Source organism: Scardinius erythrophthalmus (assembly GCF_964197995.2).
Source record: "Scardinius erythrophthalmus genome assembly, chromosome: 9".
Lineage (NCBI taxonomy): Eukaryota > Metazoa > Chordata > Actinopteri > Cypriniformes > Leuciscidae > Scardinius > Scardinius erythrophthalmus.
Genome location: NC_138229.1, coordinates 39,058,829 through 39,130,917, shown reverse-complemented (window position 1 = coordinate 39,130,917; position 72,089 = coordinate 39,058,829). Strand labels below are relative to the sequence as shown.

The window sequence follows — 72,089 nt, the reverse complement described above, 5'->3', positions numbered from 1 at the left end:
AACTTGCTGCGCAGCCTCATCGTACCGGCAAAACCGGCTGATAAAACGTTCACGGAGATAACGGAACTTTTACAGAAGCATTTAAATCCAAAGCCGCTGGTTATTGCGGAGCGCTTCCGCTTTCATAAAAGAAATCAGCTGAAAACTGAATCCGTGTCGGAGTATATGGCAGAACTCCGGAGACTGGCAGAGCATTGTCAGTTTGGGGAGGGGCTGTCGGACGCACTCAGAGACAGGCTCGTGTGTGGGCTGCACAACGAGGGCACTCAGAGGCGGCTTCTCACAGAGGAAAATCTAACATTAACTCGTGCACTGGAGATCGCCATATCAGTGGAAACTGCAGCAAAGGATGCAGGCGAGTTACAAGGTAAAAACACTGAAATGTGCTCTGTGCACAAGTTACACATAAAGAAAAAGGATAAAACACAGCCATGCTACAGATGTGGTAAAAAGTCACATGACCCTGCAGATTGCTGGTTTAAAGATAAAGACTGCAGACAGTGTAATAAAAGAGGACACATACAGAAAATGTGTAAATCAAAATACAGTGACAAAAAGGGACAGTACACGGGAAAGAAGGACAGAAGAGTATATGGAGTTGCAGAAACGGACTCTGATGACTCAAATGAAGAAAATCTGTCATGCTTAGAGTTGTACTCAACAGAGGATGATGACAGCAGCAGTGTGATATGGCTGAAACCTAAAGTAAATGGAGTACCATTAAAAATGGAACTAGACACTGGTTCAGCACTGTCTATCATATCCTTTAAAGACTACAATGAAAAATTCCCAAAACTGAAAGTGAAGCACACAAATGTGAAACTGAGAACGTACACAGGCGAGAGGGTCACTCCATTGGGAAAATTGAAAGTAAATGTGAAATATGAAAATCAGAGATGCAACTTGGAGCTATATGTACTGAGGGATGGTGGCGTACCACTATTTGGACGACAGTGGCTGAGGCACATCCATCTCAACTGGCATGAGATTAAAGCAATGCAAATTGCTAAGAAACAGAACGGACAGTGTGCAGATGAACATCTGACTCAAATTCTGGAAAAACATGCACAAGTGTTCAATGAGGGCATCGGCACCCTGAGACACATAAAAGCACGGATTGAACTCGAGGGCAATGCAAAGCCACGATTCCACAAGGCACGCCCTGTTCCCTATTCCTTACGCCCCAAAGTGGATGCAGAGCTCCAGCACCTGGTGGACCAAGGAATATTGTCAAAGGTGGATTGGTCGGAATGGGCGACGCCTATAGTTCCTGTAGGCAAAAAGGACACTGAAAGAATACGCATCTGTGGTGACTTCAAGGTGACCAAGGAATATTGTCAAAGGTGGATTGGTCGGAATGGGCGACGCCTATAGTTCCTGTAGGCAAAAAGGACACTGAAAGAATACGCATCTGTGGTGACTTCAAGGTGACAGTTAACCCTGTCATACATCCAGACCAATATCCACTTCCGCGTATAGATGACATCTTCGCATCGTTATCACATGGTGAGCGCTTCTCAAAGATTGATCTTGCTCAGGCGTACCTGCAGATGGAAATGGAGGAATCATCACGGAAATATCTGACCATAAACACGCATAAGGGCCTATACCAGTATAGTCGGCTTGTGTTTGGCATCACCAGTGCCCCAGCGATCTGGCAACGGGCCATGGACCAGGTGCTACAAGGGCTACCAGGTACACAATGCTACTTGGATGACATTATTGTTACCGGGCCAGATGATGACACACATTTAGCAAACCTGGATGCAGTTCTGACAAGATTAGAGGAGTATGGACTGAGAGCTAAGAGGAGCAAATGTGAGTTTTTCAAAGACTCCATTGAGTACTGTGGACACAAGATTGATAAACATGGATTGCATAAGACCCAGGAAAAGATTGACGCCGTCCTGAGGGCTCCATCGCCAGAAAATGTGAGTCAGCTGCGCTCATTCTTGGGCCTTGTCAATTATTACCACAAATTTCTGCCACACCTGTCAACTGTGTTACACCCGCTGAATGCACTGCTGCAACAAGACACCAAATGGAGGTGGTCTAAGGACTGTGAACAGGCCTTCATAGCAGCCAAGCAGCTGATAATCTCAGATAAAGTGTTAACACACTATGACCCAAACCTCCCTTTGTGTCTAGCATGCGATGCATCTCCATATGGAATTGGAGCTGTTTTATCACATAGAATGACTGATGGATCAGAGAGACCTGTTGCTTTCGCATCCCGATCCTTAACACCTGCTGAACGAAACTATGCGCAAATTGACAGGGAAGCTTTAAGCTTAGTGTGGGGTGTAAAAAAGTTCAATCAATATCTTTATGGCAGACATTTCACCCTGATTACTGATCACCAACCCCTTCTTTCCATCTTTAGCCCCCAAAAAGGTGTTCCAGCCATGGCAGCTGCACGTTTGCAACGATGGGCTTTGTTCTTGGGAGCACACACTTACACCATCCAATATAAAGGAAGTAAGTGTCATGGAAACGCTGATGGGCTCTCACGCCTTCCACAGCCTACTCCTGAGGAGGTTATTGATCCTGCGTTGGTAATGCACCTGTCACAGATGGAACCGCTTCCTGTTACCAGTGCACAGGTTCAAACTGAGACAAGAAATGACCCTCTCCTAGCTAAAGTTTATGACTTCACAGTGAATGGATGGCCAGCAAACACAGACATCCCACTCCATGACTATGCCAACCGGCGAGACCAGCTCTCTGTGTGCCAGGGTTGTATCATGTGGGGGTCACGCGTTGTTGTGCCGCCGAGGCTTCGCTCCAGAGTACTAACTGCACTGCATGAAGGCCATCTTGGTGTGGTTAAAATGAAAAACCTCGCCAGAAGTTATGTATGGTGGCCTGGCTTGGACAGTCAAATTGAAAACCTTGCTAAATCCTGCGAGGGTTGTCAACAAAACCAGCGCCAACCGCAGCCTGCACCTGTTCACACATGGGAGTGGCCTTCCACACCATGGCAACGCATACATGTTGACTATGCAGGCCCATTCTTAGATCACATGTTCCTCATTGTGGTCGACGCACACTCAAAGTGGTCTGAGATCTTTCCAGTCAAGACAGCCACTGCCGCGAAGACTGTGAACCTCCTGCGGATGCTTTTCGCTCGCACGGGCTTACCCCTGCAGTTGGTGAGTGACAATGGCAGTCAATTCATGGGGGAGGAGTTTCAACAGTTTCTCAAGAGGAATGGCATAAAGCATATCACCTCAGCTCCTCACCATCCAGCTACAAATGGACTAGCAGAACGCTTTGTGCAGACATTTAAACAGTCCATGAAAGCAAGCAGGAGGGAGGATGTACCTTTACAACACAAACTAGCCAACTTCCTTCTGGCATACAGAAACACCATACATGCTACAACAGAATGTAAATGTCTCTGCAGCGCCAGAACGGCGTTACCCTCAAAGGAACCATAGACCTCCTGAGAGACTTGACTTATAGTTGCTTAAAAGGAGAATGTTGATTGTTGACTCCAAAACAGATGATGGAACTGTTACTTGTTTGGAAAAAAGAAAAATATTTTATTATTTAGTAACTTGGTTTTGTTTAAATTGGATAATGGTAAGAGTGCCTATTTATGTTTGACATGCAGGAATATTTTGTTCGCTGTTGGCGTACAGTACTTCAAAGCTGGAAGGGAGGAATTGTTATGTATTTGGAAACATAATACAAAATGTCTGAAGTATACCTAAAGTAAAATGGCACTATTTTCTGTATTTGAGTTAACTGTCATTATACTAAGAGTTCCGGTTGAGTGCAGCTTTGGCGCATTGATTTGTTTTGAATTTGCACTTGAACAGTAAAGAAGTTGTTCACTGTATCTCGTGATTCAAGTCATCATTTATTGCTGTTAAAATAAGTGACGAACATAACAAGTCCTGAATTAAAAATTCAGTTTGTTGTGCCCCCCCAAATTTTTTTAGCACCAGCCGCCACTGGCTTTGAGAGGTGTGTTAGTGGGTGGAGTCTGTGTCACATTTTGGCCCGTTAATGTATATGTCATTTAAGTTCGGACACTGTGCTGAACGGTCACTTTTCACGATGGGGTGTGTTTGTTGTCTCCCCTAGTGATTTGGTCTTTTGAATCTTACACAAATGTTTGGACACACGTGATTCCTGTATAAAGATGATTTTTTAAAGTTAGTCCATAAGCGCAACTATTTACACACATACGAAGTAGGAGAATATCTAACTGTATATTGTAGATTGTAGACATTCCACTATCTGTTTATTCGGGATTAATGTACATCCTTACCTCCTTAGCTCATATGTTTCTTTAATTTGTGGAGGATGTTGAAGTGTTAGTTAAAAAAAAAGGTATTAGTTAATAACAAACAAACAAAACTTTAAAGCAACATGGAACCATACTATTAATACATAAAATATGGTATAATTACAGTTTGAAAATGACTTCCATAATATTTTCTTTTAGTAAAGTGGAGCATCCAACACAAAGTTCTGCGTTTGTGGGTATGATCTCACAAAGATTACATCAATATTACTTTTCTCGAACACAACATGTACGGACTATGTTTCGTTATCTAGGCATAACACATCAAACAATATTAGGTTAGAAAGATCTAATACCGGATTAATAACTAAATTAAATTAAATGTACAAAAATTTTAAATGTTGTTTTGATTAAGCCTTTTTTACCAAGATTTAAATCTGTAGCTATACCTCTACACATGTGTATTTGCTTTGGCAAAGTTTTTAGGTGGGCGGAGACTCGCTTCACAGACCGATTTATCATTCGTGTTGTGCTTTCGGAGCGCAAGGATGCTTTGCGAGACAGTGAAAGATCTATTTTAGCTAAGATCTATACAAAAGTTTATAGCGAATTGTAATGTTAAAAAGTTTTGCTTAAAACTATTCACTTTAGGTATTATTTTTTAACTGTTGTTGTTTGATATGTTTGTAAGAAATTATGTTCTGTTCCCAAAAACTTCCACTCCAATATATATATATATATATATCAAAATGTTCCTTCACTTAAAAGAGTTTAATTATCATATGGAGAAAATTACATCCAATCTCAGTAATATGTAAATAGTATCACAGAGGGCAACCAACAACCATCTTGATTACAGGGACTTCAAATAGCTTGTCACCTTAAACATTTGACCGTCTTGTTTTAACAGAAGATCCACTTCAGATAGATTTTATCACCTTAACCTTTGCTGTTCTGATTTCACAGAACATCAAAGATGTGGGCACAGAGGAAAGATCCTCAATTTACATTTAAGACAGTGTTTCAGCCTCATGCTGAGAGGGAAGACAAATCTGTTATTCTTAAATTACACTTTAAGAATAACAAATCTGTTATTCTTAAAAACAGAGCTTCATTTACATGTAGAGGGGGAAGACAAACGAAATAGAGGATAAAAGGTTTAGGATTGGGTATGTTCGGGGTTCATTCTGACGCCGGTGAACCCAAGGTGCTTTGTGTATCTTGCCACTGCTATGCTGTAATAAACTTCATTTTTGAGATCTTCGACGTCCACATCATTTTTTCTTACATTGGCGAGCCAGACCCAGTCGACGGATTTCCAACAAAAAAGGGAAAAGGTAAGAAAAAGCTGTTTTCTTTCATTTATGCTGTTTTTGTCAAGGAATTCCTCATTTTAAAAAAAATCTAGAAAAGAAAAATTAAGGACAGAGAGATCGCATTTGGTTTATTCAGTATTAGCAGGAGGAGTTTTAAGCCTATTCCGTACAATTTTGTTTAAGATTCTAACGTAACTGAATAAGCCCGAAGTAGTGTGGTGGCAGAGTTGTATTGGAATTGTTGTTTCTAAAGTAATTGAAACAAAGTGCTTAAGTGTAAAGTTTCTAAAGTAACTGAAACTTGGTGTTGGTCTGTTATAATTCTGTTAAGATTCTAAAGTAATTGAATCAACCCGAAGTAGTGTGGTGGCAGAGTTATGTTAGATTGGTTGTTTCTAAAGTAACTGAAACAAATGTGTATGTTTCTAATGTACTTGAAACCGATTGTGAAGTTGTAATAATTCTGAGGAAATTCTAAAGTAATTGAATAGACTCGACGCAGTGTGGTCACAGAATTATTTCACAACTATTGTGTGTTATAGGCTAGACTAGTGAGTCTGATGTGCCGTGACTTTGTGAAGTTTAAAACAAAGAACCCGAAGCAGTGTGGTCTTGCCCGACGTACTGTGGCATTGTTTTAAAATTCATAAATATAGTTTGAACCCGAAGTAGGCTACTGATAAGCAAGCTGTTTTAAGAATATAACATAAAACCAGACATAGTGTGGTTTTGTCCGACGTACTGTGACAGTGTTGCATTTCTTAACTGTTTTGCGTAACGAAATTTAAGGACCAATGGATTGTGGCTGTGGTTAAGTTTAGAAGCCTCAGGTAGTGTGGCTATTTTGATCATTTGTGTCCGAAGTAGGCCTACTGGAGCTGTGAATAATTAGACTAACGGATATCTTAAAGGAACTAGATAACGTGTAGTCATTTAAATTAGACTTTGTGAATAACTATTAGATCACGAGATATTTTAAAGCTTGATAAGACTTTTGAAAATGGAAGAAATTATTGTTAAATACATCGCTAAACACGGTTCTCAGGGAATGTTTGACGGAATAGAGAATATTGTGGATAAACCGTACAAGTGGGCTATCTCTAAGTTTGAAAATGATCCCAAAATGCCTAAGAACAAAAATGGGAAAATTGCTAATGCGCTTCAAGCACTTTTTGCTTCATACAAAGTAACTAGGAGGAGAGTAGATGAGTTAGAGGCTGAAAATGAGCGACTCAGTGTTGGGGTAATTTCTACAAAAAATTACCTGGCTAGTGAAACGATATGGAAAGAAGAAAAGGTCAAGATGCAGAATGAGATTTCACTTCTTAGAACTAACAATAGTATGCTTAAATCATCTGTGGAAACATTGTCTAAAAATTTGGAGGAAGCGAAGGCGACTTGTCAGTTTATGATAAAGAATGGCACAACTGAGACAAACCCTAGTAAGACATTGTTAGGTGTCACATTGTGTAACCCAGTTCCAGAAATGCCAGATTTACAGGAAGACAGGACTGAGGTTTTGGGAAAAGATACTAAGTCATTCAGTAGCCAACACTCTGACTGTAGAGTCAGATTTCCCATGGCACCAGTTCATACTACTACGACTATGCGTGCTAGTGAAGGAAGGGAAGAACCAGTGACTTCTACCACTGTCCGAGGATTTAATCCAACTGAACTAGAAACTGTGATCAAGAATATTGGTAAATTTGATCGTGACAAACAAGATCCATTAAATTTTCTGAAAAACTTGGAGGAATATGCTGAAGTTTACAATTTAACAGATGGTGAGGCATGCGTTTTGTTAAGAATGTGCCTGCCTGAAACTCTGTCTGGAGCCTTAACTCAGAAAGTAAAGGACAGAAATGCTAATAAGTCAGAGAGGAAAAAGGCACTGCTTGAAGTCTTAGGTGTGATGTCAGTTAACTGGGATAAGATATCTGAGATGCACATGAGGAAAGGGGAGCATCCAGCAGCATTTTCAGAACGATTATTGGAGATGTTTAAAACTTTCAGTGGCAATCCTGATATTACTAAGAATGATGTCAGTTTCAAGTCTGCCTTGATTAACAAATGTGACCCACTCACCCGGTCTGCTGTGACAATGCTAGTGACACCACTCTCTGAATATAATGACATTATTGCTAAAATGACACAGTTTTACAACAATAATGCTAATGCAAATAGTCAAATGAAAGCTGTCAAATCTAGACATCCAGTTGCTGCCTTTGGCGAGAGAGAATGTTCTACATTGTCTAATGGTTTCCATCATAGACCAAGGAGATTTGCAAGAATTAATTCTGAAGGTGTTATTCTTTGCTATGCATGTGGAAAAGCTGGTCACATTGCTAGACATTGTCAAGACAATGAGAGACTTCTTCAAAACTTTGTCTGTCATGCATGTGGAAAGGATGGTCACATTGCAAGGCACTGTTTGGCGAAAAGAAAGGAAGATCAGGAAGTTGTTTGTTTTGCTTGTGGAAAGATGGGACACAAGGCAAGACAGTGTTACTTTTCACACAAAAGAAAGATGGGCTATCGTGGTTTGCTTAAGAAAATAGACAATTTAGAAACCCAGTTGGCACTGTTGGAAGGAAATAAAGAAGTCATTCACACCTTGTCAAACATATCACTACATGAGCAACATGACTGTAGCTCAGTCACAAGCAAATGCTGATGCAAATTAGAATTAGTTTTATGATAGTAACACATTGTAGAAAAAGGTTTACTATCAAAAGGGGGGTGATTCTTTATGATTTATGAAACATGTTTTATTAGCATTGATATGTAGTTGTAATTTATAATAAATGTTTTAATGACATTGTAGCGAATACGACTTTGGGTAAATTTGAATTAGCTCAAGAATATAGGGAATTTTGGAAATATTAATAATTATGACTCATGGTCATAATTCATAAGTCGCATGCACATTTATTTTATCAATTATAGAGATTAACTGGTTCTGTAACTGATCTAATCGTTATTCGTCCAGCGAGTAAAGGTGAGATTATCACAGTTAAGAAGGGTTATCTCTTTACAAACTCCAAGAAAGTTTAGGTTCTGGCCACGAACAGTAAACTTTATGAGTTTATTAATTAAAACTACTGAATGTAGTCTAATATCGAGCTTGTAGCTGGATCTTTTGTTTCATTGACTTTAGAATGGTGGGTTTTCAAACACAGAGACAGTGAAAAGTATAAATGGATTTTAATAAATGTGACTAAAGATTATATGAGCTACGAATAGAAACGTACGTAAAAATGCAAACAATAAACACAAACATTTAAACAATAATAACATACGTGATAAGAATAAAATGAAATGAAAGAAAGAAAGAGAGAAATAGAGAGAAGGGAAAAGCTAGTAATTGTTACATACAGAAACCTAAACGACGGACCCCAGAAAAGCAGCTTTTATCAGATAAATATACTTGCACGTCTGTTCTCTGTTTGGTTGATGCTGAAAGCGCGGACGAGGTCCTGTTTCGACTGCGTCTTCCGGTGTCGCTTGAAAGCTTGAAAAGGCTCACTGAAATGTAACGTTACCGAGAAAGTTCGTCTTCATCTTCCGTGAAGGAAGAGGCAAATATAACTTAGTTGCAAAAGAACGGCTGCTACGACTCGAACATGTGTTTGTCCGAGGCCTTCCGGGATGTTCCTCGGGAAAGCGTCGCGCCGGTAGAAGAGGAGGAAAGATGAGAGCGAGGTGAGAGAGAGAGAGGTGAGAGAGCCCGCTGTGTTTTGAAGGAGCTAAAGTCACGCCCCCTTGCGTGCGTGACCCAATCGCCTGGGAGGACGTATTGTGGTCATGTCCTTTCATTTGGAAAGGTACACGCCTCTTCTAACTAATGCTGGCGGAATAAACTTCGTTCATAAACATTTATAAAACTGGTATTAATCAAATAATGCATCCTCTAATATTCTGTGCTAAATATTCAACACCGTTGTGTTCTTCTGAACAAAACAATACTGCGAATGACAATTCTGTTAGTCAACAACACAAAGAAACAGGATTTCTCGTGATTACATGCATATTAAACTGATTACATATCAATAAAGCTTATAGATATCGTATTTCGGGTATAAGGATCATAAGCACAGCAAGAAATACATTTTAAACATTTTAAAAAGGTAATTTTGACCACAAGTGGTCGGGCATGATAAGGAGTCTGTGTTTTGTGTGTGTGTATGCAGAGTCGTGCACACGTGGAACCGCGTGGCGAACTTTGTCCTTCCTTTTCAGTGTGAATATCTTCTTGAGTTGATGAGATTAACTCAGGGGACCTGACCGAGCATCTGCTAACACTGTTGTTTTGTCTTGAGGGGTTAATCAGTACCTTTTGTTTGTTGATTAGATTTGATTAATCAACAAAAAGGCAGACCTGATCATCTGCTTTCCGTTACAGTCCCCCCTTGATGAGTTGATAGGGCGTGTATGGGCCTAGTTGACTCATCACGGTAACAATGGTCAGATGGCAGGTGATTGCTAGGCTGATGACTCAGCTCAAATGAGGTTGAGGGGGGTCGATAGTGTGGGATCCCCCCTTTTCGGGGTTCCATAGGAAACCGCCGGACACGGCTTTGTGAGCTTGGCTGTGGATGTTCACATTTCGTTGAGGTAATGTGCTCTTTCGACGTTGCTGGGTTTAAGTCGAATGTACACTTTCGGAGTGTGAGTCCTGCTTTGGTAATCAGGACTCGGGGCTGCTCTCTCTCCATGCGATGCCGGATGCCGGATTTGGTGATGTCCGATTGTGGCTGCTTTCTAGCGAACCACCACAGCATCCTGTTGGAGGAAAAAGAGAGAGAGAGAGAAAGGGAGGAAAAACTTCAGCGATGGATGTCCTTGGTTGGCTAGGGCATCTTGTTGCTTCGCTGAGGTTGGTATGCCACATGCTTTGGTGTGCCATGCGTGGGTTTGGTGCTGCGGTGTTCAGCACATGATGTGTTCTCGGCACGCCTGACCCCCCTTTGTGCGCTGTGGCCTTACAAGCTGTGGCGCTGTGATGGCACAGGTGCACAATGCGTACTGAAGTCTTGTGAACGCAGCTTGTGCGTGGTGGCAGACAGTTGTCTGAGGCACTGGCTGCCAGTGAGCTCAGATGGCTTGCGAGGGTGGTGGAGGGGTAAGTGGCGGCATAGAAAAAGTCTGTTCTTCAGAGGCCCGCATGACCTTTTAACACAGCGGAGGTAGCGTAAGCAGCTCTGAGGCGTGCAGTGTAGTTGGTAAAGTTCGTTTTTGCTGTGTAGTCACTGCAATCGTGAGGGTGGTTGGTCTGTGTGGTCAAGAAACTTACGCACATCTCTATTTGCGGTTATTCGTAGCAGGTACAATTTGTCCCAAGCTGTCACGTTGGGGACAGTTTGCAGGTGAAAGTCAATGTCTTGTAAGTAAGCAAAAATGTCATGGTTTCCTGCAGGATCTGGGTTGAACGTAGGAATGTTGCGGGCTAGCTTGTCAAGGCTTTTGGGAGGAGAGCTGTTGCTGGGGGCCCAATCCGTCTGGAGAGGATTCTGACCCTTTACAGCTCCGCCCCCTTCAGCTTTTGGTGTTTGGCTGACCGGGAGAAACTCTGTGATGCGTGTTTCTCCGTTCCAGACACTCTGCAATCTGTAAGCATGTTTTAGTTCTGCATGAACAGTGTCAAGTTCATCTTGGAGCTCGTGTCTCTGCTGAGTGAGCTGATGGATTTTAGTCTTTGCTCTCTCAAGGAGAGCTTCAGCCTGTTGGAGCCTTTCGTTGAGTTCTTTTCTGGTTTTTCTCTCCAACTGTTCTCTTTGGTCTGTGTGTCGATGAAGATCGTCTAGGGCATTTTGAAGTCTTTCAACTTCCTGTTGTAGCGTTGTGTCCGTCTCGTCCTCTTCCTCGGTCAGGAAGAGTAGCTGGTCTAGACGGCTCTGTGTGTGTGCTCGGTCCTCCAGGGCCTCTGTGGCCTGGAGCTGTAGTGCGGCTGTCTTTTGCTCCAGTTCGAGGGTGGTTCTTTCACTGACCCGGGCCTTGACGACGAGTTTGAGTGCGAGGTTTCCGAAGATTCTGGACAGCTGCTCGTGGCTGTATGTCTGGGCTGGATCATGGGACTTGAACTGGCTCAGGTCTGTGTCCCGTTGCTCTTGGCTCGAGCGATGTGAGTCCTGGGGCAGCACGGTCTTTGTTATGTCTCTCAGCCATGCCTCAAGGTCATCCCAGCGGACTGCAGGACAGGGTGAGCTCGACATCTCGGCTCACTGTTGGCGAGAGAAGCACAGCACACACAAAAAGAGACAAAATGCAAGTTTGTTTTAGGGTCAAATGAGCAATACTCATACGGGCTAGGCCGTTTATGAGAATTTCGGGGCTAACTGATGCCGACAGTTAGCGGAGCCAATTTCGTGGGTATGGATAAAGCCCACAATAGAGATTTTGACAGGCGGTAGCCTGGGGGTCGTCTAATGACGCCGGCTCTGATCGTTACTCTATTCACTTTCCTGGGGTCTCTCTTAGGTTCTGTCTGTCAGTGAAATGAGAGAAACAAATCACAACAGAAATGGAGAAAAATTAAAATAAAAACAAAGTTGAAGGTAGGGAAGATCAAAGGGAAACACAACCCAAGGAAGTGAATTGGTCTGCAATGAAATGTCACAAGCAATAACACGGGGAGTGTTATAAAATAAAAATAAAGAGGCCTAAGCCTATAAACACTGACTGAGTCCTGCCAATAGATACACAATAAGGGATTAAGATGTTAGACTCAATGTAAATTAAGGCTTTCTGGTTTCATCAAATTGAGTACATATGTATGCAGGAGTCCGAGGCAAAGGCTTTACTAAAATAGTGATACAACAAAAGGAAAATTATGATAACTGATGGTGATTTATCAGAATAACCTACCCCCCCCCCCCCCCTTTGGAGAAAAGAGGGAAGAGAAAAAAAAGAGAAAATTATCAATGAAAGAAAATGTGAATAACAACACAGGCTTGAGACGCAGGCAGAGGGATAGGCCCCGGCAGTGGGTTTGTGCCACTAGGGTGAGGGCCGTATGTCTTCTCAGTGGTCTTCCCTGGCTGATTAGACACAATTTTGAATTAAAATTCAAACTAGTTTGAATTGAAATTCAACTAAGCATGCAAGGGGAGGTTCAAAATAATAACAATAAGGAAGGAAAGAAAATTAGAATGATGACAGTGATGTATCAATACTAAAATTAATTAAACTGAAATTCAGAATGACTTCCTATAATCCCTACAATAACACTGAAGTTATTAGTATTGATTATAAAAATAATCAAACGAAAAGGGTAGCAATGAGGCACTTCAATTGCAGACTGGGGGTTAAACAGATATTGATAAGTCGACCCAAGATGGCCACACGGTGGCGTGCTTCTTCCTAGGTGGACCTATCAATGAACTGAGTGAATCAAATCTAAGTTTTTAATTTGAAAAGTTTTCTTTTTTTTCCGAACTTAACTTAAAGTGTGACAGTCAAAAACAGAAAAAGGAATTGTCTAACTCCAAATAATATCAGCATAAGCTAAGCTTGAATGCAGTTAAGTATTTGAGAGAGAAAATGAATGCAGAGAGAAAAAGAAATTGAAAGCAGGTATTATCTTATAACGCCACGAGATGGCGTAGTTGCGCTCGCGCAGGCTGACGTCAGTGGGAGGCGACACTCACGCAGGATGACGTCGGTGGGGCGCGCGTGATTTGAGAACTGCCACACACCTAGAGGCTGCCCTCTAGTGTCGGTGACGTGATTCAGCAATTTAGACAGCAGATTTTTTTTATCTTTGGAAATCACGAGTATTTCGCGCTCTGTTGCATGCGGAAAATTACACGAGTTTCATAACATGTGACTAACAGGAATTACACATCTATTTGATTACACATTATATATGAAACGGTTTAAATAAAACAGGCATTAAAACTTCCGTTTTTAATTAATCGAGCTGTGAGTAAACAGGCATTAGACTTCGGTTTACTTACACATTATACATGAAACGGTTTGAATAAACAGGGATTATCTTCTGTTTATTTCAGCTGTGAACAGGAATTTTTTCTTCTGTTTACTTACAGCTATGAACAGGAATTAAACATCTGCTCATTACAGGAACAGGAATTATTGCATCTGCTCCTCTCCCATAAGCATTAATCAAAGTAGCACTTTATGATAATGCGTAGGTTTACGAAATTGGATCGCGAGGCCAATTTCTGACCAGGAGCTTATCGTTAACGTATTGTATATAATAAGGCCTATTACGACTGAAAAACTGAGTCACTGCTCAGGTCAGATTTACGTCTTCGTCCTAAAAGAGATCCTTTCGTCTTCATTTAGTCGGTTTAAATCGTATTACATGAACTAACTGTAAAGAGTTTTGCTTCGTCTTTACAGAGACAAATGTAATATCATGAACTGCAGTTTTAGCAGAGCTGAGCTGGCTTTGTGCCTGCCTTCAGCTGGGTGAGTTCGCCTTAGCGACTTACCTCACAATTCAAAACGCGCGTGTAACGTTACAATTATTAATACCAATAATACACATTCACTGACACTGAATTTTGCCCACCAAATAAAGTTTGAAACTGCCCGCATTCTCCACCAAAATGTAGCGAATACGACTTTGGGTAAATTTGAATTAGCTCAAGAATATAGGGAATTTTGGAAATATTAATAATTATGACTCATGGTCATAATTCATAAGTCGCATGCACATTTATTTTATCAATTATAGAGATTAACTGGTTCTGTAACTGATCTAATCGTTATTCGTCCAGCGAGTAAAGGTGAGATTATCACAGTTAAGAAGGGTTATCTCTTTACAAACTCCAAGAAAGTTTAGGTTCTGGCCACGAACAGTAAACTTTATGAGTTTATTAATTAAAACTACTGAATGTAGTCTAATATCGAGCTTGTAGCTGGATCTTTTGTTTCATTGACTTTAGAATGGTGGGTTTTCAAACACAGAGACAGTGAAAAGTATAAATGGATTTTAATAAATGTGACTAAAGATTATATGAGCTACGAATAGAAACGTACGTAAAAATGCAAACAATAAACACAAACAAACATTTAAACAATAATAAAATACGTGATAAGAATAAAATGAAATGAAAGAAAGAAAGAGAGAAATAGAGAGAAGGGAAAAGCTAGTAATTGTTACATACAGAAACCTAAACGACGGACCCCAGAAAAGCAGCTTTTATCAGATAAATATACTTGCACGTCTGTTCTCTGTTTGGTTGATGCTGAAAGCGCGGACGAGGTTTTGTTTCGACTGCGTCTTCCGGTGTCGCGGGAAGCTTGAAAAGGCTCACTGAAATGTAACGTTACCGAGAAAGTTCGTCTTCATCTTCCGTGAAGGAAGAGGCAAATATAACTTAGTTGCAAAAGAACGGCTGCTACGACTCGAACATGTGTTTGTCCGAGGCCTTCCGGGATGTTCCTCGGGAAAGCGTCGCGCCGGTAGAAGAGGAGGAAAGATGAGAGCGAGGTGAGAGAGAGAGAGGTGAGAGAGCCCGCTGTGTTTTGAAGGAGCTAAAGTCACGCCCCCTTGCGTGCGTGACCCAATCGCCTGGGAGGACATATTGTGGTCATGTCCTTTCATTTGGAAAGGTACACGCCTCTTCTAACTAATGCTGGCGGAATAAACTTCGTTCATAAACATTTATAAAACTGGTATTAATCAAATAATGCATCCTCTAATATTCTGTGCTAAATATTCAACACCGTTGTGTTCTTCTGAACAAAACAATACCGCGAATGACAATTCTGTTAGTCAACAACACAAAGAAACAGGATTTCTCGTGATTACATGCATATTAAACTGATTACATATCAATAAAGCTTATAGATATCGTATTTCGGGTATAAGGATCATAAGCACAGCAAGAAATACATTTTAAACATTTTAAAAAGGTAATTTTGACCACAAGTGGTCGGGCATGATAAGGAGTCTGTGTTTTGTGTGTGTGTATGCAGAGTCGTGCACACGTGGAACCGCGTGGCGAACTTTGTCCTTCCTTTTCAGTGTGAATATCTTCTTGAGTTGATGAGATTAACTCAGGGGACCTGACCGAGCATCTGCTAACACTGGTGTTTTGTCTTGAGGGGTTAATCAGTACCTTTTGTTTGTTGATTAGATTTGATTAATCAACAAAAAGGCAGACCTGATCATCTGCTTTCCGTTACAACATTATGTTTAGAAATAATAATAATAATAATAATAATAAAAAAAATTACCGATGTTTGATATTTTGAGATGAAACTTCTGTGACTTTGATGTTTGAATGTGAAAAGATTCTTGTGGGGGAAAGGGGGGCAACCTCTTCTTTTGATTATAGTTTCAGATATAAGCATCGAGATGTTTGTCTGAAAAGTGTAACCTCCTGGAGAAAGATGATCTGGTCGTTTGAAGGACGAGAAGGAAGCGGAGCCAGGGGGATTTTCTCAAGAAAAAGAAAAGAATAGAGATATCCAGACCTGCAAGATCCAGAACTCCAGGCCTAAAAGACTTAGAAACCCTGAGACCCATCATGGGATGGAAGGAACTGATGAAGAGGCACAGACTCGAACAACACCAGTGACTGCTTCTTCTAGAAGGACTTATGGTCCAAGTGGAAAAGAATGGACAATGAGAAGAGAAAGAAAAGGAGATTTCAGAAACAAACCATTTCTGAGACTATGGACAACAGTCTTTCCACAGATGGAAAACAAGTGGATAAAGGATGTCCACACGGACAAAATGATACACACACACACACACACACACACACACACACACACAAACACACACACACACACACACACACACACAAACACACACACACACACACACACACACACACACACACACACACACACACACACAATATTGTCTATTGATTGTTATCGAGTTATCAAAACTAATCAGTATGCTAACATCACTGATGTGAACACCACTGAACATTTGACATTGTGAGAGCCCAACAAGGCCTTGAAGAAAGACAAGATTTTTGCAAAACAAATGCATGATGGAGATATGGCCTATTCTGGTTTAATTTGGAATGTAACCTTTAAAACGGCTGTATGTGTATGTATCTTTCTTATTATTTGCCAATGCATTGTTATGTGTTCTATGTTTAAACATTAGATTATAGATTGATGTATACGTTCTATGTTTAAAGATTAGATTATAGTTAGATTATAGATAATTCCATGATCAATATTGAATGTTCCAAGTGGATATGATGGTTCTTGGTTACCTCGTATAAAAAAAAAAAAATAAAAAAATAAATAATAATAATACATTTCATTATCACAAACTATGATAATTTTGCTCAAGTGAAGTAGAGCCATAACTCAGTGTGCAGGAGGCGTAGATCCCGAAGACGGGTAAGATTCTCTGATGGCCATAGATGGGAACGACCTAAGCCATGGGCTACGCCGCCACTGGGGCACCTGCCCACCAGGTTTCGGGAGGTGTTATCTACGAAAAGGGAGTGGTTGTGATGCTACTTTGGGCCAAGAGCATCAAAGGGGGGTCTGTAAGAAATTATGTTCTGTTCCCAAAAACTTCCACTCCAATATATATATATATATATCAAAATGTTCCTTCACTTAAAAGAGTTTAATTATCATATGGAGAAAATTACATCCAATCTCAGTAATATGTAAATAGTATCACAGAGGGCAACCAACAACCATCTTGATTACAGGGACTTCAAATAGCTTGTCACCTTAAACATTTGACCGTCTTGTTTTAACAGAAGATCCACTTCAGATAGATTTTATCACCTTAACCTTTGCTGTTCTGATTTCACAGAACATCAAAGATGTGGGCACAGAGGAAAGATCCTCAATTTACATTTAAGACAGTGTTTCAGCCTCATGCTGAGAGGGAAGACAAATCTGTTATTCTTAAATTACACTTAAAAACAGAGCTTCATTTACATGTAGAGGGGGAAGACAAACGAAATAGAGGATAAAAGGTTTAGGATTGGGTGTGTTAGGGGTTCATTCTGACGCCGGTGAACCCAAGGTGCTTTGTGTATCTTGCCACTGCTATGCTGTAATAAACTTCATTTTTGAGATCTTCGATGCCCACATCATTTTTTCTTACATGTTTGATATGTTGTTCACGTTTGAAACATAATTGACCATTTTTCTGGTATCTTTAAAAGTTGTTCGTGAAAGACATTCTATAACTTGTTTTAAATTATTTAACGTTGACTTTTTTGTTTTTAACAGGGTTTAAAATCTGTATACGTAAGAAGACATTCTTGTTTACATTTTTCTGATAGGCCTAGCGTTTTAAATACTAGTCTATACACCTCTGTATTTTAAAGGTCTGTATCATTTTATTAAAGTTAAAGTTATTTTATTATTAAAGTTGTATGTGAAAGTGTTACATGTGTGTGGAAAATGTTTGCCTACCGCTTACGTTTCACAGTTTTAAAGTTAAAAGCACATCGTTTTGAACAGAATCATTATTTTTTACTCCAAAAACGTGTTCTCAAACAGTGAACGGATTTCTCCATTGGGTTGTAGTGAATAAATCAGTAAGTTAGTGAATATAACTTAACTAAAGCATGAATTAACTCTAACTTAACTAATAATTTAAACTATTAATTTTAAATAAAATCTAGCTATTAATCCTAGCTTTTTTCAGATAACGTTGTAAACGTACGAATACTAAACCGTTGTATTTTAACTTTATACATACATTGTTTTTAAAAAGTTTTTAAATGATTGTGGGAAACAAAACTCTTTTTTAATTAAAGCAAAACATAGTTGGCTTGGGAGGGATCTTGATGTAGGAGGGGTCATGGTGTGGGAGGGGTCTTGGTGTGGGAGTGGTCTAGGGGGTGGGAGTGGTCTAGGGTGGGAGTGGTCTACCTGTGGCTACAGGGCAGATGTCACACAGGTCATTCTAACTTTTGGGATGTAACCGTGTGGACGTGTTTCATTGAGCTCCTCACGAGACTTTGTAACTTTTGGAATTAAAATCTCTACACCTTTGGTCTTGGATATATCTTTGATGTGGAATATACCTTTTGGATAAACATTTGGTCTTGGATATATCTTTGATGTGGAATATACCTTTCGGATATACATTTAATGTGGAATATACCTTAGGATATACCTTTGGAGTTTTGGCTCGCTTTCAACAAACGGATTTGCAAAAATGTAAGGCTATTTTTTAGATACTGTGATTTTTTGCATTCTGTGGTTTTAATATTATGATGTGTTTGAGACACTTTTTTATGTTTGAGACAGATATTTTATGTTAAATGTAACATTTTACACATAATGTGTGGATGGATACATTTACTTTTCTGTAAATTATTGATTTTAACATCTTAAAATAACGCTAACTCATTTTAATAACTCTTTTAGAGAAAAAAAGCAATTTTAACTTATTTCATTAATGTTTTAAAAGTGATGGACAAAAATATACACTTTTAAAGATACTTTATGTAAAATGTAACGTTTTATGAATAGTATGTGAAAGTTAAATGATTATGGATCAACATTTTTAAAAAATTATCTTTTTGTAATGAAAAACTCTATTAACTTGTTATACTTTTCTGTAAATGACTGAGCATTTATGTTTTAACATAAAATGTTGTTTTAGATGTTTTAATGCTAATGCATTTTTTATATCTTTAAGAAAATACACACTTTTAAAGGTATTTTATGTAAAATGTAACATTTTATAAATAATGTGTGAAAGTTAAATGATTACGGATCTACATTTTTTAAAAATTATCTTTTTGTAATGAAAAAACTCTTAACTTGTTATACTCTTCTGTAAATGACTGAGCATTTATATTTTAACATAAAATGTTGTTTTAGATGTTTTAATGCTAAAGCATTTTTTTTATATCTTTAAGAAAATATACACTTTTAAAGATACTTCATGCAAAATGTAATGTTTTATAAACAATGTGTGAAAGTTAAATGATTATGGATCTACATTTTTAAAAAAATATCTTTTTGTAATGAAAAACTCTCTTAACTTGTTATACTCTTCTGTAAATGACTGAACATTTATGTTTTAACATAAAATGTTGTTTTAGATGTTTTAATGCTAACGCATTTTTATATCTTTAAGAAAATATACACTTTTAAAGATACTTTATGTAAAATGTAACGTTTTATAAATAATGTGTGAAAGTTATGGATCCACATTTTTAAAAAAATTATCTTTTTGTAATGAAAAACTCTCTTAACTTGTTATACTTTTCTGTAAATGACTGAACATTGATTTTCAATGTTTTAACATTTATGTTTTAACATAAAATGTTGTTTTAGATGTTTAACACTAACTCATTTTTAATAACTCTTTTAGAGAAAAATGCCAATTTAACTCATTTCATTATTGTTTTAAAAGTGTCTTCTTTAATAAAAAAAAAAAAAAAAAAAAAAAACACTGATCTCTGATTGTCTTTATTGTAACAGTTTTAATATACATTGTCATAATGTTATCTGTTAAACAATATGATGTTTAAACATTATTGCTACCAGATACATCTTTGGAGATAATAATACTTTTGTTCTTCTTTCAACAAATGGTATGTAAAAATGTAAGGCTTTTTTTAACAATGTTGTAAACTAGTTTGTGTTTTATGTAACAGTTTTACAAATGTGTGAGAACACTAAACACATGTGTATTTTAACTTTTATACAACGTTATATATTATTAAATATATAATTTAATATATAATTTAATTTATAATATCTCCCTGGTTCTGTTCACGCCCATAAGGGAGGAGCAACCGTGGGAAAATTCTCACGGTCACGTGACCTGTCCGGAGGTGGGAGGGAGGGGGGTAGAAAGGGGCGGGGCAAGCGTGGGAAAGTTCTCATGTCAAAAAGGGGGCGGGGCAAGCGTGGGAATTTCCCACGGTCAAAAAGGGGCGGGGCTTAATGGCAATAAAACTGTCAGTTTAATGGATGTTGCCCTATAACCTCTCTCTAGCGTAGCTTCAATAAAGCCACGGCCTACATTGCAACACTGCAAGACAACCTTTCTTTGCAATCCGTAATTGCTGGAACATCAACAGAAGATACAGTAAGATTAATGTTTTAAGTGAAAATTCAATAAACCTAAATTGAGTAGTAAAACTGACATTCTGAAATAATAGCAGTAGTATAATTTTATATAAATTATACATAAATAATACGTAGTATTTGATGGTTACTGTCAAAAACATTTAACATAATTATTTTTGTATAATGTTTTTTATTTGTTTTTTTGTAAACGATTTTTGAAGTCTGCCAGGAGTGCTCTGGAGTTGTTCCACTTTTTGAACTGGAGAAGCATATTCAACAGTGCAAAAGGTAACCTGACTTCAGTTCTATCTAAAGACAGTTATGGCTTCACTATAGTACTATATCCACATTGTTGTATGAATTTGACCAAATACTCAATTTTTGATATCTTTTTGTTTTGAATGTGCATTCAAACTGATTTTCTAATGGTTGTTTATCAAAAAAATAATGTCTAATGCTTGATATGGTCCTCTGTTTTGCACTCCATTTGTGTTACTGATTCAGAAAGTTAATAATAATTACATTACAGACACTGGTAAAACATTTTCAATAGTCACATTTAGACATTCTACTAACTATCAGTAACATATTAGTAGATTGTCTGGTTAATCTTCTAACACTTTATTGTGATGCACCTCAACAGACATTCTACTGACTACAAGTCAATTTGCAATTACATGTCAACTTATTCTATTAACCCTAACTAACCCTATACCAGTCTACTAATTAGTTGACACGTAGGTGCAACATTACTTATATAGTCAACAGAATGTCTAAAGTGGAACCCAAATACTTGTTTAGATGCAATCATAAAAAAAAAGACTGGTTTGAGCATTAAAAAAATAATTTTTTTTTGAATTTCGAACAGAAATGCACCAGAGAACTTCGAAAGTCTTGATTCTTTAGTGGTCTGTTTATTTATTTATTTATTTTTTATTTTTTTTGTAGTGCTTTTATGAAGTATGCATGAATATATATGTAATACAAAGAAATGTAAAAAACAAAATAAATGAGTATTTATACTTGTATTTCCTTATTTACGTATAATAGTATTTTTCCCATATTTTTTATGTATATATTTGTCCATTTTTTTTTTATTTCCACTTTTTCTTTATGTATAAATGTATTTTTGTCCCCATTTATTTATTTCTACATTTCTTTGTCTGTATGGTAATGAGGGGGCGTGTTTTACCTCAGGATCGAATACAATATCTTCTAGGATGCCGAAGTTTCGGAATACAAGGTGAAACAGGGCTTGAGTTGGGACATATAATCTATATGTCTATAATCGATAGCGCAGTCCCATGGCCTGTGTGGTGATAGTTTTGTGGCAAGCTGCTTACTGAACACATCCTGGAATGCCCGGTATTTCTGGGGTATTTCCACTTGTAGATGAGACCCAGGGCTTTCGATGGAAGTGGAACTCACGACTACGATGGGTTCATCCTTGGGATGGCTGACGGTTGGGATGGTTGGGTTGCCCCATCGCAGGATATCACCGTTGGACCAGGAAATTTATGGGGAATGTTGTTGCATCCACGGACGTCCCAGAATGATGTCTGCTGTTGAACCCTCCAGCACCATAAAATAGATCCTTTCTGAGTGTAGACATCCAATCCCACAGTGTCGTCATAGATGGCCATTTGGGGACAAATGGATGGGGAAAGACCCTGCAGCAGCAGTGAGGGTTCGGAATTGTAGGGCATAGTCAGTGACTGTTGATATGGGCTATTTTAGATCGTTCAGATGGAAACCGTTGGGGCTGCATTTCAAAATACAGCGAAAAATGCAAGAGGAACCCATCTGCAATCCTCCTCCAAGCCAGAGAATGGAGCTGGTTGGGCCATGGGACTTGCCACACCATTCAGTGACAAAGTCGATTCACTGGTGGGTGGATGGAGAGCTTGACGTACCGCTGCTACGAGTTCTTCAAAAGGATCAGAAGAGGGATTAGCGGTGGCACCGTGTTCCATAACTCACGGTTTGGTCTTCTGTCATGTACACACAGAAGAGGGGACATGAGATCATTGAGGAGGTTTATTGAAAGGAAATCAACAGGCAAGAAGGTAAGCAAACTTAGCTCAGTAAAAAAATTGTGCGTTCTCAATCAGCAGGTGCAGGGAAGAGCGGCGACGAAGAAGAAGACAAGTCGTTCAGTAGAATCCACAGGTTTGTAGTCGGTTGCAATGAGCGGTAGTCATTGATGAGACAAGACAGTGTGTGAACGTTTATGTGGATATTTATGGACAGTCTTGATTAAGGTGCAGCAGGTGAGATGAATCAGAATTTTGGTGACTGAGATCGAATAGGTGGAATGATGAGATCTGGTGCTGAAGATGTTGTTGGCTGTGTGACAGTGAGCAATCCATCCAAAGCTTTCAATGTTTTTGTTTCCATGTTCCCAGCATTCCTCTACCACTCCCTTTACTGGATGACTCTCTTTATGACCTTTTATATCAACCCAATAATTAATTCTTAGTTTATCCCTACGAAGGTTTAAAGGAGCTTCCCCAACTTCTACCTGCATAGCTGCAATGGGAGATGTTCTGAACGCACCACAGCATATTATTAAAGCTTGATTCTGTATTGCTTCAATCTTTTTGAGAGTGGTTTCAGATGCAAATCCATAAACTATACTTCCATAATCCAAACTTGATCTGATTAATGTACATTATATTATTTTCAAAGATAATCTACAATCTCCCCATTCAACCCCAAATAAACATCGTAAAATATTTACTCCTGTTTTACATTTCTTGATCAGTTTTTTAGCATGCATTGCAAATGTAAGGCTAGGTTCCATCCATCCTTTTTTCAAAGAGAAGTCGAAACAAACGTGATGAAGGGGTGTGTGAGATGTGAGATCTGTGTGCATCTACTTGGTAGCAAGTGCTTCCCGATGTAAACTGCTGTGGACGGAGCTCATGGGCGGCACAACTGTTCTCATGCACACAACAACTCCATTACAGTGCCCCACCGTCGATCTTGCTCCGTCTGTGCTCAGACCCATGCATTTAGACCAATCTATTCTATTTGAATCAATAAATGCATTCAAAATTTAAAACATGGCTTCAGCATTTGATTGAGCTGGCTGTGACTTACAGAAAAGGAAATCCTCTTGTAATTTTCCGTTTTGTACATAATGTACATAAGCAAGGAGGTTGGAAAGGTTTGCTATATCAGTTGATTCATCCAACTGTATGGCATAAAAGGGACTCTCTCAAATGTTTTTAACCAACTTCTGAGTCATATCATGTGGGATTTCATTTACTCTTCTCTCAACTGTATTATCTGAAAGAGAAATCAGAATTAACTGTTTGCGGGCCTTTCCTCCACACATCACAAAACCATTTATTTTGCGGCAGGTTAAATACAATTTTCACCAATTGTGTGAGGTTTTCTAGCCTTTACGATGAGCTTTGCTACACGATAAGATGCCTCCACTGCTTTACTGTTGTCGTTGCCAGAGAACGCAGTTTCAAGAGTTTTTTTCCTGTTTTGGTACTCTAAGTTGTTGGTTTTAATAAAGACTTGGAATACTCATTTCTCAGTAAAACACACAGAACAAAAAAGTGCGTCACACTTTACTGCGTGTTCAACAATATATACATCTCTTCCTCTGTGAAAAACGACCAGAATACAAAAATAGCTTTAACTGAAATACACACAAGTTTAATAACAATTCTGGTAAGAGTGTATTTTTCCAACACTCCTTCTCACTCGCAAACAGAATGATTAATTAACTGGTTTCACTCCAGCCATCTCTCTCAGTATCGTGAACTTTTCTTCACTCAGTCCTTTAGTGAATATGTCAGCAACCATATCTTCAGTGTTGCAGTATTTCAAGTCTATGACTCCACTTGCAATTTACTCTCGAATGAAGTGGTACTTGAGGTCAATGTATTTGGCACATCCATGAAATTGAGGGTTCTTTGTCATGCAGATAGCAGACTGATTATCTTCAAACATCAACGTCGGTCCTATTTGGTTTACCTTTAGATCTGTCATCAGTTGTCGCATCCAAACCACTTCTTGAGCTGCGCTTACCAACGCCATGTACTCAGCTTCAGTAGTGGAGAGAGCTACACATGTCTGTTTCTTGCTTCTCCAACTCACAGCTGCTCCGCTGATTTGAAACATGTATCCTGACTAGGGATGTCACGATACCAAAATTCCAACCTTCTATGCACACACTATTATTATTATTAGTAGCAGTATTTTTAAAACATGGAGACATAATATAATTATTTCTTCAAGTTAAACCAAACTTTTATTTTGACGGGTTGCTGTAAAGACCTTTCAGTTTCCGTGTGTGTATGATATGACGATAGTTTTTCTCAAATGTGAAACGGTAAAATGCTCATGAAGTGACTCTCAGAGTGGCTCTGGAAATTAATTTCATCATGTCATCATATGGCAGCAGAGACTAAAAACAGTGTGAGCGTCACTCGTGCTTCAGTGTGTGTGTGTGTGTGTGTGTGAGGTAAATGAAACCGTGCATCTGTGCCATTCATTCACACAGAGACAAGCAGAACATGCAGGGTTAATACTTAAATACTTAATACTTTTAGCGGTTTAATATACACAGACACTATATATATCGGCTACAGTGCTCCTAGTAAAAAAGTTAGTCTGGAGCTCTGCGCTTAGATAAACACGGAAGTGACTGAAAGCAGTTGCCTATTAGTGGGTACCGAATATACCCGGTACTACAAAAATGCTGGTATCGTCACATTTGAAAAATTTCAGTACCGACTTGGTACCAAAGTACGGGTACTTTTGACAACACTAATCCTGACACAGATTTGCGATCATCTTGGTCTCCAGCCCAATCTGCATCTGAAAATCCAATGCATTCCTTTGGCTTGTTCTTGCTATACAGCACACCTAGATTCAGAGTGCCATATTCAGGTATCTCATGATTCATTTGACAGCCATCCATGATGTTTTGTGGGTTTAGCACAGAGTCTTGCAACATTGTTTATGGCATAAGCCAGTGGTTCTCAACTCCAGTCCTCGGGACCCGCAGCTCTGCACATTTTGTATGTCTCCCTTATTTAACACACCTGAATCAGATCATCAGCTCGTTAAGAGAGACTCCATGAACTGAACTGAGTGTGTCAGATAAGAGTGACATACAAAATGTGCAGAGCAACGGGTCCCGAGGACTGGAGTTGAGAACCACTGGCATAAGCAATGTCTGGTCTTGTTCTTGTTTAAAAATGAAGCAGACTAGTCCTCACCGCATACATTCGTGAGGCTTCACTAGCTGGACCTCGGCTCCAATCCAGGGGTGTAGGTGCTTTCGCCTAGATGTGCACATTGATTTCACACAGACGGACACTTCCTCTTATGGTCGCGTGGGTATTAGAGTTCCCACAGCGTTTCAACGCAGCTCGAGTTCCCTTGAAATGTAACCCTAGTTCCCTGAAGAGGGAATGTGACACTGCGTCTGACGCTGTTTGGTTCAGGTGTGCTTTATAGGACTGGTTTCATACGTGCTTCATGACGCAATCACGCAGAGGCGTTCCCACAGCATTTCTACGCAGCGTCTCATTCCCTCTTCAGGGGTTACACACATAACCCGAGACATTTTTAATTGTTATAAATTTGAAAATCCCAGTCATAACATAACTTGCCTGTTTAAAAATGCTGTAAATATCATTCAGCCTTCAATGATGGACAAATGGCAATATATTGCTTACGTTTGCAAATGTATTTAGATCCTGGGCTGAACTTGTCAATTTTGTCCCAGAATCAGACAAATGTACCTGACAAAGAACAAGAACAGGAAGCAGAAAATGTAGAGGTAAGACTAAAATACAGTACAAACATTGTAGACTACAAAAATAAATACAATTCTTGTTGCAAAACATATTTTTAATAACTTCAGTTGCATACACAACTCCAAAAAAAAAAAAAAAACCTGAAAATCATTCACATAATCACTTATAATTTGTCATGTTTAAATTAAATTCATATTGTATTTTTAAAATAGCTATAGAAAATGCGAAAATATAGCACTTAACTATTTAACATATAACAACTATTTACAAAATATGCATTCATCATTGCTCATGTAAAATTCTCAAATTAATTTGAACTATTTACATTTACAGAGGCAGGCAGCTGATAGCTTGGCTAAGGCAGCAGTGAAAAACATGACTGTGGAGATCGGCAATCAATACAACCAACTCCTTCCATAGAGTCAGGACACCAGGCACCTGAAAAATACCCAACAACTGAACCATTTCAGCCTGATCCCAGATTAATTTAGGTTCAGAAGTTGCCAAGCAAAACTCTTATATTTCAGAGAGCTGGTTTAAGAGCTTCCCATGGCTGCACTCCTGCTCTGACCTTAAAGGGGTAGTGTGATTTTACTGCATCAATGCCTTTTCCGAACAGACGTCCACATTGGCCAAAAACACAGGGCAAGCATTCGTCTCTCAAGGTTTAAGGAACTATATATATACATATATTTAAAAAGGGGGTATGGTGATGGTTCTCTGGGGCGATAAAGGTGTTACATGTGCATGTAGTTGGACTGGTTACTATTTTCTTTCTTAATGTTTTGTCTGCCCTCTAGTGGTTGAAAATGTTTATTATCTGTGTCGTCTTATGAGCAGATTCTCTACACCTGTGGCCCATGTAAGAGGAGCATGCATATAAGGAGCCCCATTGTTACATCTGCTAGGCGGATTGGTGCAGCGGTCGAGTGGCTCTCGTTTTCCTTGTTTCTGTTTCCCTATTCCTTTTTATCCCCAATTTTATATTATGATTATTGTTTGTAAATAAAAAAAAACCTATTGGACCGAGCCTTTCGTGCTGACCCTCTTTTGTGTTATGGCAATGGCCGTAACACTCCAGAAATACGTCATGCAAGTAAACACGTAGGGGTGAGCAGGGCACAAACATGGTTAAAAAAATTCAACACATGCAAGCATAACAAAACTTAGTGTAATAACTAGTTGCCATATCAACAATATATAGAGAAGAAAAAAAAAATTGCGCTAAAAAAATATTTGGAAGATATCACTGAACATTTATTTAACCATAGCAAAAGTAAATTTCTTAAGTTATTTTTTTTAATCTGTTTTTTGTGTTTATTTAAAATTAGACAAATCTGATATTATTTTAATCTTATATCTGTTTAACAGTTGAGATAGTTATTTAATGCTGAGCAGGGTTTAAACCTCAGTTGCGCAGGCGGGGCATTTTGTCATACATGTCAACTATTCTATACTTTTATGAATTCTATTGAGAAACCATGAGAAAAAGGTGAATAAAGACAGTCAATGTTCAGAAATTATTGATTATTATTATGTTTTGAAATATGCTGTATAGCTGTGTTTGCGGTGTGTTGGTGTCAAACTCAAAAAATCTTTATTTTATATAAATATTAAAATATGCCATTATTTTATATAAAGTAAAAAGTTAATAATTGTATTTTATTGACAAAATATTTTTGGCTTGTATATATTTTTTATTAGATCAGATAACATTTTTATCTGTTGTATGGTCATGTTACAATGTTCCCCTCACATGTTACAATGAACCCCACCTATGGGGCATGCTGTCACATTTAGCTTCCATTCTTTTGGGGCATATCAAGAAAAAAGTATACACTGTATTAATGAAACAAAACCACATAATTGTACTAGACGTGTGAAAATAATGAAAATAAAAGTGTTAGGTTGTGCCACACTCTCCCCTACTCAAGTGCAAAAACAGGCCCAATGTTTCTCAGAACACAGCAATGACAATTTCAGTCAGTGTTATTTTGCATGTGCTTTATTTAAAAAGAAAAAAAGTATTAGTATTTCATGATTACAATAATTAAAGATAATTCAAACATTAGTCACATTAATGTCGCAGGACAATTCATCAGCTTGTGCACAGTCCATCAGGTCACACTGACAGAGTGTGTTAAAGATATAAAAGATTGGATGACGCATAATTTTCTTTTATTAAATCCAGACAAGACAGAGGTACTACTTATCGGTTCAAAAAACCACCCACAAAACCTCTCACAATACAACTTTAACATAGTAGGATGTCCTGTTACTTCATCCTCTACAGTAAAAGACCTGGGTGTTATATTAGACTGCAACCTGTCTTTTGAAATTCATATTTCATATGTTACAAGAACAGCCTTTTTCCACCTTTGAAACATTGCTAAGCTACGTAATATGCTATCTGTTTCTGATGCAGAAAAGTTAGTTCATGCATTCATGACCTCGAGACTAGATTACTGTAATGCGTTATTAGCTGGTTGTCCTGCATCCTCAATAAACAAGCTACAGTTAGTCCAAAATGCCGCCGCTAGAGTTCTAACTAGATCAAGAAAATATGATCATATAACACCGATTTTATCATCTCTACATTGGTTACCTATAAAGTCCCGTATTAATTACAAGGTATTGCTACTGACTTATAAAGCCCTAAACGGCTTAGCTCCAGTCTATTTAACGGATCTTCTATCGCCCTATAATCCATCGCGCTCTTTAAGGTCACTAAATTCGAGGCTTTTGGTCATACCTAGGATATCTAGGTCCACTAAAGGAGGGAGAGCATTTTCACATTTAGCGCCAAAACTCTGGAATAGTCTTCCGGATACTGTTCGTTGCTCAGACTCCCAGTTTAAAACTAGATTAAAGACGCATCTCTTCAGCCAGGCATTCATATAATACTTTTAATCCTACAGTTAAATCCGACCTCTAGTTCATAAACGCCAGAGGAGAACTGGCCCCCGACTGAGCCCGGGTTCTCCCAAGGTTTTTTTTTCTCCATTAGGTCACCTGATGGAGTTTTTCGGTTCCTTGCCACTGTTGCCTTTGGCTTGCTCAGTTGGGGATATTTGGGGATATTTAATTGAATTAATCAATCAACGATACTATTGATCAGCATTACCAAACGTAGACGTTCCACTAGAAACAAACATTGATGTATTGTTCTAATTTATTACTGTGAAGCTGCTTTGATACAACCTGTGTTGTGAAAAGCGCTAAATAAATAAACTTGACTTGACTTGACTTGACACTACTGTGTTACATTTTGTTTTACAAAGATTTTTACTCCTTTATAATGCAGCTTAAAGTGGTAATTTAATAAAAAAATATGGGTAGAATACCTGTCATGGAGGCTGAAAGGAGTAGGGCACAAAAACAGTTTTTAAGAAATCCACAACAGAACACTCAGTTTGTTCAGCTAGCTTCATGCAACAGGCCTCTGAGTTTCAGAGTAGGTTTGGAGTTGACAAATCCATACAAATACAACCTGGTTTAGATCATATTCAATGGGCTCACAATGCTCAGTATAAAGTTCTCTGGCAACTCAGGGTTTGATCCAGATTTTGTGAACTCTGAAGCGCATGCGCCTTAAAGTGTGACAGGTGCAGCAAACAGCCAATCACACAAAACACGAGGAGAGCATGATTTGATTCACTTCTCGCCAGAGCCGCGAAATGTAGTTCTCTTTGGAAGATTAAGAGATTGTTATGATAAATATCATGAAATTAAATGCATTTACAAGGCAGGAATAAACACTGCTGCTGCAGTAAAAGTTTGAGAAGGCAGCTGAACGAAAATATCTGACTGTATCAATGCATCTGAATCAAGGTTATTATAGTTTTGCTTTTTTAAATTAGTTTTTATTTTAATATCGTTTTCAATTTTGCTTTACATTTAAGTTTAGTTTTAGTTAGTTTCACCTATGGAACTCTCTTCCCCTTGATGTTCCCAATAGCGATTGCTTGACTTTTAAAACGCGTCTTAAGACATATCTTTTTATACAAGCTTTTTTATAACATGTTGTATTGAGTCTTTTTAATGCACTTTATCTGTATATGTGGCTTGTTTGTTGTGTGTATTGTCTTATGCAGTGACCTGTATATTGCTTGTGAGGTGACCTTGGGTGTTATGATAAGGCGCCATTAAATAAAATGTATTATTATTATTATTAGTAGTAGTAGTAGTATTAATGGTTTTGTTAGTTTTAGTTTAGTTTTTATTTTGCAAACACATTTCTATTTAGGTTTTATTTTATTTAGTTTCAGTTTTAGTTTAAGTAATTATAGTTTAGCAGAGCAAACAGAACACTTCCAGGGTAGACCAAAGCCAGACGCATAATTTCAGCAAAGTTTAATGTTTGCCGAGTTTACAGTTAACTCTTGTGCAGACATCTTAAAGGGTTACTTCAGGATTTAGCATTAAGCTTTGTATTAGTAGAAAACCTGTAGTATTTTCCAATTACCATGCTTTCCCCCCTCATATCCCCCTGAGAGGAGAGATTTATGTATTTTTTGTCTGGAAAAAATCCTCCGATGACGCAAAAATCGTCATTTTGCGTCATCGGAGGATTTTCTGTCCAGAGGCTAAAGACTACAGCCAGTAGATGGCGTTGTTCCGCATGTTTTCAACCCGCCCATAGAGGGTGAGATCTCACTCACAGAATGTACACAGTATCAGCCGTCTTTCTTTGGAAGCTAAGCTAGCATGCTCTTGTTCTGTGGAGAAAGCTGAATAATAGGAGAAAGCTGAGTAAGTAGGGGTTACCATCTTCCTTTTCCCGGACTTGTCCGGCGGGCGAGACTGTTAAAAATGTCCGGGATTCGGCTTTTGCGTTCTGCGGTCGCCATTCATTGTTTACATGCACACCTCTCGTTTCAATCTAACTGAATTAATTCCGATCGGTGAATCTGACTGTGGTGTTTACCTGAACGCTAAACAAGTGATCGGTTGATGTGTGTTTTAACATTGCTAAGAAAATTCCTGCTCCTCCGTGAGAGATGCGAGACCCGGCGCGTCTTAGTAATGAAGCCACCGGCCTCGCGCCGTTCTCCCGCGGCCGTCAGCCTCGTCCTGCTCGCCACAGTAAACATGATGAATGGCGACTGTAGAACGCAAAAGCCGAATCCCGGACATTTTGGGTCTCTAAATCCCTGGCAAACTCATCACTTACTTAGGCTAGCCTTGTTGTTTTCAACTGTGCTCTCTAACCAGTAGGCGTGGCCTCCTAAGGCAGCGAAGCAAGTGCATTCTGGGAGTTGTTGTCTTTCATCCACATAAGCCAAAAATACATTTTCTGGCTTTTCTCAGTCTAGAAAGCTCCAAATTCAAAAATTACTTAAATGTCCTATTAAATGACCTATTTTAAATACACATTCATCTTCCCAGAGGTGAAGTATCCCTTTAATAATAAAAATAAAAATAATGGTTTGAGATTGAACAAAGCACCAAATAAATGGAAGTAGAACATTAAGTAGAACATTAAGTAGAAATGTTCTACTTAAATGACCTATTTTAAATACACATTCATCTTCCCAGAGGTGAAGTATCCCTTTAATAATAAAAATAAAAATAATGGTTTGAGATTGAACAAAGCACCAAATAAATGGAACTTAAAAGTATACAAGAAAAAAACGATGAAAAATACAGACAAACTAATTCATATTAAAGATGAAATCTTGTTAAACATAGTTTACTTTTTTCAGTTGTACAATATAGCAGAGTGACACTGGTACATAAAACAAAAAAAATCAGCTAAATTAATCTGACAACCTGCTGTGAAGAAAGGGTGATTAAATAATGAAGTATCTATGTAGTGTGTGAGTGTGTGTGTGTGTGTGTGTGTGTGTGAGAGTGTGTACATGTTTTTCTATCCTGGTGGGGACTTAAACCTGAATGCACACACACTCATGGGGACTTGTGTCACTGTGGGGACCTAAACTGAGGTACAAAAGCTTATAAATCATACAGAATGAGTTTTTTTGTAAATGTAAAAATGCAGAAAGTTGTGTGTGATGGGTAAGTTTAGGGGTCGGGTTAGTGTGTGTGTGTGTGTGTGTGTGTGTGTGTGTGTGTGTGTGTGTGTAGAGTGTCCCGGGACATGTCTCCACATAATATTATTAGCAGAAAATATTTTGTAAAAACAAAGATAACAACAGCAGCTTGCAGCCTGTCAGCCTTCATGAAAACATGACATCTCAAACATAGTGCATTAAAGGTATTTTTGTGCTTGACGGACGACGGGTTGCACCCGCGTCTCGCAAATGAAATGACATTCTAAAAACGCTGCGCTCAAGTTAAAAGAAGTTTAACTTACGTCTCATTACCTTGAGTTATTTCCCATTCCACTGCCACAGACGCATCCTTTATGAACAGCCGCTTAGGACTAGCGTCACAGGACAGCGGTTAATCGCCTCAGCAACTTAACGCGTGTGAATATACAGGCATTTCCATAAACAGCCACAGGTCAGATTTTCCACCAAAGTAACGAAAATACGAAAAATACGAAAACGATTATTTATTTTTGCTAATTATTATTTTATTTCAGTTAGTTTTTCAGTAATTGTTGTTAGTTTCGGGTCCGTTTCGTTTTTCATTTATTATGAATTTTTAATTTTATATCAGTTTACGAAAATGTTTTTTGACCAATAGTTTTAGTCTTAGTTTCAGTTTTCATTTACGAAATAGTTTATAGTTTCACAAATAGCACAAAAGAATACTTAATCTGTTAAAAAGCTTATATTAATGCATGTATTAGATTTATATTAATTTAAAAGAAAATGTTAATAGTGTCAATTAATAGAATAATTCTATGAATATATTATAAGAATTATACATAATTATAATTCATAAATCAAAGCAAAAGATGAGCAATTTTGTCTCTAAAACTTTCACTATGAACTGCTTTAATTTGGAGCATGAGATACAGGGGGAGTTGCCTTATTGCATCTTTACTCACAGCTGATTTTGGAGGCAAAATGGCAAAGTAATTAATCAGAATACTTAGCAAAAGTTGCTCCTGCTCCAGCTCATGGACACCTCCTACTCACACTCTCCGTCTCTGCAAGTTTCAGAAGGGAATGATTCAGATTTCTCTTGGCACAGCTACTAGAAGACAGACGGGTTGCTCACGTCACATCTACGTCGTCAAGCTCAGTTTGAGTCTGCGCAGTGCGCTCAGCCATCAGGAAGTGAGTGCCTCTAATTGACTTCACTTTCCTCCGTTGAATCCAATGGGGTCGCTGTGTCCAGTTTATATACTGTCTATGGTAAAAACCAATCGCACTTTTTGAGCCCTGAAAAAACAGTGTTTTCTCAAACTAATCTCAAACTTACCTGGGTAGAAAGTGAAACTGGCCTCATGCAACAGGCCACTGGAGATCGCAGGAGATAACAAACACAACCACTTAAACATTGACGAAACCGGACAATGAAATGAACAAAACAGGGAGTATATAAACTGTACAGAGAAGCAAACAAGGGAACTAAATGGGGCACAGGTGTAATTAATCAGGAAATTAACAAGGAAATAAATCACAAGGAATCAGGAAACAGGGAAAACCAAACATAAAGTGACAATATCTCTATATTGATAAATCACACAGTTTAATTACTGTTCCATAAATAACTCTAAACCCAGGATAGAGAGGCTGAGTGAATGTGGTCTGGACTCTGTGGATGAGGGTCATTGTGTCAGAGACACTGTAGAAGGACAGAGTTCCTGCACTGTGATCCACATACACTCCTATTCTATAGGATGTTGGGGCAACAGGGAGTTCAGTCACTATGCTATTATGACTGTATGAGTATATACAGGAATAGGAAGAGAAGCACAAACTCCAGGAATGATCATTACATCCAAATAAGCACTCCCTCCTCTCAACCTCTCCCTTCCTGCGTATGTTCTTATATGACACTGCTATTTCCACAGAACCATTTTTACTCCGCTCAACCTCCCAGTAAGAGCGTCCACACACACTCTTTGTACACAACACCTGCTCCCAGTAATCAAATCTGTCTGGATTATCAGTATAGTCATAGAATGTGCTACCCTGAGAAATCACTCTGTTCCCATCAGACAGGTGGAGGACTGGATTCACTGTGTTCAGATCCAGAGTCAACTGGCAGGAGTCTGATGGAGACAAAACAGGAAACAGGAGTTCAATACTTCAGCTTGACGGATCTCATGTTTGTGTGTTTTAATTGCTTGAATCTCTCTGTTTTACATACAAAGCAGGAATATTGTTTGGTTAAAATGCTGATCAAAACTTCATGACGCAATCATGTTCACTACAGAGTCTCTGAATGTCCAAACGCAAGAATCTCGATACCACAGAAAAGCCGGAAATCTCATCTTTACAATACTGTTTTAAAGCATACAGATTGGATTAGCGGTTCAAATGTTATTAAACATTTAAGAACAATAGTTATTTTTAAGCCAAGGGACTTTAAATGGGGGTCCGCAGTGGTATTGCAAGGGTAATGCAAATACATTTTTTGTTAAGAAATTAAAACATTGGTAAAAAAAGAAAACGTCAAAAAGTCAAATTTGTATACAAGCACCTTTATCAAATTGTCAAATGTTTATGGAGTATGGATTTTTTTTACTTTAGTGCCTTTCCAGTACTTGACTTGGTGCACAATTTGTAAAGTTGTTGAGGTTTCTACTAAACTTTAAAAGAAACAAATGTGAGAACTCCAGATTTTCTAGCTAAGGATAAAAATCTTTGCCTAGTGTGTGGTGTAGTTGAAATCTTGTCTAAAACTTTAAAGGAGACCCATGTGAGAGTGTTAGAAATAGAGTGTGAGAAGCAGGAGACTCAAGCAAAAGTCTCCATTTGATATTAATGTAACCTCATATATGTCTAGCAGAAACATCTGAGATATAAAATAAATCACTTTTAGTTTCCCCATCTGGGAAGCTTCATTAGCGGCTCCTGACCTTAAATTTAGGTAGGGCAGATTCTGGATCTTATCGCTGACACATCAAACACAGTTTTGGCAGGATTTTAATGTCCTTCTAATGTTATTTATAACTACCGATATATCGGCAAAACCGATTCGATACCGATATATCGGTAGTTATGAATAACTACAAGTGTTCGTGGATATCTGCTCAAACGTAGATGTTTATAATGTGGTAACAATAGGGGTGTTTGATATCACGATTTTTGATCGTGGACAATAAAAAATTATCCACGATCTACTTTTGAAGAAATATCATAGTATCGTACTACAGTGCATTCTACCATTTGCAGTTCTTCTGGCGCCTCTGTCTCAACATAGTGTACAACGTTGCGTACATTCACTTCATGTTAACGCAGAGGTAGAGTTACACTCACGGGACACTGCAATTCACAAAAGTTCATTATTTGCATGTGAAGTTAGTTAAACATTTCATCCACCTGCTGATGTGCTGTTAACATGCGCTTTCCTGAGTGTGCGTGTTATAATGCGTTTATTAGATGCTTGCATGCCGTTCTTAAAGAGACAGTATAGCCTAATAGTAAACATGCTGCCGCTTGTCCTTAAAGGGATAGTTCACCAAAAAATGAAAATTCTGTCATTATTTACTCCCTCTAATGTTGTTCCAAACCTGTATTCATTTCTTGTGCTAAACACAAAATAAAATATTTTGAAGAATGTGGCTAACCATTAACAAACAGTTGCTGGTCCCCATTGACTTACATAGTAGGAAAAAATATACTATGGAAGTCACTGGGGACCAGCAACTGTTTGGTTAGCCACATTCTTCAAAATAACTTTTATTTTCAACAGAAGAAATAAACTTATTCGAGTTTAAAACAACTTAAAAGAGTAAATGATGACAATTTTAATTTTGGGGGATTGCATTTCAACTGCATTGTTTGTGGACTGTGCTTTACTGTGGGGGAAAAAAAGCATGAATATCTCTATTAGCTGCAAAGTACTAGTCATTGCAGGCCACAAAAAAATACATTTAAGATTACACTAAAAACTTAATTGTAATTTAATTCATATTTAATTCATTAAAACAAAATGTATACCATCATTCAAGACAAAGTGTTATATCATCATCATTATGCACACAGCAGTAGACACAACACTTAATGTAACTTAATTTATTTTCATTAAACAACATACAAATATTTCACAGGTTCACATCTACATATAATTAGTACAATAAGTTTATGCGTATTTGGCGTGCTGTCCGGGGGGAGGGCTCCGAGCTCGGAGTTAGGCCCGAACCCAGAGTACTCCCCCCAGTTGGTAAGTGTAGATGGAACTGAAAGTGAGGAGATGGGGTGGAGGAGGGATGCTGACAAACTTTCAATGAACAGAGATAGGTCTGCTGTGAATTTATACTCTGTCATTGAGTTGATTACTGATTAATCTCCAGCTGTGCATAATTTGGTTAATTATCTGAACCTGCTCCTCCCGAACTTTGTTAATAAAACATCATTTCACGGGTTCACATCTACATATAATTAGTACAATAAGTTTATGCGTATTTGGCGTGCTGTCCGGGGGGAGGGCTCCGAGCTCGGAGTTAGGCCCGAACCCAAAGTACTCCCCCAAGTTGGTAAGTGTAGATGGAACTGAAAGTGAGGAGATGGGGTGGAGGAGGGATGCTGACAAACTTTCAATGAACAGAGATAGGTCTGCTGTGAATTTATACTCTGTCATTGAGTTGATTACTGATTAATCTCCAGCTGTGCATAATTTGGTTAATTATCTGAACCTGCTCCTCCCGAACTTTGTTAATAAAACATCATTTCACGGGTTCACATCTACATATAATTAGTACAATAAGTTTATGCGTATTTGGCGTGCTGTCCGGGGGGAGGGCTCCGAGCTCGGAGTTAGGCCCGAACCCGGAGTACTCCCCCCATAAAAGCCAGGTGAGCGCAAGGACAGCAATCGTAAAATGATGTGGAATTAATCCCCCCAAAAAGTGCAGGGCATGAGAAGGTATTTACTAAAAACGAGCTTGACTGTTCGATCGGGAGGGCTCTCGCGACATCCGACGGGAACTTGGATGCTCACGGCATCGGACGGATAAGCCAATTCGGCAGTTGAACTGTCAACTCGATGACGCAAGATTTTTACGAGCGTGATTTGAGAAAGAGTTTAGCCATTCAACTGGGAGGGCCCTCGCAGCGTCCGACGGGAACTTGGATGCTCACGGCATCGGATGGGAAGGCCTCGCCAGCGGAAGGGAGGGCGCCCGCTGGACTCTGTCGGGGGGCTCGACCGGCGCTTCGAAGGGGGCTGGGACACAGGAACAGAACCCTCGCGGCCCGACGAATGGGGAGCCCACACAGCGACACGAGCGCGGCCGTCCCACGACGACTAAGACGGGCAGACTCTCACTGCGATTCGAACGGAAGGGCTCAATCAGCGCTTCGGAAGGGGGACAGAGCCCAGCCCTTGAACAAGGAGCCGTTACGTGTGCGAACGGTGAGCCTGCCATTGTTTGTAAAAAATACGCTGTATTGTAGATGTTTATTGTATCGAGCTTGAAAGCAGCGAACCAAATGATACTGGAAGTGGGTTGGAACTTGGTACTGGTACTGAGAGTGACAATGGATGGAGCGCAGCAGGTGATGGAAATGAATGATTTAATTATGGCTTGGTGAGCGTTTTGATGTGGAAGCGGCTGGATCTGATGTAGGTTTTGAACGCTTCTGATGTGGGCCGAGTAGGGATTTCAACATTGAATGTTTATACTGCAGTAAATCAAACGAGAGTGGTACAGTTGGATGGGGGTTGGCGGATTGAAAATATAAACAAAGTGACCTTTTTGCTCGGTCAGTTTACTACTTGTTTAATGAAGAAAATATGGTTTCGATATCTATGATCTGTAAATCTGAGATTGAAGGATGGGTATTTGAGTCGACGTTAGATGTGATAGTCAATTCGGAGCGGTGAAGAAAACGGAAGACAGCTAGGACAGACATGCTTCCAGTGCGCAGACGGAGTTGGTGGAATGGTATGCGAGACAGAGTGTTGGAATACATTTGATGAGTATGTCAATTGCAATAGATTGAATGGTATCCGGACGAGTGGGATAAGTTCTTGAATCCTTTAATGAGCTGGGATGTTTGAGATTTATTTATGGCGGGGGCAGGCTTACCGTAGACTAATTTATTGAAAACTGAATGCTGGTTAGATAGCTCTATTAAGCTTTTTATGCTTCTGACACCAATGTCCTGAATTTCTGGAAAGAGTAATGGGAGAGAGTCAGCGATTTGATTTTGTTCTCCTGGAACGTGTTTGGCAGTTATTACAAACTAATCAAGCGGAGTTCCAGATGAGGCATCTGAGTGGCAATTAACGCGGGTGAGTAAGAACGACCTTTGTTGATGCAGTGCATAGTTTAGTTTGTCGCGATGGACCAGGATTCTGTTAGTTGACCACTTTCCCCCCCCCGAGAAAGCCGTGACGACGATTGGAAGGAGCTGTCAACGGCTTAAATCGAGGGGGAGAGAGATGTAATCGAAGAAAAAGGTTAAGCCATTCCACTGATTAGAGTAAGTTATCCATAAACTTAGGGCGAGGAGGTGCGTGATGAAAGGGCGTCCTTGCGGAATTATGTGTATAGCATGGTTTAGGTGGCCGATCGACGAGAAGAATTCGCGTTCAGAATTAATTGGGCAGTCTGTGAGGTTGGACGGAAGGACTGCCTCCGCTGTGTGACCGATGCTTGCAGAGAAGAGAAAACAGATGCATGCAGTGTCCGCTGGGAGACCAATGCTCGCTGGACAGAGAAGAGAGAAAAATGGATACATGCAGTGTCCGCTGGGAGACCAATGCTCGCTGGACAGAAGAGAAAACTTAGATGCATGCTACAGCACATCCTCTGGGAGACCGAAGCTCGCTGGACGGAGAAAGGCTGTAGCAGAAGATGAGATTAGCCGGAGAAACAGTTCTCCTGCTGGAGCAGACACATCCCTGCTAGCAGTAGAGAAAATGAACTGGAGTAAAAGGAAATGAAAGCAAAGGAAATCTCACTGCTGTGGCAGAAGAGAATTAGCCAGAAAAATAGAGCTTGCGGGAGCATAGGAGACATCACTACTGCGGCAGGGGAGAAAGTAGCTAGAGTAACAGAAATCCTGAGGGAGCAAAGGTGCCTCATTGCTGTGGCAGTAGAGAATTAGCCGGAGAAACAGTTCCTGCGGGAGCAGAGGAGACATTAATGCTGCGGCAGGGGAGAAAATAGTCAGTAACAGAAAACCCATGAGAGCGAAGGAAAACCTTACTGCTGTGGCAGTAGAGAATTAGCCAGAGAAACAGAGCTCTTGCAGGAGCAGGAGACAGCCTTGTTACAGCAGTATAGAAAATTAGCCAGAGAAATAAAGTTCCTGCGGGAGCAGAGGAGACATCACTGCTGTGGCAGTGGAGAAAATAGCTGGAGTAACAGAAAACCTGCGGGAGCATAGGAAACATCCCTGCTGTGGCAGTGGAGAATTAGCCGGAGTAACAGAAAACCTGCAGGAGCAGAGGAGACATCACTGTTGAAGCAGTGGAGAATTAGCCGGATAAACAGTTCCTGCAGGAGCAGAGGAGACATCACTGCTGTGGCAGTGGAGAAAATAGCCGGAGTAACAGAAAACCTGTGGGGGCAGAGGAAACATCACTGTTGTGGCAGTGGAGAATTAGCCGGAGAAACAGTTCCTGCAGGAGCAGACGAGACATCACAGCTGTGGCAGTGGAGAAAATAGCCGGAGTAACAGAAAACCTGCGGGAGCAGAGGAAACATCACTGCTGTGGCAGTGGAGAATTAGCCGGAAAAACAGTTCCTGCAGGAGCAGACGAGACATCACAGCTGTGGCAGGGGAGAAAATAGCCGGAGTAACAGAAAACCTGCAGGAGCAGAGGAGACATCACTGCTGTGGCAGTGGAGAATTAGCCGGAGTAACAGAAAACCTGCGGGAGCAGAGGAAACATCACTGCTGTGGCAGTGGAGAATTAGCCGGAAAAACAGTTCCTGCAGGAGCAGACGAGACATCACAGCTGTGGCAGGGGAGAAAATAGCCGGAGTAACAGAAAACCTGCAGGAGCAGAGGAGACATCACTGCTGAAGCAGTGGAGAATTAGCCGGAGAAACAGTTCCTGCAGGAGCAGAGACATCACTGCTGTGGCAGGGGAGAAAATAGCCGGAGTAACAGAAAACCTGCGGGAGCAGAGGAAACATCACTGCTGTGGCAGTGGAGAATTAGCCGGAGTAACAGAAAACCTGCAGGAGCAGAGGAGACATCACTGCTGAAGCAGTGGAGAATTAGCCGGAGAAAAATAGCGAGAGAAACGGAAATCCTGTGGGAGTAGGGGAGACACTGCAGTGGCAGTAAACAAGATTAGCTAAGGGAACAGAGCTCCTGCGGGAGCAGAGGAGACATCACTGTTGCAGCAATGGAGAAAAATCCGGAGTAAGATAAAACCTGTGGTAGCAGAAGAAAACATCACTGCTGCGGCAATGGAGCAAATAGCCAGAGTAACATGAAACCAGGAAATGAGCTCCTGCAGTGTGCGGATGAGCAAAGGGAGGAGGAGAGTGGGGCTTGGAGAGCCGATGGTCATCTTTTTGTGCGTTAATCTAAGACACGATGAAGAGGAGGATAGAGATGAAATCCTTGCAGGATTATGCATTTCTGTTGTTTAAGTGGCCGAGCACAGATATCAGTTTGCTTAGAACGATATTGACTGTCTGAGAGGTGGACGAGATCCGAAAGTCCTATTTATTTATTTATTCTTTGCCGTGAGGACTGGAGATCAACTGTGTTCAAATTAATGGCCAGGATTCGATGAGGCTGAACCCATGGTTTTAACTTGCGTTTGGAATCCAGAGCTTAGCCAAACTGTGCAGGGCTGAAAGATCAATTATTGAATGTTTGATGATTAACAACGTCAAAGTACACTCTGATTTAGATAGCGATTGTTCGTTTATCTGTTGCTGGTTTCTAAGGAGACAGCTTACGTAAAAGACGATGCTTTGCATGAATTTAGTTTAGGCACTTGTGTTTGTGTTTTGTGCCTCTCCTTGAACTGCCACCTTAACGTGGTGGAGGGGTTTAAGTACCCGAATGACCCTAGGAGCTATGTTGTCTGGGGCTATATGCCCCTGGTAGGGTCTCCCAAGGCAAACAGGTCCTAGGCGACGGGTCAGACTAAGAGTGGTTCAAAATACCTTTTATGAGACAAATTAAATCAAGGACTGTGACGTCGCCCGGTATGGCGCAGCCGGGGCCCCACCCTGGAGCCAGGCCTGGGGTTGGGGCTCGTATGCGAGCGCCTGGTGGCCGGGCCTCCCCCACGGGGTCCGGCCGGGCTCAGCCCGAAGGAGCGACGTGGGGCCGCCTTCCCGTGGGCTCACCACCTGCAGGAGGGACCTTAAGGGGCCGGTGCTGAGAGGATCGGGCGGCAGTCAAAGGCGGGGGCCTCGACAACACGATCCCTGGACACGGAAACTAGCTCTAGGGACGTCCTGGACGCCTTCCCGGGAAGGTGTTCCGGGCGCGTCCCACTGGGAGGAGACCCCGGGGAAGACCTAGGACACGCTGGAGAGACTATGTCTCCCGGCTGGCCTGGGAACGCCTCTGTGTTCCCCCGGAAGAGCTGGAGGAAGTGTCTAGGGAGAGGGGAGTCTGGGCATCTCTGCTTAGACTGCTGCCCCCACGACCCGGCCCCGGATAAGCGGACGAAGATGACATTATGACATGACACTTGTGTTAGTTTAATTTTGTTTCATTTAAGGATCACTAAACTATTGGTGTGAAGCACATTGCTTGTAACCGTTTATAAAAACATTTATGCTATAACTAAGTTTCTACGCGGTTTATGCAGATAAATTGCAGGACATAGTTAATGATATAAGTTAGGTTAAAGATTCTGAGCACATGCGTTCAGCACGTAATGCACGAGGCTGCGAGCTACTGTAGGCCTACTTGTGAGTTTTAGCCACAAGAAAGCAGCGCATTAATGACAGAAAATAATTTGGACCGACACCATTTAAAACGTGTTCCCCTCGTTATAACTGAACAACTGAATGCGATGCGAAATTTGACCACGGAGCGGAGCGCTCGCGGAGTTCAGCCAACAGGGTTGAGAGCGTAGGCTTGCCGACCGGTACTGAATCTGTGGCGCTGCTCTTTGAGGGCCTGCGGCTTCGGCCTAGAGCTGCTGGAGAAGCCCGTTCTTTCGCGTGAAGAGGGCGGCATTGCCCGAAATGATCTGGTTTAGAAAAAAAGCGGAAGAAGATCGCTGGTATTTCCCCGTGGTGGCAATGACCCGTTTATTTGGCTTGACGCCCGCAATATAATACCCGAAGATTCTGGCAAATATTCCAAAAGGACAGAAAATTCCTTCATCGGATGGGAGAGCTTGATTCGGACATGTTGGGAAGATAGGGCGCAGCCAAATGCTGACAAACTTTCAATGAACTGAGATAGGTCTGCTGTGAATTTATACTCTGTCATTGATTTGATTACTGATTAATCTCCAGCTGTGCATAATTTGGTTAATTATCTGAACCTGCTCCTCCTGAACTTTGTTAATAAAACATCATTTGTAATTAAATTCACGTTGCCTTTATTCATTAAAATGCATAATATCAGTGTCATATGCATTCATGCAGTTACAATTCAAGTCTTATCATAACTGGTAAAAACTGATAGTCAAAGAAAGAAAACATCTGTATTTTATACTTTCTTTAGACCATATACAATATCACTCAATATTACTATTAAATACTATGGTAATGTTGCAAATGGATCCTGCCTGTCGCGACATTCCCTTCTTTGCATTCTCTCATAAAAATAACACCTCCAGGACCCAGAAAACACCTCAGATCCGGACCACAGGGTCAATGAGGTGCTTTGAAAGAAGAAAGCTGATGGTTCTTTTCATAGCTAAATTAATCTTTTCCATAGTTTCATTCCCTTTTCCATTTCTGGTTTCATTTTGTCACTCACCATTTTACTCATGTATGTGTGATTGTGAGTGGTGTTTAGATTAGTTGTGTTTGTGATTTAGTTTATACAATTTGTGCACAATACGTATTTGGCGACCAACTTAACTCACAATGCTTTTGGGAAACACAGCCCAGACCTGAACCAGCCTTTGACATTTGAATACTGTATTAATTTGTCATTTGAATTTGTAATGCAATCTCATGCAGTTCTTTTTTTTTTAAGCTTCTATGCTGCAGTTGTCTGTGAGAGGCTGCTGCTTTATTTTGTTTTGTGCTTATGCATTTTATGATAAAGTTGTGAATGTTCACCAGTTCCTGTCCCCTTCTTCCCTGAACAACTAACCTTGCTTCAGTGGTGAAATAGACTTTCAAGTTTCAACTTTCAATAATGTGCAAATATTTCAACTAAAAGGAAAGAATATTGCACAAATAAATAAAAATGTCCACATATTGCTCTATAGTGTTTTATATACACTGGGGTCCAAAAGTATGTGAATACTAGTGTAATGGGGTAGAAGGGGAAGGACTACAAATTGGATGGACTACAAATCCCATGAATTAAGATACTATAAAGGGAAACCAAACTGTTTAGACTTCCTCTTTGTGGTACCATGTGGCAAACAGGAAAAAGCTGTTTGGTGTCTTTCAAGGCTGTGTAATAGCAGATGAAAAAAGTTGATTTATAGAACTGAAGTGGGAAGGTAAGGGTTGTTGATTTATGAGACCATAGTGAGTTTGTCTAGTTTTAACATGTTTGTATTTGTTTTCTGTTTTAGTGTTCTTATGTGAATGGTGTTGATTGGTGCCTCAGAGAATTAAGCAGATATATTTGAGAATACAGGTACTGATATTAATTGAATTATTTAATAGGGAGATTTGGTTTTAAGTTTTATTTTATATTTGTGTTTTATGTTTTAATTATTAAGGTTTTTTTAATCCTTGTAAATATTTTATAGGGCAATCATCAATGTGTATTCTTTCTTTTTCTTTACAGATGATGCATGATTGCCGTTTACTTTAGTGAACGCATTGGTGGCTTATTTGGTGTCTGAAGAGATGACTTTAATGCTGAATTGGGTCTTGTGTATGGAAGTGGCAAAGGGATTGATTTTATTTGTGAAATTGTCTTTGTTTGTTTTGTTTTATTTGGTTCTTGTTTTGTTTGTTGTGGACCTACAACTGACGGTGGGGTTCCCATTTTCTTGTATGTGGTTTACTCTGTAAGGTTTTGGGAACAGATGGAAGTGCTTTGATTTACTTTACACTTGTGGAGTTTGGAGTGAAAGTGTGTTTATTGAACTTGTGAGTGTGCACATAGTTTCAGAGCAATTTCCATTGGATAGGATTGGGAACCCTGTTGTCTGTAACGGTTACAATTTTGTTTGTTTGGTTTTTTTTATTCTCTTTGCCATCTGATTACCCCATGTGTTTCTTGTGAATCTTGTATAATAAATGTTGCTATATTTGCAACGAAACACACTGTGGTTGTGGCCCTTTCTGAGTTCTCCTCATCCCTTGTGAGATGATGGGGTTACACTAGTGAAAGTGCTTTTATTTCAAATTGTTCTTTTTTTACTCATTAAAAAAATATTTTATGAACATGAGTGAAATTAGATTTGAAAATGCACATGAATTTCTTAGTTCAGTCAGTCACATTTAAGGTCAGAACAGCCTGATGGATGGATTTCGCCTGAGAGCCCAATCACCTTTGAGAGGTAACAAAACAAGCCAATGCACATTGGTGAGTGAGATTTGCACCGCAAGCCACTCCTACATATAGGGGTATAAAGTAGTGCTGTAGCGGTGCGTCGATGACGTCAATTACGTCGACGTTGTATTTTTTGCGTCGACGCTTCTTTATTTATTATGTATTTTTTTGCACCATTCCCGGAGGTACAGCTCGCCACACACACACCGCCCGCCGTGTTATTCTGCCATGTTTTCTCCCTTTCTTTCCAAACCGCGACAAACGCCTGTCTCCTTTCTCTGCAGAATGCGATAAATTCGCTCAACCAATCACAGTGCACCATTCCACGCATTGTAAACAGTAACGGTGGCGCTTTGAACACACCCGGCATCCTAGTTTTCCTTATCTACTTTGCACTTTTTGATCAACAAACAAACAAAAAAATTAATACATTTGACGGCATTGATGAACCTGTGGGGGATTCTGCCGTAGGGAAGAAACGTAAGCCATCGAAATCTAATCATTTACGTGAGGAGATTAAGAAGATGAGGCACGCGGGAGGAAGAGCAATGCCGACTGTTGCTTGTTCTCACACGATAACATCAAACTTCTGTCATGCTGACACGTTAACCCAGGGGATCTTTTAAAAAACTTTCAATTCTTGTACTCAATGTCAACGAAAACCGAGCAGGACCAAGCCCTTTTACAGCTGATCGCCGTCAAAAAAGTTCAGAAGGTATTTCTTAGCGATCGCTTATTGAATGTAGCCTATGTTTAGTCCAGTAACGTTACGTGCTAAATCTAAGATTCGTATTGACCGAGTTCAGAGGCTGTCATATGTGGATCAACTTACTTTGCTGTGTATTTTCAACAGTTTCAATATGAAAAATAACTTTTATATTGATTCAGTGGATTAATTGTATAAAAAAAAAAAAAACGTGTCATGAATTTATTGCATTTTTGGGAAAATCTGTTTTTATAATAAATCTTTGAAAATCAAAATCTGGATTTGAATTATTTGTTATTATAACCTAAAGATGCTATATGAAAGTTTGAAACAGAAAATAGTGGTTTTCATCTTGCCACTAAAGAAAACACATTTTTTACTCAAATTAATCAAAATGGATTTATCACGTTTATACTATATTATTCAGAAGTAAACATTGTAGCTGACAGAGTGTTTGTCAGAATGTTTATTTTTTGAACCACAACCTTCTAAGTGCTTCTTTTACTGATATATTTAACAATATCTTTTGCATTTCTCATCCAAGCAACGTCAAACTTGGCACTGCACTTACTCGTGCCAAGACAGCTGTCGAGTTTGAAATCCATCGGAGTAACGGTTCCACAGAGATATGCGAATAACAGACAGGATAATTAATTCAAATTAGTCGTTAGATTAGTCGACTAATCGATAAAATAATCGCCCGACTAATCGTTTAATTAATAATCGTTTACCCCAGCCCTAGTATAAAGGCAGGGATCCTACTAAGGCTGAACGATTAATCGCACTTTCCATGTAATCGCACTTAAATCGAGATGGCTTATCGCGATTTTAAAATCGCAAAGGCTGCGATTATTTTTTTTTTATGCACAGTTTGTCATTGATGTACGGCAATGTAAACGCTGCTCCATCTGAAAGCACTGTGAGTTTGAGTCACTTATAACGTGCATTTGAAAAAACAACACGTGTCAAACATCTTTCCAAAACATGAGAAGCATTTATGAACCTCGTCCAACAACAGACAACATTTAATAACATGCATTTACTCCAAACTCACTTCATAACGACAGCTAAGATCCTCCTTCTGTGAGATGATGTCCCTTCTTACACAGAATAAGGCAGTCATGTATTTATAAGTCATGTTTAATCAAAGCGTTTCAATCTTCTGTTTATTCAGCTACAGCGATAGGGATTCCCTGGAATGATGCGCATTATTGTACTTCTGTGGTGGGGCATATTTATCGTGTTTGCATGAGAGTGCCCTCTGGCGTTCAAATGGGGCAGTATTTACTACCAATCAGCGGCACTCCACTGACAAGCTGCGCACAAAATAATCGCAAATCGCGTGCGGTTTTGTTACGATTAATCGTTCAGCCCTAGATCCTACTAGTGAATGATGCAATAGAGACGGCCTCCGTAGCATTCGTTTCCATTTGGAATAGGCACACTTACCAAGTGTTATCCAATTAGTCGTGCTGTACAGGGTGAAAAAAGAAACAGCAGTGATCGACACTCCCTGTCCTTTTTTCTTAGGGATCCCAATTCTTCGATCTGTTCTGACGTAACGCTGAAACGTGACTGACTGATAGGGAATGTCTCGGTTACTAATGTAAATTACTTTCAATGTGGTCTCAGAGTTCTAAACCCCAGATTTTCAATGTGGTCTCAGATTTCTAAACCCACAGCTATCTGTGCTTGTATGCCTTCATAGTAACTTACATTGTAGGAACTCCTCCCTGGTCTCTGGGTGAGGAGAGGGAATGATCTCGACGCATTTCACTATGGAAACAGTAGACATTTTCAGTTTAAAACAGGTCATCTACATCCAACGTATTGCACTGATTTTACATTATATTACTGACATTAAATCATATTTTAGAGTGAAAATAAATGTCCTACATTTTACCTGTATCAGATATAATGTCTATTTTGTCTTTACAAAAATCCTCAAGCTCCTTGCTCATTTTAGAGACGGTTTCTCTTACATCATCAAAAGACAGCTGTGAAGCGACAGTCATGTGCAGTGCTGTGCAGTCTGTGGATTCCCATAGAGGATCAGACAGAGACTGCAAAGTCTACAGAGACACAAACAGAAGCAAACACCATTATCAAAATAAAGGTGAATAAATTAAGAAATATTAGAGTATTTCTCTCTGTTCACCATCACCTGACAACATTTATGCACTCATTAATAATGTAACAAATGTCCATAATATTTATAAAATGATACACATTAATTGATCCAAATTTCAGCAAATTTACTGAAAGTCTCCTGTAAAATGAGATCTTAATGTGGTGTTTTTCTAGATCTCTGTTACCTGCAGGAAATGGATGTGATCCTGTGTGTGTGAAAGCTGCTCCAGCTCAGCGTTTCTCCTCCTCAGATCATTGATCTCCTGCTGCAGTCGCTCCATTCGTCCTTCAGCTCGACTCACTGCACTCTTTTCCTGATCTCTGATCCGCCGTATCACCTCAGAGCGGCTCCTCTCGATGGATCGGATGAGCTCAGTGAAGATCCTCTCGCTGTCGTCCACTGCGGTCTGTGCAGAGCGCTGTTACACACACATCACAATCACACAGTGGCGTCAGCGGGACTGAGTATAGCTTCCCAAACATCTCCAACTTCTCTTCTCAAAACTCACCTTATGAGACTCCACATCATCTCTCAGCTGCTGAAGATCTTTCTCTCTCTGCTGGATTCTCTGTTGCCAGTTTATCTGCATGTCCTTCAAGTCTCTCTGTAGAGAATAAAAAATACTGAAAAACGTTACATAATATACCACAAAATTGTCATGTAATAAGTTGTGTGAATTCAGTGATAGTAAAATAACTCAGTTGTTAATAATCTATTGGTTTACATTTAAACATTGGTTAATTTACAAAGTTAACAAAAGGCATAAGTAGGGCTGGGGAAAAAATCGATTTGATTTAAAAATCGAGTTGGTAGGTCAAATCGATTCATATTTTCAAAAAATCGATTTTCTAGATTTTTTCTCCCCCTCTTCTATATAGCATACAATACATACATTTTGCATTCGCCAAATCTTCCTTCAGGGTTTCCGTAGAACGCTCCCTGCGGCGCAGCCCTCGATGCTTCACGATATCACGACAAAAAGAGCATGTTTAATTTTTTAACGGTCCTCCACGACGACGGCGCGCGAATGAGAGAGTGAGTGAGTGAGTGAGTGTGTGTGCGAGAGTGTGTGTGTGTGTGTGTGTGTGTGTGTGTGTGAGAGAGAGAGTGCGTGCGTGTATGTGAGTGTGTGTGTATGTGCGAGTGAGTGTGTGTGTGTGTGTGTGTGTTTGTGTAGGCTATGTGAGTGAGCTTGTGTAGCCTATATGTGCGAGTGAATGAGTGTGTGAGACGGCTCGAGCTCGCGATGACTGGTCGTAAAACAACGTGTAGTCTGACATGTTTCTTGTCCACGACATGACAAGATTTTTAGGAGACAAAATCGTGTAATCTGACAGTGACTATCGTAACAGACAAACAAAAATGTGTTTATGTTGATGCACTTTAATTAAATACAATAAATATATATATTTAAAATATATTTATAGTTATTTTGTTTTAAATGGGGGGAAAAAATCGAATCGTAAATCGAGTTTTTTATAAAAAAATCGCAGATTTTTTTATGGGGAAAAATCGCCCAGCTCTAGGCATAAGTTTCTGAGCAGTTCTTCAAACCTAACCTCTTTCTCTGCCCTCTGTAACGCAGTTGACAGTGTCGTGGTTGCGATGTTCATCCACCATACACAGCATGCAAATACATTTCTGATCAGTGCGACAAAAAACCTCGAGAATCTTATCGTGTTTGTGGCAGATCATCTCCTGCAGTCTTCCAGTGGCATCGGTCACATTGTGTCGTTTACCAGGGTGAAACTCCTCATGACGCTCAAAATGAGTTTGACAGTAAGAATACAGGCACACCAGACAGGACTTGACAGCTTTATATTTCCTTCCAGTGCAGATGTCACACTGCACATCTCCAGGTCCAGCAGGAACAGCAGTTTGGAGTTTAGTTGTCTTCAGTTTCTCCAACATTTCAGCAAACAGCACGTTCTTGAATAAAGCAGGTCTTGGACTGAAGGTCTGTCTGCACTGAGGACAGCTGTAGATCCTCTTCTGATCCTCCTGATCCCAGCAGTTTGTAATACAGCTCATACAGTAACTGTGTCCACATGGGATAGTCACTGGATCCTTCAGGAGATCCAGGCACACTGGACAGCTGAACTGGTCCTCTGAAATACTGGCTTCCGCCATTTTACTGAATGTGCACACGGTTATAAAACTGCAACGATATGCTTATGCCAACAGTACTTAAGTTTCGGTTTCTCTCCACTGAACAGGTGGTTGAAAACAGGCGTGTCTGTAAATTTCCAGATAATAAAAATGTCCACTAGGTGTCAGCCTCATACAGACACATGAGAGCTAGTGCTAAAAGTTGCCCCATAACACGTGATAGTAATGGGAAGTTCGGATCATTTTACTGACTCGGATCTTTGAATCTTTTTTCAAGTCATTTCGGTAATTTCAGCAGAATATAATAATATATAATAAAATACTTTTTTATACAGAATTGATTAGTACATGTCTCCAGTCTTTCGGATTCGAGTCATTCGTTCATCACGTGACAGCCACATAAGCTCTGTGACTGTTAGCGCAACAAAAGGGTCAAGGTTTGTCTGCTTAACATGGTATTCTAACGAAATACTGTTGTTTTTTTTTTTTTTTTTTTTTGCAAGTAACATATTGCTAATATTTTACTATCAGATGCAGTAGTTTATATACTATAAATACAGTACTTTGATTTTCCTTTGTTTTATTCACACCTTTCATATTTCATCAAGCACTATTTATGCTGCAACTCTGGGACAGCTGTCATAAGGTTAGAAAAAAAGAGATTTTTTTTAATAAAGTAAATATTGAAAGGATTTGTTTGTTTTACTCCTTTTTTAGATCATCATAATTTCCAAAAAGTTAAATAGTAATGGATACATTTCTAATGTTTAAAATTCTATATTTATGTTTAAGATAGGCCTATTTATATATTGGGGGCCGGGGGGGTTGAATCCATACATTGAAAAAAAAAACAACAACAACGTAGTGTAATAAAGGCATGGTTAAAAAAAGTTTTTTTGACTTTTGTCCAATTAAATTAATTATTTTTATTTGCTTCAGTGCAGAATATCAGCATTGTGATGTTTCGTAAAATTATTATAATCCACAGCTCTATTAGCTTATTTTAAGATTTTGTTAGTTTAGTTACCAAAGCATGTGATGTAAGGACAAACATGTAAAAGTAGAGCGAATGCTTAAACCTATAAAAAGCAAAGGGCAAATTATTGCATGTTTGGGAGGATATTGAAGGGTTGAGATTATGCATGGCCGTGCTGTGCTTAATCGAGTGTTGTTACTACATTTCAGTAAACATGTTAGTGAAGGTGATTTGCAGAGGAGCCCAGAAGTATGTTAAGTTCCCTGAAACTGACGGGGAATTTAACTATCATCAGTTTCACCAGGAAGGTTTGAAGGCTGTTTTTATACTGTATTATTCATTTCATTTTAAAAAGCATTATTGACTACATACACATAAGGTTGCCCTACAAATAAAGCTGATCCGTCAGTTTGACTGGATGAGCTGTCAATTTTCCTTCATGATTTATTTTCAGACATGATGAGGATAACGTAACACTTGGTATTTTAACGTGACATGTTATAACAAAAATATCAATGGCAAGAGCTCTTTTCAGTCGATGCTTTCTTTTCCTCATGATTGTTTTCTTTTTTCCCTTTGCAATCCGCTGTAAAAGTATGAAAAAGGACAAAGCTGCACATTTGTGGTCTGTTCTCCCGAATTTAATTTACGATATATTCCATTAATACTTCACTGGAATGCACGAAGAATCTCTCATTATTCTCCTCAAATCCTTGCGTCTCTTTCCAGGTTTGTTGTCACAGGTAAATATATACTTCACTATATACTTCCTGATAAAGCTAAGTGAGTGGTGGAGTGAACACAGCCGTAGGCAGCGGCTGGACAATTGGTTTTTGGGTGCTGTGAGTGCAGACTCCCGTCAGCGCCCGCCCCCAATACCTGCCATGGCCATCCTGCAGGTTTATCAGGGACGGATGCTCAGGGACATGCACGAAGGCAAGACTGACCCAGGGCTCTTTGATGAGCTGGGCCAGGTGATGTCAAATAACGTGGTCGAGGAGAGACACCTGTGGATCAACCTGGCCGATATGAGAGATGCCGAGCGAACTCATTTCTTCGACACTCCCATGTACCAGGCTGGCCTCTTCGGCAGCATGGTCGAGGACTTCGCCCAACAGTTCCCAACCGCCCAGAAGCAGACTGAGGCTATTAAACACATTCTGCCCCGACGGCCTGCTGCTGCCTCCACCCAGCCGTCGGCACAGAATCCTCAGCCTGCTCGCTGCACAGACCCTGTGCAAGATCAGGGAGGACGAGGAGCAGGTCATATTGGTTGCGCCTCATTGGCCCACCTGGACCTGGTTCTCCGAACTAGTAGTCCTCGCGACAGCCCCTCCCTGGCCAATTCCTCTGAGGAAGGACCTCCTTTCTCAGAGACGAGGCACCCTCTGGCACCCTCGTCCCGATCTATGGAACCTCCATGTGGTTTCTGGATGGGACGAGGCAGGTTTGAGTACCCTACCACCTCCAGTGGTGGCTACTATCACTTCCACTAGAGCACTGTCCACGCAACATGCCTATGCCTTGAAGTGGAACCTCTTCATCACCTGGTGCTCTTCTCGCTGAGAAGCCCCCAGAAAATACCCGATCAGTGTCGTGCTTTCCTTCCTGCAAGATGGGTTGGAGTGAAGGCTGTCTCCCTCCACACTCAAAGTGTATGTTGCCGTTATCTCCGCACATCATGATGCAGTTGAAGGTAAGTCCGTTGGGAAGCACGACCTGGTCATCAGGTTCCTGAGAGGAGTGAGGAGACTAAATCCTCCACGCCCTCCTCTTGTACCCTCTTTGGACTTTGCAGTGGTTCTATCCACCCTGCAGAGTGCTCCCTTTGAGCCTTTGCAATCAGTCAAGCTTAAGTTCCTGTCATTGAAGACAGCGCTCCTGGTTGCATTGGCCTCCATCAAGAGGGTAGGGGACCTGCAGGCATTTTCGGTTGACGAAACGTGCCTGGAATTCGGGCCAGCCTATTCTCACGTGATCCTGAGACACCGGCCTGGATATGTACCCAAGGTTCCCACCACTCCCTTTCGAGATCAGGTGGTGAACCTGCAAGCGCTGCCCTTGGAGGAGGCAGACCCAGCCTTGGCACTGCTCTGTCCAGTACACGCCCTCCGTGCTTACGTAGACAGAACGCAGTGTTTCAGGACCTCAGACCAGCTCTTTGTCTGTTATGGTGGAAAGCTGAAGGGAAAGGCTCTCTCCAAGCAAAGGTTGTCTCAGTGGATAGTAGACGCTATTGCTTTGGCATACCAGCAGAAAGGTCGACCATGTCCTCTTGATGTGAAGGCCACTCAACCTGGAGTGTGGCTTCCTCTTGGGCTCTAGCGCATGGCGCCTCGCTAACAGACATCTGCAGAGCTGCAAGCTGGGCAACACTTACCACATTTGCGAGATTCTACAATCTCCAAGTGGAGCCCGTATCGTCCCGTTTACTTGCTAGCCTTTTAATAAATACTGTGTTTGCTTCCTCAACCCGGTTGTTTTAGAGCAGTTCATGACAGGTTGTATTCAGTAGCAATGCTTTAGAATGTCAAATTAAGTGATAATTATTTAAATTGTATTGATGTCTAACCTCTAAACAAATTAAAGCTCATCCATTCATGTCATACTTCTCATAAGTGAACACAAACGCACTGGTGTACATTTACAAAGCAAGGTCCAACTAAAGTAATGTTATACTTAATTTATGCAACAAATAGGTTTGATAATAGTTTATTATTTGCATTTTCTGCTGTTGTAATATTTCCCTTTTCTGACCTCATTATAGTAACAGCTAAGTTTGGTGACATGATTACTATATTACATTATGGGTTAGGATTTGCTCCATGAAAGTACAGTACCTCTAAGCTCAAACTGCGCTGTACATATTTTCCCATTTATAGGAACTTGTGGTTGAAAATGTTTTCCAGGAGTTTGTGAGAGATGGTCATTGAAGGCATGCTGTGTGTATTGATCAGCAATCAGGAAGAGCCCACTTTTAAGTCCATAATTCAAAACAATGCGTCTACCATTCCAAAGTTAAGTGCACTAAATTTTAATAAAACAGAGAAAAAACTCAAGAAAATGTATTCATTTAGTTTTGTTTTTATTTGGCACACAGTAAAATTTCTGCCAAAGCATTGACATCATGCTGTGGAAGAGAGTAGCAAATTAAGGGCCTTGGTACCCAGGGCAAATTAAACCACTTTAATGTTTGGCCAGTTCACACATTCCCAATGGTACCAGCCATAGCAACTAGAGGTCTGCACGGGCTTTAAACTGAAGCCCGAACCCGGCCCGTACCCGCGATCATCTAACCCGACCCGACCCGACCCGACAATTACATTTAAATGTTAAGCCCGAACCCGAGGTGCACTCTATATCTCACAGTAAATAAAATAAAAGTGCTTTAAAAAATAATTTCGTTTGTATACATGGGTTTCTCGGCGACGTCATCACTGCTTGCGCACGCAACCAAGAGGCAAAAGACCCGCGGTCTTCGTACCGGAGGCTAGTAACAAAGTGGTAGTGTTGTCGCTAAGTCAAAATGCCAAGGAGTTGTTGCGTAATTTTTTTACATGCAGGCCTATCTGTTGTGTTTTATCTGCTTATTTAAATTATACGTGTTGTAAGTAATTCCAAATCTTGGCGAATGGAAGAGTGGGACAGAAGGAGGAAGTTGTATGTTATATTCTTTCTATTCATAATTTGACGAGCTGCACATGACCACATAGCACGTAGTTGTATGCTTCAAGGGACTTGTACGCTCTAATCATTTCTCTTGTATGCACACTTGGTGTCTGAATAAGATAATTATATATCAGGCCATACAATTGCTGGCCACTTCTTGTCATCCACAATCCAAAGATCGTCATGTATTGCGTAACGTTAGGGATCCGGCAAGATCTCACCATTGCTGAGATTAAGTTTTTTAATATTTATAGATTATAATCGCCACGGTCGGAGGTAGCCTACTAATGGTTCCCACATAATCCATCGTCAAATCTTTGATTTACAGTAAAGAAACGTTATATTTGTCATGAAATGTTGCAGGTCGTAAAGTAACGTAAACAAAGTTAACTTAAAAGCAAATTCGGGCTCTAGAGATGCTGCACTGCTAACATTGGCTATTACATTACTAACTTAGTCTAACATGATAATTCATACATGCATCACAGTATGTCCGGATTTTGATTCGTAAACAGTTGGACGTTTTAAATATGAGACACAAACAAACAGATCCAACTCTGAAATTGCAGTTTATTATTGAGTCAACAAGAAATTACAAACAATGCGAAATCTACGTTAATTACAATGTTCTTTTACAGAACTCTGCATAACAGATAGCGGTTTTCTGCCTCCTGGATGCGCGCGCATCCGGTATTGTTTGTATACAAGAAACCCGTGTATATATATACAAACGAAATGTTTTTTTTAAGCATTTTATTTAAGTTATTGCTGTTGTTCATTTAATTTGTTTTAAAATTCACATTTCACCCAGAACGGTTTCTTCTCGATAATATTTTAAAATAATATTTTAAATAAAAGTGCTTAACAAACATTTCGTTTGTATATATTATATAGGCTATACAAACGAAATGTTTTTTAAAGCACTTTTATTTAAGTTATTGCTGTTGTTCATTTAATTTGTTTTGAAATTCACATTTCATCTAGAGCGGTTTCGCTTTGCAATGTTTTCGCTTTCTTCTCGATGTGCAATGTGTGCATAGGCAACACAGAGAGAGAGAGCCTGTGTGTCTGTGGTCTGCGTAGCCTGTATAATATATACAGGTTTTGGGTGGTAACTAAGAAAAACTAAATAGGCTATATAGTTTGCGTGCCGTGTGCTTTGCCTGTTTGCTGTGTTGTGGTGACCGGTACGCGAGAGAGAGAAAGTTGCGTGCGCAGATGTGCAGTATATATTGCACATCTGCGCACGCAACTTTCTCTCTCTCGCGTGCCGTCGGTCACCACAACACACAGCAAGCAGGCAAAGCACACGGCACGCAAACTATATAGCCTATTTCGTTTTTCTTAGTTACAAACCCGAACCCGACCCGAACCCGAGGCTGTTCAATAAAAATTAACCCGAACCCGACCCGAAACCCGCACATTTTTCGGGACCCGTCGGGCTCGGGTCGGGTAGCAGACCTCTAGTACGGGCTCTAATACAACAGTGATCACAGACTCCTTATATTGGCGTACAAATTGTTGAAATTTTAGTTGCTTTTTGAAGGAACCATCAAACAGGTAGCCAACCATGGCTTCAGTGAGTCCACAGTCCACTGTTTCTCCATCCACGTCATTTTCTGAACAAACGCAAAATTACTACAGTTATACACTGATAACTGTAAAACACACACAGAATTAAGTGACTTTACGGCCAAATGTGTGGAAAACGAGAATCGACAGAAAATGGCAGTTTTGCTCAACTGCTAAAATGAGCTAAACCAAATACGGTGCACTCATTACTTATGAATTGGAGAAAGTGCAAAATGGGGGCAAGTCCAAAACACCTAAATAAATACCCATCCATGACTGATTAAGTTATCATTCACTGCCGCTGCCACTGAAGCTCCGGTTGCTATAGAAACCGTGTTATTAAGGCGAGACACAGCAAGGCAAAAACATCGGGATTTTTTTACTGGTCAATTTTGAGATTTCTGGATATTTGTCTTCAATAACATGTCTTCTTTCAGACTTGTGGTGAAAAAAAGTCTGAAATACACATTTAGGTCTTTATTTTACTACACTTTGTCTGTAGATTTCTCATAAATTCAACAAAAGTTGCTCTGCTATCGCAGCACCGTAAGGAAGCTCTCTCTCTCTCCTGTACAATCCTGTCGGATCCAAATATGGTAATTTCCTTTTTATCAGCAACCAATCGTGAAAGTAAAAGGGCTGAATGCGCAATCTCATTGGCTGATGATAAATCTTTAAAGCCCGTTTTCTCAAAATGACTTTTATACACCAAACTCTCCAGTCTTGTACCTAGTTATATTATGAAGACATTTACAGAGGGATTTGTAAATACATTATTCCTAGCCTGATTTATATCACACTTTATACCAAAAAACATGAAAATAAATTTAAGGCTATTGACAGAATTTTCTGATTTACAGGAAAGCAAAAGTAGAAATCCCTCTGTATTTTTCCCCATTTAATATGTGAACACAACGAAAAAAAATTTTACCTGGCTTTATCCAATACTCAGATTTAAAATATTTGCAAATTAGTGCATATTTAATTAGATATTGCCTAATTTGCATATTTAAACATTAAATTACAGGAAACGTGTAATATTTTTTTTTCTCATCTTAATTTAGGTAATCAACTGGGAAAGTTTCATGGTGATATCTGCTAGTTAAAAATTTTACCTGTAGTGTCTCGCCTTGGGCCGTTCACACAGAATGCTTCTTTGCATTTAGACACGATTTTAACGTTCATAAACCTCGACCTAGTGCCTGATTGCATCGAAAACCATTTGAAAAGGTGCGAGTGGGAATAGAAAAACGCGCTATGTGTGAAGATCGCACATGCGCCTTGGTTGGTCTAGCCTGAATAATATTTTTATCGCGGTTTGAACATAAGAAACAACATCTATGGGACAGGTCATGTCATATTTTGTTCCTGAATTGACAAATGTTAATTTGTGCAGTTTTTGATTAAGGATTCCCTCATCATGTGAGGTTAACTTAGTCGACAGCAGACCGCTCGACGCGGGAAAAAAAATGGGTTGTACTGCCCAAGACTGCAGGGGCTCTTGCTTTAAATGAATTAATGGCGGCGACAAGTGGAAATATTTTAAGCGACTTACTTAAATAAATCAACAAAATAACTATGTAATGTTAACCCAGCAAGCCATAACTTACATAACGTTGGTGTAACGTTAGTTGTTCCTGCCGATTGACTGTCCTGCACAGTTCATCTCCAACCCTAATCAAACGCACCTGAAGCAACCAATTAAGGTCTTTAGGATCACTTGACAATTAGAGGCAGTTGTGTTTGATTAGAGTTGAAGATAAACTGTGCAGGATTGAGCACGTTGTCAATAGCTAACAGTAACATTAGCATGAACAGAAAAACCAAGATATGGGCTGTGTCCAAATTCAGGGTCTACATCCTCCTTAGGATCCTTCCTACCCGGTTGAAGGAGGAGGGGTCCTCCGACGACCGCAAAATCCGGAAGTCGGTGTTTGTGAATTTGGACAGCCTACCCTTCATTCAGTTCCCTCCCTTACCCGTTGCTCATATCCTGTCGCCTAGCAACCGTGACGCTAAGCAAAAAAGCCAGAAAATGGACAAACAACGAGTTATTCTCCTCATTTTAATTATTTTGGAAGAATTAAAGCAATTAAATACATTAAATACTTTCTTTGCTCGTTGTCGGAGAGTTTTTTATTTCAGACTACAAGACAGTCATATTCAGGTAAGCCATTATAGCCTATTTTTATTTATGTTTTTAAGTATTCTGCTAGTTTCCTCTACAAATTCATTGAGCCGAAGCATAAACTTTAGCTTGTTTTGTCAGAGAAACTCTGTCTATCTATCTATCTATCTATCTATCTATCTATCTATCTATCTATCTATCTATCTATCTATCTATCTATCTAATGATATGATTCATGAAGAGTTCAGATGCAAAAGCCTCTAAGTGCCATCTGAAATTTTCTTCTAGAATGATCATTTTTATCAAGCTCATATATTTAAGTTCAGTAATTTCACTAGATGACAATTAATAGGTAATCTTCATTGCCATTTAAGTGAAATTACTGAACTTAATTACTATATGAGCTCGAAAATTTCAGATGGCACTTAGAGGCTTTTGCATCTGAACTCTTCATATATGTATATATATATATATATATATATATATATATATATATATATATATCAATTTTATATTTATATCAATAATATGTATATAATTATTCATGTAATATAATGTGCATTGTATTAAAAAATAATTGGAGTTTTAAAATTTAAAGTTGTCTTAAGGTAGAATAATGCTTTTATCTGTTAAACACTTATTCTAATGTACTAATTTTATTATGTATTTGTTCTCTACTTTTCCTTAACCAGACCAGACCCCGTTACTGCAGGATTAACCTGAGTGTCCCAGTTTTGGACCGTTTCTTCAGCCAGGAAGATCCCCGACCAGACTTTCGGCTGAGCAGGGAGTCTCTGGCAGTGTTGCAGAACCTCCTGAACCAGGAGAGAAGACATGGGTGGGGTGCTACAATAGAGACCCTGGTGTTTCTCTTCTGGTTGGCCTGTGGAGCATCCTACAGGGTGGTCTCAAGAGTGTTTGGGATGCCCCGGTCCACCGTCCACTACATTGTCCACCGAGTGACTGAGGAGGTGGTGGCCATTCGCCACAATGTCATCTTCCTCCTGAAGACCCCGGAGCACCTGGAAGAAGTGTCCCGCGGGTTTGCAGGGCTGGCACGCCACAGAGCTTTTATCAAAGCTGCAGGTGCCATCGACGGCTGTCACATACGCATCAAGCCTCCGAGCGGCCCTGATGGTCAGTGCTAAAGAAACAGGAAACTCTTTCCATCTGTAATCCTTCAGGCTGTTTGTGACCATCAGGGCCGCTTCATCGATACGTACGTGGGCTGGCCTGGATCGGTGCATGACTCCAGGGTACTCCGCCACAGCCCACTGTACGCTCAGTCATCCTACCCTCCTCCAGGGCATTTCATCTTGGCTGATGGAGGATATCCATGCCTCCAACGGCCTCTCCCCCTCATCACTCCTTACAAGAGGCAGGTGCAAGGTGTGGGAGCCCAGCGCTTTAACAGCCATCATTCCAGGGCACGCTCCATTATAGAGCGTGCTTTTGGAATGATGAAGACAAGGTTCCGGTCCATCTTCCTGCAAGCGCTGGAGGTGCACCACACCTTTGCTCCTCATGTAAGTTACCAGCCAGTGTTATATTAAATTTTTTTTTTTCAATATCACAATATACTAAATTTATATATGCTATTGCAGGTTGTGGCAGCATGCACCATCCTCCACAACATCTGCCTCAGTGCCGGAGATGTGTTGGCACCTGAGGATGAGCCTGAGGACGATGTGGAGGAAGATGAGGGGGAGGCTGACATGGAGGCCATCAGCGGTGCTCAGTGGCGGGACCAACTCTGTGCTGAGGTGTCTGCCCTGGAGGTTGTACCACCAGGTCATGACTACCTTTAACAAGTTAGTAAACAATAACTTTAATATCTTATTTGAAAAGTACTTTGTCATGAAAGGATTGGATTCAATTTCTCCTGTTTACATATTTATTAATGCATGTTACAGATGTGACAGCCGTTGATTGAGTCGCTCTGCTAACCCTGCTGGTGGACGATGTAGTGGACAATGGGAGGAGACATCCTGAAGCTCTCTGCAGACCACCCTGTGATGTTTCACTCGCCAACCAGAGGACCAGCCACGGATCCCTGCTGCACTCCATCCATGTCTCTCATCCTTTCAGCGGCTCCAGCAACACTGCCAGGGACTCCCGTTGTAATTACATAAAAATGGTCCAATACCTGGTCACTCAGATTAATCCTGCAGTGATTTGTTAAAATCTGTTGTCCTGTAAATAGTTCTGTAGTTTTAATTGCACAGTTATTAATTTGTTTTATTTCTATTTTTTTTTATTATTGTAAAAATCTGTTGTCCTGTAAATAGTTCTGTAAATAGTTTCTGTATGTTCTTGAATTTTGTTACCTCAATTTTGTTTTCTGAATGTTATTATACACTTAATTTTCTTTACAAAAATGTTCCTTTTACTTTGAAAAGTATGGAAAATAAAAAAGAAATACAATGAATGAGAAGTATTTCTTTCAAACAATTTATTTCAATTTATTTCAAACAACTGAATCTAACAATGGAAAAAACAATGGAAAAAATGTAATCCCTCCCACCCCAAAAATAAAATTTATTCGGGGACCCAACGCTCCAGAATGGAGAAGAGCCTGTCCATCCTCTGGCTGCTCTCCTGTGCCCTCCTCTCTTCAGCCTTTGCTCTCCTCTCTTCAGCCTCTCTCTGCTGCCTCATGTCATCCCTGATGAGGTCTAACAGCTCCTGGTCACTGTCCCTTCTCCTCTTCTTCGCTGCTGGCTGCCTATCTCCTTCCCTCTCTTCTTCCTCTCTCTCCTCTTGGTCACTCACTGCTGCACTTGGCCCTGGAGTGTCCATAGGGATGGTGGCAATAAGGACAGGGGGGCAAATTGAAGGCCTTTGTCCTAAAACCTCATCCATTTGGACAAACCAGGGCCAAGTAGCAGCAGTGGGCTTCCCACTCACTCCCTCTCCTGACCCTGGATACTTGCATTCCTAAAGACAAGTAAAAATCTAAACTGTTCACAAAACATGTAAGCTTAAACCTAGGATTTTTTTAACTGTTACTAACAAAAATATTATTTTCTATATATGGACATACTTTATATTTCTTTTTTAAATTGTCCCACTTTTTCTTTGCTTGGGCTGGTGTCACTTTACCAGACAGGCCCATCTTCTCCAAAACTATCCTAATGTAGGAGAAAAAGAGAAAATATTGGAATTGTGTTAATCACAGATATCAAAACGACAATTGTGGAACAATACTGTACAGAATTATGCCGCGTTCCAGGCAACCTGTAACCCGTGTTTTTCCAACCTTATACCCGTGAAAGTGCACTGGAACGGCAGTCAAACCCGTGACTTCCCACCCGCAGAGGTGGACAAAGTACACAACTTCCTTACTTGAGTGAAAGTACAGATACTACTGGTCAAATATTACTCCGTTACAAGTAAAAGTTGTAAAGACCGATTCTTACTTAAGTAAAAGTACAGAAGTACTCGTTTTTAAAAGTACTTAAGTATCAAAAGTAAAAGTAAATGTCAATGCATTGTTTTATTATTGTTGCATTGTTGAATGTAATACTTACAGTACCTTATGCCTGCCTACCCTCATATCAATATCACATTTATTTCTAGAACACAGTTCCAGTAGTGGGATTGAATATGAGATTGAATAAGTGTACTCAATAACGTCTACAATGGTTTCGGACACCCAAATGGCTGTTCCCTCAAATAGTGCCCTTGGCTTAGTTTTTTGGCTTTGACGTCAACCCGACTTTCATTTCCAACCAAAATTCAATGTCTGTCTGACGTCGGGTTTTGACGTCAACCCGACTTTCATTTCCAAACCAAAATCATCCCTTGACAGACGTTACTACTTTCTACTCAAGGGCCTTGACAGAAATGTAGTGGAGTAAAAAGTACGATATTTGTCTTTCAAATGTAGTGAAGTTAAAGTAAAAAGTTTCCAGAAAAGATAATACTCAAGTAAAGTACAGATACTCAAAAAGTGTACTTAAGTACAGTACTCAAGTAAATGTACTTTGTTACTGTCCACCTCTGCCCACCCGTGAACTCGTACTAGATCGATGTACTCCCAGTTACGAGTTGAAATAACACGGGTTACAGGTTGCCTGGAACGCGGCATTATACTACAAAATGACAAAACAAAAGAAGTAAGAAAATGTTTCAGCTGTTTAATGACTGCAGGAAATGTTATCTGTACTGCACAAAACAAAAAGAAACAAAACTGCCTTGATATTACAATGGGATTTCTAAATAGATTTATTCCTGTACCTCCATCCCACAGTGGCAGAGTTCTTTGCTCCGGTGAAGAGCTCATCGTTCTCTCCCCGGAGCTTTATAAACCCTTCTGTCTGCTCTTTCGTCCCTAGAAGCGTTAAAAACAGCTCCAATCACTAACAAATTAGCTGTGTGTAAGGGGATATTCACACAGCAGTAAGGAAGAAGCTAGTTTATGAAAGTAATGTTTTTTTTTTTTTTTACATATAAACGTACAAATGTACATATACAAATGTACATATAAACGTACAAATGTAAAAAAAAAAAAAAAATGCTTAACGCTAAAAAACATGCCTAACTAGACAACCGCTAAAAATATATATTTTTTTGAAAAGCCAGTTTTTAAAGGGTTAGTTCACCCAAAAATTAAAATTCTGTCAGTAATTACTCACCCTCATGTTGTTCCAACCATGTAAGTCTTTCGTTCATCTTCGGAACACAAATTAAGATATTTTTGATGAAATCTGACAGAATTCTGACTCTTCCATAGGCTTCCAGTGTGACCGAAACTCACCGACCCAGAAAAGTTATTAAAAACATCGTTAAAATAGTCCAAGTGACTCCAGTGGCTCAATCTTAAGTATATCAAGCGACGAGAATACTTTTTGTGCGCAAAAACAAACAAAAATACCGACTTTATTCCACTATTCAATTCCTTCTCTCTGGGCCTCGTAGTGTTTTTGCGTAGCGCGTCTGTGTTGCACGTCACCACGTAGGCTCACAATTGGCCGAAGCAGGTCATGTGTGTGATGCGTGATGACGTGCAACACAGACGCGCAGCGCAAAAACACTACGAGGCCCAGAGAGAAGGAATTGATTAGTGGAATAAAGTCGGTATTTTTGTTTGTTTTTGCGCACAAAAAGTATTCTCGTCGCTTGATATACTTAAGATTGAGCCACTGGAGTCACTTGGACTATTTTAACGATGTTTTTAATAACTTTTCTGGGTCGGTGAGTTTCGGTCACACTGGAAGCCTATGGAAGAGTCAGAATTCTGTCAGATTTCATCAAAAATATCTTAATTTGTGTTCCGAAGATGAACGAAAGACTTACATGGTTGGAACAACATGAGGGTGAGTAATTACTGACAGAATTTTCATTTTTGGGTGAACTAACCCTTTAAAAAACTTACATCGAAAAGAATACTCATCTCCCACTCCGCTACCGCTCGCTTCGTCCGCCATTACGCTCTTACGCTCTGCCGAAAAGAATTATGGGATAGGTAGGGCGGGAAAGGATCCACCACACCCATCCTTCCAATTCGGGGAAAAGGAGGACGTATTTGTGGGCCGCATTTGAAGGATCCTACGAATTTGGACAGCCTTCGTCGCGGCGCTGTGACGTAACATCCTTCAAATGAGTACTCCGAAGGATGTAGACCCTGAATTTGGACACAGCCATGGTTAACGTTAACTTACTTACCCCTGAATTTTCTTGCCTCTTCTTCGTTGATCTGTATTCCAGCTTCAATTATTTTTTGAAGTAGTTCATCCGTGGACAAACTCGACAGAAATGGACAATTAATCGACATTTTCACTTATTTCACATACTCTACTTGTGCACGAGAGAAAGCGCAACTGCATTATGGCATTATGGCGATTGGCGACCACTTGATATTGCGCCTTCTCAATAGAAGAGCCAATCGCTGATTGGTAAAGTAAACGCGTCATCGCAGCTGCCGTTAAAAAACTCTGGTTGCTATGGAAACAGTGTTCTTTCAAAAACAATGAAGTGCGAGTGATAAGCCTGTTTCACAAAGTAATGCCAGTAATCTGCAGTAAATGATATATATATATATTATTTTATATATATATATATTTTTTTTTTATGTGCTGTTCACACAAGATTGATAGATCTTTGCCAGAACCAATTTACCAGTATTTGTGTATGCCCTGTTCACATGTAATTTACAGGGAGTTTACCAGTGTGTATAAAAGGATGTATAAAGGATTATATTGTTGGTATTTGAATAGACCATATGCCATATCATGATCCTACATTGAATCTATCCATTTATAATTTGCATAAAAACAATGCAATGTAATGATGACTAGCTGGAAGTTATTAATGAAACCATTAATAACTTTAATGACCAGTTAAAATTATCTTTTTAACTGGTCATTATCTTGACCAGTATAGGCCATACTGGTCAAGAATTGAAGGACATTTACCAGTAACCTTTTTACCTAAATAAACACAACTTTCTATTTAAATTAAAATTGATCTCTGATTTGCTGCATAATTTGTACCTTAAGCTTGTTAAAAGTACATTTATGTACCCTTTGCTGTCAGAACTGATTTTGTACCTTTAAATTAAAACAAAGGTTCAGCTTTGTCACCTTAAGGACCATTTCCTGTACCTTACAGGGTACTTTCGTGGCAAATCTACTTTAAGGTACAGAAATGAGACCCCTATTTTTCTGTGTGTAGGGTATTGTCTCTGTTTAAAAAAATCGATCCTTATCCTCGGTTGTTTGCTTAAAGTGTAATATCCATTGCCAAGCTGTTCTCCCTCTTCTGTAAGGTCTTCAAAAGACTCAGGATATTTATCCACAATGCTCTTAGCCAGTTCAGCACACTGCCTGAATGGGGGTCAGGTCCTTATTGCTTCTTCAATGACTCTCATCATATGCCGTCTATCTGCAGCTTTTGGTCGTTTCCTCTGTGCAAGATACCTTCTCAAGCTTTCATGTGTTTTCTCCCACAGCACAGAAAATGTTGAAACCCAAGTGCTATTCTGCACAGAAACATGTCTTGAAGGTTCCAATGCAAGCTCTGAATTGGGTGAGGTTTCAGGATAAGGTACAAAAAATGTCAGGTTCGGAAGTTTCCATGGTACAGTCATGTTGCTGAGTGTTGTGCTGTGTATCTAAAATAGAAAAAGCATGGAGTAGCTACCACAATAATTCAAGGCTTTTAAGAAAACATATACTGTACATCTTGTCAAAAACTTTTTACATAGCTGTATCTAATACATGTGTATAGTCAATATTTTATGAGTGCTGGTTTTGGAATTCATTTGCATTGTATTTTTTAAAATGGATTTCATTATTTAACCGAAATTATAAAGTGATAGTTCACCCAAAAATAAAACATTCTTGTCATAAATGACTCACCCACAAGTTGTTTCAAACCCATAAGACTTTTTTTTTATCTTTGAAACATGAATGAAGAAGTTTTTTAATGAAATCTGTGAGATATGTCTCCATTGAACGTCTGTTTACCCAAAACTTTCATAAAGAGATGGTAAAATAAATTAGTGGTTTAATCCAAGTCTTCTGAAGAGACAAATCACTTTATGTGTTTAATTTAGGCTTTTATTCACACAAAAACATTGATCACCAAACATGGAGCACTCAAATTTGGTAAACAGAAGCTCAAGCATGCCTGGATGATGCAAAAGAACCAACGAAGTTTGTTCTCATGCATCAAGCAAGTACAGTTGAGCTTATGTTTACAAATTTTGAGTGCTCTATGTTCATTAATCAACGTTCATAGGTGAATAAAATTCTAAATGAAATCCGTTAATCATATAAAGCCAGTGTGTCTCCTCAGAAGACTTAAATTGAACCACCCCATTTATCTGGATTTATTTTAAGTTTTGAAGCATGAAGCTTTATGAGTTTTGGATAAGCAGACTTTCAATGAAGGAACAGAAATTTTTAAATACCTTCATTTGTGTTCTAAAGATGAACAAACTACTTATGGGTTTGGAACGACATGAGCGAGTAATTGATGACTTTATGATTTAAATTGATGATTTACATTTTTTGGTGAAATATAATTTTAATACCACATAATTTACCTCTTCTTTTGAAGGCATGCAGTAGTTTCCTGCAGTCCACTGGTGTCAGGAGGTGTTTCAAATCATCTTCTTTTATGAATTCCATGTCATCAGCTGTTCTAACCCCAATGCTTGACAAATGTCGTAGAATCATTTCCAGCGACTCATTTTCCAGGTAGGAGAGGACACTTTTAATGCTGGCTTCCATTATACTTCACCTGAAAAACCAGAATGATGAAGCACAAAAACATCAAGGTGATCATCAAAGTTGTAAACTGGAGGTGGGTAATAATCAGCAAGGGTGTCCACACTAATGCAAACATAATGTGTCTGTGTCATGCTGCAAGATGTGAACACCAAGATCCAAGGCTGGCACTGATTGAGACTTTTCGCAAACAAAATAAACCACCTCCTCGCTGACCAGAAGAACAACAATCCTACCAAGCTCATGACCCCTGTCATTAACATTGAGAAGTACAGCCATTCCTTTCCTGTAGGTAGTTCCCTTGTATGTGGCAGAAACTGTTTCTACTGTGTTTTTTTTTAATACCACTTAGTCTAACAGCTTCTTGGATGGCACCATTGTACATTTGATCATCAAATTCATTGGCTTGGCCTACTTGAAGAATGCCTGGAAAAAAGCTCCCTGAGTGTAAATAGGCCTGTAGTAATTGGTGCCTTTCTGCCAAAGTGCTACATAGGTTTTTGAAATTATGGAGCTTCCGTGCACACTGCTTAAAATATGTGTGCTTGCTTTCGAAGCGGAGTGTCCAGAGGCGAATTAGAGGGCCAAATTTAAATATAAGGTCTGGATAGTGAAGGAGGAAGTGGTGTTCTGGCTTTAATGGTCTATCTGAAAAAATAGCTGCTCTAGACTCCAAATATTCCTCAACAAGTAGCTTCAGATAGGCTACCTGATTGGTATGGATTTTGGGAGCACAGACAAGTTTTATTATCTCCCTCAGCTTGAGGCACAACTGCCAAACTTGATCTTCAAGTGGATTCTTGATACGTTTACCAACAAGGATAGGGAGAAGACGCAACAAGCTCCAGTTCTGTGCTGCACTTCCTCCCAATTTCTCTCCATCAGCTCTAATCACACAAGGCCGGTTATTAGCATCACTACCTTTGAACTTTAGTTGAGAGACCATCCTTTTCAACTGCACAAATGTGAAGTGCTTCCCAATGGCCACAAGATGTTTAAGATACAGTTGAAGATCCACAGATACAATCCCTTCGAAAAGATCATGACCAAGGCATGGAGGAAGTACTGGTTGGCATACATGGAAATGCTGTAAAGAATTGAAAACTGAGTCTTTTTTTACTCCACCTACACAGTTTTCAGATCCCATAGACAACTTCGCCACACTGCTCCTTTAGTTTCCCACTGTCCTTGCTGGGCCTAGCTTAGTAGGTTTGTTTTCAAATCTGTCTCTGGCTAAGGCAGTATCTACAGAAGTTTTTGCTCTTGCTGAAATTCTCAGTGAAACCTCCAAGTGAATGTAACCCCAGGTGGTCACCTGCAATTGCAATTACTACCCCCTTCACAATCTGGCCTGTCTCCAAAGTAATACCAGATTGCTCAATGTCTTTTAAATCTTTCACAAGGGAGAAGAAAACTTTCTCTTGTCCAAAGAACTGATAATCAGACTCCCTGCACAGCATGACTAATTGCATTGGGTCAATGGATGACCTGTTCTGTGGCAATATCTCACTCAGTGTCATATACACAGCTAGGATCTGCCAGATCCAAGAGGATTCACTACTTCAAATGCATATTGATACAAGATAACAGAAACTGAAGAAGGAAACTCTTGTAAAAGGCTATTTTCTTTGAAAGTCTTGCCATCTCTCACATCCTCAAGCACATTTGGATCTTCTGGCAAGTGCATTGTTGACACATTATATTGCTCTCTCACTGATGGCAGGTTCAACAGGGCTTTTAGAGTGTCTTTCACTGGGACATACTGGCAAAACCGCTCTTTACCAGAAGCATCAAAACCAAGATGAACCTGTATGGGCTCAACATAACGGAAATTGTTCTTAAAATATGTATTCCGGGTTGTATCTGATCTGAACATGCCCTCATTATACATCTTTAATAAGTTATCTTTTGACAGTCCATCTATGATATTAAAAATCCTTTCATCGGGAATGTCAAGGTTTGACAGTTCTTCACGAAGTCGAACAAACAACTGTGACATTGCATTTGTGCTAGTGCTGTAGCGGTGCGTCGACTATGTCGACGCGTCGACGTCAAAAATACGTCGACGTCATATTTTTTGCGTCAACGCTTCTTTTTTTTTTTTTTGCACCATTCCCGGAGGTACAGCTCGCCACACACATACCGCCCGCCGTGTTATTCTGTCATGTTTTCTCCCTTTCTTTCCAAACCGCGACAAACGCCAGTCTCCTTTCTCTGCAGAATGTGATAAATCCGCTCAACCAATCACAGCGCACCATTCCACGCACTGTAAACAGTAACGGCGGCGCTTTGAATACACCCGGCCGGCATCCTAGTTTTCCTTATCTACTTTGCACTTTTTGATCAACAAACAAACAAAAAAATTAATACATTTGACGGCATTGATGAACCTGTGGTGGATTCTGCCGTAGGGAAGAAACGTAAGCCATTGAAATCTAATCATTTACGTGAGGAGATTAAGAAGATGAGGCACGCGGGAGGAAGAGAAATGCTGACTGTTGCTCGTTCTCACACGACAGCATCAAACTTCTGTCACGCTGACACGTTAACCCCAGGGGATCTTTTAAAAAACTTTCAATTCTTGTACTCAAAGTCAACGAAAACCAAGCAGGACCAAGCCATTTTCCAACTGATCGCCGTCAAAAAAGTTCAGAAGGTATTTCTTAGCGATGGCTGATTGAATGTAGCCTATGTTTAGTCCAGTAACGTTACGTGCTAAATATAAGATTAGTATTGACCGAGTTCAGAGGCTGTCATATGTGGATCAATTTACTTTGCTGTGTATTTTCAACAGTTTCAATATGAAAAATAACTTTTATATAGATTCAATGGATTAATTGCATTAAAAAAACGTGTCATGAATTTATTGCATTTTTGGGAAAATCTGTTTTTATAATAAATCTTTGAAAATCAAAATCTGGATTTGAATTATTTGTTATTATAACCTAAAGATGCTATGTGAAAGTTTGAAACAGAAAATAGTGGATTTCATCTTGCCACTTTCTTGGTAAAGAAAACACATTTTTTACTCAAATTAATCAAAATGGATTTATCACGTTTATACTATATTATTCAGAAGCAAACATTGTAGTGTGTTTATGTCAGAATGTTTATTTTTTGAACCACAACCTTCTAAGTGCTTCTTTTACTGATATATTTAACAATATATTTTGCATTTCTCATCCAAACAACGTCAAACTTGGCACTGCACTTACTCGTGCCAAGACAGCTGTCGAGTTTGAAATCCATCGGAGTAACGGTTCCACAGAGATATGCGAATAACAGACAGGATAATTAATTCAAATTAGTCGTTAGATTAGTCGACTAATCGATAAAATAATCGCCCGACTAATCGTTTAATTAATAATCGTTTACCCCAGCCCTAATTTGTGCATAGTTCTTGAAACTCTTCTATCAGAGTGGATATTGTGGAAACAGGTAAAAGCATCTTTGCTTGCATTCTCAAGTAAAAAAGGGCCAAATTGGTAAGAAAAACATTCCTGTCTCTCTCAACATCTCCTGAATAATTACTAACCTCAGGAAATTCTACAGTCTCAGTCATGTCATCATTGTCACGGTTCATGAATCGGCTGTCTCATGCTGATGTGTCTGTGTGAATGTAATAGTGTGGGTGTGGTTACTCGTTGTGTTGATTAGTGTCTCCAGCTGTCATCAATCCCAGTTCCCTTTATATGCCCAGTAAATTCCCTCTCATGTTGTCAGATCGTTGTGGTTGTTCCTCGGTGTGTGTCCTGTTCCTGTGCCTCGTCTGCAAGGTTCTTCGTTTAGATTTCGTCAGTTTCTTCGTGTCGTCTGGATGTTCCACGGTTCCTGGCTGTTCACTGCACCACCACCGGATCGCCATCTCGTCCCTGCTTCAATTCCACCTGAGTGTTTGTCCCCGACCTGTGTCTACATCTGACCATTTAATAATAAACTGAGTTTTTACTTGCATCTTGCATCCTCCTGTTATTTCCTCACAATCATTTCCCATCTCAACAGCATCATCATGCATAGCTGCGTCATCATTGTTCACACCTCCATCTCTACATGCTACCAAATCCTTTGCGTGTTTCCTGCTTAAATGTGAGGTGAATGAAGATCTGACACTGAAGAGCTTCTGACAAGTGCTGATAGGGCAAACAATCTTTTCCCCATCCCTAATATGCATATTTAAATGCTCACAGAGACTTGAAAGATGTGAAGATTTGAAAGTGCATTCCTCAACCTGACAATTCAAATCCACACAGTTTTGAGATCTAGCTGGTTTAGGTTTTGAGTGATTTCGGTACATGTGTGTCTGTAACGCACAAAATATCTTGAAATTACAAGGACATTTGGAAATCCCACATGGATACCTGAAGTTTGCACGGTTTCTGTGCACTTTAACCTGTTTGATATATCTAGGGATTGTGTCTGAAGAGAAACAATATTTTTTGCATTTGAAAAAAATTGTATGCATGCTAGTTCATGTAACTTATGTACCTGGAACGATTGTTGAGGCCTCTTTGCTGCAACCTGAAAGAAAAGAACCAAATGGTAAATAAAAGAACAAGTAAGATCTCAAAAAATCTTAATACAGTGTGAGTATATTATTATGCTTCCACGAATCATGAATAAAACTCCTACATACATAAATTTGAATTGGCCTGCTTAAATGTCTGATTCCTCAGCAACGTTATTAAGCAAGAAAAAAAAAAAAAAAACGAGTGAGATTATTCAAACGACTACCGTGCCAACACATACATAAAATACACAATTTCAAATTAATTTTATTCAACAATGCTAAACGTTACTCTTTAATCAAATTGAAGACGTTAAAAACGTAATGTTGCCAGATAAGACAAATCTTAATACAGTATCCCACAAGTCGGGAATGGCACTTCAAATTAGGCTATCAACAATCTTGTTTCTGCGGTTTGACCTGCGATGAAGTTCAGAAAAATCATGATCCTATGAAAAATGTAAGTCTTACCTCTAGCTGCGTTTTCTGTCGACTGGCTTCACTGCCTCACGCGCACGCGGTGACAGTTAACGTTAGCTGGCAAGAGAAAAATCCAAGTGTGCGGTGATCATATTTCCGGCTAGCGCACCAACAGATACATCACATACACAATTCCAATTTAATTTTTATTCAACAATGCTATCCTTCTCTAAACTGATGATGTTATCGAATGTTACCAGATTAGAAAATCTATCGAAATTATGCGCAAATATATCGATTTTTTATTTATTTTTTGGTAATAAAATGCACACAAGACACGAGTTTACTAGGAAGTGTACCGCTCGTTTACTTCTCTCTCTCAGTGCACTCTTAAAGTTGAACAAACAGGTAACTTTACAAGAGTAAACTGTGGAAATAAATCAGCAAAGTTACCTTTCTGAAGATAAAATTCCGATGAAAGTGTGGAATCTCGTAGCTTTTCAGCTTTCCATGGCTGAAAAAATAAATCCTCTAGAAATTGCCGTATTGTGATTCACAGAAAAAAAAATATGTTTACTGTAGAATTTACCCACCATTGAAAATTGACCATGATGCTTTGCAGATCTA

General features: G+C 39.7%; 1 protein-coding gene across 1 annotated transcript; it reads right to left on the bottom strand.

The window, feature by feature from the left end:
- Positions 1-33,248: 33,248 nt before the first annotated feature.
- ftr93 (finTRIM family, member 93) lies at positions 33,249-49,985 on the bottom strand. Its single transcript, XM_081375372.1, is given in 7 exon segments — positions 33,249-34,488; positions 47,436-47,495; positions 47,623-47,791; positions 48,035-48,268; positions 48,359-48,454; positions 49,410-49,434; positions 49,436-49,985. Coding segments are annotated over 7 exon segments (1,677 nt in total). The 5' UTR covers positions 49,981-49,985; the 3' UTR covers positions 33,249-33,940.
- Positions 49,986-72,089: the final 22,104 nt, after the last annotated feature.